The sequence below is a fragment of the Myotis daubentonii genome, chromosome 1 (genome assembly GCF_963259705.1).
Source record: "Myotis daubentonii chromosome 1, mMyoDau2.1, whole genome shotgun sequence".
NCBI lineage: Eukaryota > Metazoa > Chordata > Mammalia > Chiroptera > Vespertilionidae > Myotis > Myotis daubentonii.
Window position 1 is genome coordinate 202,816,299 of NC_081840.1, and position 72,089 is coordinate 202,888,387.

At 45.2% G+C, this 72,089-nt stretch overlaps 1 protein-coding gene across 1 annotated transcript; it reads right to left on the minus strand.

Annotated features, from left to right (window-relative positions):
* Positions 1–11,155: 11,155 nt before the first annotated feature.
* On the minus strand, positions 11,156–56,452 carry CWH43 (cell wall biogenesis 43 C-terminal homolog). Its single transcript, XM_059671603.1, has 16 exons — positions 56,253–56,452; positions 54,276–54,467; positions 51,677–51,797; positions 50,738–50,892; positions 47,503–47,704; positions 43,911–43,999; positions 38,832–39,089; positions 35,649–35,774; positions 33,208–33,287; positions 30,562–30,667; positions 28,816–28,951; positions 24,532–24,681; positions 19,457–19,601; positions 16,434–16,495; positions 14,946–15,101; positions 11,156–11,290 (listed from the first exon to the last, which is right to left on the minus strand). Exons 1-16 carry the CDS (start codon positions 56,293–56,295, stop codon positions 11,212–11,214), a joined length of 2,100 nt encoding a protein of 699 aa, XP_059527586.1. The 5' UTR covers positions 56,296–56,452; the 3' UTR covers positions 11,156–11,211.
* Between the last annotated feature and the right edge of the window lie 15,637 nt (positions 56,453–72,089).

Genomic DNA, 72,089 nt, shown 5'->3' on the forward strand with positions numbered 1-72,089 from the left:
GCAGCTCTTCTTGTCCCGCGTCCAGTGGGCCTCCCCACTCTGCCAGGCCGCATCCTTCCCTGTTAGAAACCTTCAGAGCAAGAGCTCTGTCTTTGATGATCTAGCACGTAACCCAAGCTCAATTCACCTTTCATGCGTCGAGAGTTGATTAATTCTCTGCTGATCTTTTATCCACCACGACTAAAAGAAGTGAAGTATCAGGGGACAAAGGGGCTTTCCTGCACTTCTCCCCTCACCCCCCAAGTTCATCCAGGTTTCTACTGGTCTTGCACAGACACCGTCTCCAGCTTATCCTTATGTTAATAGATGGCTGGACGCGTCTAGAATTAGGCTATGGAGAGCTAGTGGGGTTGATATCATAAGGGAGAGTCAGTGGCTTCTATTCTGTCTCTGCAACGCTGAGTGCCACTGGGCCCAGAAATGTGCCAATTTCACACGCTCTCCAGAGAGTTCTATGAACACTAACTGGGAGTGCTTCCCAGGGCTCTTAGGGGAAAGCGTTGGCCAACACTTTCCGCCGGCTCCCATGAGCTAACTCAGCTGGAATCAGAGGCTACTTGCTCTGTCAGGACAAGCAGACATCGCTTTTCCGAGCTGTTCCTCCCGACACTGTGATGTTGAACTGCTCCAGTCTACAGCATCACGGGCTCTGCTGTTCTTTGCAGCTTGGAATTTCAATGGAAAATGACATGCAACTCATGGAAAGGGAAAAGATGTTGAATAAACTCATTCACTGCCCTCTCCATCTGTCATCATTGTCAAGGCTTCACAAAGTGTAATAGACCAGGGTACAGCCTGTAGACTAGAAGCGATTTTGGGGGCTTTTATACATGCAACATACTGATGTGTTTGAGGACCAACGGATCTGGCTTAGCAGGTGGAACTTATTTCACCTGCTGATGCTGTGGGGTCTAAAGCCGCAAGGGGAAAAGAACATCTATTTTGGCTCAGAGCTCACTAGGTGCTTCTGGTATACGTGAGCTCATTTAACGCTCATCGCAGTCCTGTAAGACAGTAACATCTCACTTTATTCGCATTTTCCAGCGTGATTAAGCGACTTGCTTACGCGCACCCAAAAAGAAGAAGAGGCTAAATGACTGCCCCACCCCAGAGTTAATTAGCAAAATAGACAAAAAGGGAAGAAGAAATATGTGCTTCTTGAGTCAGCAAGTTTCCACCACAGCATCAGCTTTTGTTTGAGCATCTCATCAGCAAAGACTTCTGAGTGCATTGCCCACATGTGCGAATTTATTTATAAACACATGATATACATTAGAAACCGGTTTGCTCTTCAAATTGTACTGGGTATGAGAATCACCCGGGGAGCTTGCCCAGGCACAGGTTATTGGGCCCACCCCTAGAGCATCAGAGATTCAGTAGGTTTGAGATGGGCCCCAAGAATGTGCATTGCGAACCGGTTCCCAGGTGATCCTGATGCCGCCTGGGATGGAACTCACTTTCATCACTTTCATTGCTATGTACTCGTAACCCCAAAACAACAATTTACAACAAGAACGTAACGTGGAGTGAAATAGTAATCCTAACTAATACTTTTCCTGCACCCCAGATAATGGTCTTGAGCAGCTTCAGAAGTCCAAGACCCTATTTTGGAGACCACTGCACTACACTGAGCCACACTGGCTTTCTCTGCTGGAGAGGCAAGCTCGGTGGCAGGCACTTCACAAATCACAGAAATTTCCCGAGCTTTCAACATTGCGAATAAAGGAGATGATAAAGGGACACATCTGATGGGCACCGCTCACGGTCCCGCTAATCCTCCCCCACAGTGCTCAAGCACTTTGGCCTTTCATTTTCGGCTAACTCTATTCCTAACATCTTTCCTCTGCTTTCATTTCTTTCCCCTGGTGATAACAGCTCTCATCACTGGTAGGTATTGCAATCAAGCACTCCTGTTGTTCCTTTTGTGGAAATCCTAGCCACTGCAAGTACACGTGCTACTTGATATCTGCAAAGCAAAAATGTTCCGAGTGAACGACGCTTTGATTGAACTTCAATTCTGCTGTGACTTTGAAGTCCCGACTTGGGGTAAGGGGTGTGCCATGCGGCACGGTGACATTCAGAAGCACCTGGAAGGGGATTTTCCCTGCTCACACAAGATGTTGATTTCCAAGGTGCTTTTGCTATTTGGTGAAAAATGAGGCAGATTTAAATGCAGTAAATAAAACCAATCCCGGAATCTGGAAAGGGCAGAGACAAAGTGTTTGCAAAGACTTGGGACATAAATTTAAATCTAAAGGATACTATAGCAACAGGCCATTATGGAAATACAATGATAACATAAATAACAATATATCATTAATAATCTATAATAATAAAAGCATAATATGCTAATTAGACCAGATGTCCTTCTGGATGACCTTTCAGATGAAACCGGGGCTGTGAGGGCTGAGGCAGCCAACGCAGCTGTGAGGGCGGAGCCCCTTGCATAAATTTCTTGCATCGGGCCTCTACTTATAATATAAAATGATATTATATAATGTAGCAATAGGCTACCCCATAATAAAAAAAAAGGGAAAGGTTTAGTATAGCCATTGCTTCACTAGAAGAGAAAAGAGGCATCTTCTGAAATTTTGAGATAAAGGAAAGTGGAAGCATAGTTTATTGGTAAAGACCAAGTGTCAGACATAACCCCAGGATTCCCTGTGACCAAATCTGAGCAATAGAGCAAAGGTCGTGTCCTGGGAGGTGCTTTTCAAAAAGCCATTTGTGCTGTACAGAACAATGGCTTTGAAACACGCTCTGGCTTTTGTTGAGTGATGCCTCGGCTTAAAACCAGATTCCAAAGGGCTGATTCATATTGGCCAACGAATGGCTTGGACTTATTGCTTCAGCCCATAGCTATTTATTTCCTGACTAGTTTCCCACCCCCATGGATCTCAAATAAATGTGCTTCTTCCATGGGTTCAGCCCTTTGCTTGCTCAGAACTCAATGTTAACCCAGCAGCATCCACTAAGCAGGGAGCTGGTGCCACTACAGTCATCCTGACCCCCAATTCTAGAGAAAGACTTCCACCCCGTCCCTCTCACCCCCAACCTCATATCTGCTTAGGGGAGGAAATGGGTCAAAGGGGAAAAGACAGGCGCTGGAACCATGTACGATCAGAAACACAGACAGTAAAGGGCCCATCTGGGCCCTCAAATGCCCTTGTCTCTCCCAGTAACTTTTAAAAGAGGAGGAGCGCCCTCGCTGGTTTGGCTCAGTGGACAGAGCGTTGGCCTGTGGACTGAAGGGTCCCGGGTTCAATTCTGGTCAAGGGCACGTGTCCAGGTTCCAGGGGCGGCAAGTGCAGGAGACAGCCAATCAATGATTCTCTCTCATCATTAATGTTTCTATCTCTCCCTCTCCCTTCCTCTCTGAAATCAATAGAAAAATCTTTAAAAAAAATAAATAAATAAAAATGAATAAGAAAATAAGAGTTAACCTAAAATTAAAAAGAGAGAGAGAAGGAGCAAAAAAGAAACAGCATTAGCATATTGTTCTTCAGAAAATATTTGAGTCCAACAAGGTGTCCAGCACCTTGGAATAAGAGCCCTGGGCAGTGCCTGCCTTCCCCGCTTACTAGATGTGCTACTCTGGGCAAGTCCTCTACTAGTCTGAGTATTTCTTTCCTCATCTAGACAATGCAAATAACACCTCCTAAAATCTAGCTGTGGCAGATTAAAGATGGCCATATACTTTTTGACATTGTCACATGAGTAACGCCAGTTTGGACTCTCTGGTCCAGTTCAGCCACCATCCACATCCCAGGAAATGACCTCAGTCAACGCCACTTGGGACAGAAGGATACCCCAGTCAAGCTCTGCCCAAACTTCTAACCCTAATACATCGTTTATTACACTTCTAGTGACTCAGTGCACAGATTCGTGCACATTGAAAGGAAATTAAGCCCTACCCGGTTTGGCTCAGTGGATAGAGCGTCAGCCTGTGGACTCAAGGGTCCCAGGTTCGATTCCAGTCAAGGACATGTACCTTGGTTGCAGGCACATCCCCAGTAGGGAGTGTGCAGGAGGCAGCTGATCGATGTTTCTCTCTCATCAATGTTTCTAACTCTCTGTCCCTCTCCCTTCCTCTCTGTAAAAAATCAATAAAATATTTTTTTTTAAAAAAAGAAAGGAAATTAATTAGAAGGTGGCCAGTGGTCTGGGACTGGGTGAGATGGCTGGACACACCCTGGAGCCAACCTCTTGTGGTCCCTCCCCAACCAACCACACCTCAGTGGCACCATGGCTCGGAGCAGGGTCCCTCCAGCAGGTGGGATCCCTCAGCCTGGCCTGCAGGGATCAGGCCAAAAACGGCTCTCCAACATCCCCCGAGGGGCCCTTGAGTGCAAGAGGGCACTCTGCAAAGTTGCTGTCGTACAGGGCACGGAATGTAAATGCAAGTGTGCAGTAAACCAAATTCGGGGTGACAGTGCCCCAGCAACAACATAACCCATGGCTGAAGGTGGAATCACATGGCCCCACGAGGAATCAGGCTCCCTCCTCTCTGGTTTCAGGGTGCGTCACCCGAGAACCACCACTGCCAAGTCGCTGCAGCTTGGCAGCTCCTGTGTTGAGCGTCTGCCCCCTGGTGGTCAGTGTGTGTCATAGCTACTGGTCGGACGGTCAGACACTTTGCATATTACCCTTTTATTAGTATAGACTAGAGGCCTGGTACACAAAATTCGTTCACAGGGGGGAGGGGTGTTCCTCAGCCCAGCCTGCACTCTCTCCAATCAGGGACCCCTCGAGCATCTCACAATCCAGGACTGCTGGCTCCAAACTGCTCGCCTGCCTGCCTACCTGATTTCCCCTAACCGCTTCTGCCTGCCAGCCTGATGACCCCCTAACCACACCCCTCTCAGCCAGATCGATGCCTAGCTGCTCCCCTACCACCTGGTTGCACCCAAACTGCCCTCCCCTGCAGGCCTGGTCCCCCCGAAACTGCCCTCCCCTGCCAGCCCAGTCACCCCTAACTACCCTCACCTGCAGACCTGGTCCCCCCCAACTGCCCTCCCCTGCCATCTTGTGGCCACATGGGGGCGGCCATCTTGTGTGTTGGAGTGATGGTCAATTTGCATACTAGTGATGACTAATTAGCATATCCAGTTGTGGCTAATTAGCATATCCCTCTCATTATATAGGATAGATAATAGATCATCAGAACATTAGATAAAAAGGTAATTGTGAGAATCAAGAATAAATTATAGGTGGAAAATAATTTGTAGACTACAAAGCAGCATGTTTTGGCCATATTATATAAAGGAAGGAATATAGGCTCTGACCACAGTTTACAATTATTAACTTTTGTGATATTTGCTATTACTGTTTAGGGAAGCAAAGTCAATTGCCATCAGGTGACAACGGTGGAGATGAAAAGAAGTACATACGACTTCTTGGCCTTTGATGAGAGCCAGCGCTTTGTGAGTCAGGGACACAGCGCAAACAACAGCTGAGAAAAGAATATGCCATCAGGCTTTATTTCCTTAAGGAATTTGGAGCCATGACTTCTTTTTTTTCCCCCCCATGACTATATTCACCTTAGAGTATTTTGAAATAATAACCTCTGCTAAGAGTTTGTCCACTGTAAAGCAGGGGGAGAGATTTGGACGTTTCCTTTACCCCCAGAGGACTCTGTCTTCCCCAATCCACAGACCACCCCACCCCCCAAGTTTGGAGTCACAAGGTTATCTTAGTAACCAGTTCACTTAGTCAGTCGGGCTGCTATAACAAATCACCATAGACGGGCCTTACCCAACAGACCTTTCTCACAGTTCTGGAGACTGGGCGTGCAAAATCAAGGTGCCAAGAGATCCAGTGTCTGGTTTGCAGATGGCTGTCTTCCTTGTATCTGCAGGCGATGGAGAGCAGAAACAGAGAGAAAGTTCTTGCATCTCTTCTTATGAGGCCACTAATCCTGTTCATGGCAGCCCCATCCTCGTGACCTGATCACCTCTCTCAAAGGGTCCATCTGCTCCTACATTACTTGTTAGGATCTCAACGTATGGCTTTGAGGAGGTGCACAGACTCAGTCCATCATACCTGTCCCCCTGAGCATACTCAACAAACAAACAACTTCTCTTAAATTTAAAAGGAATGTGGAAAAAGAAAGAGAGAAAAGAAAAGTTGTATTCAACATTTTGCTGACTAGCTAAATATTTTAAGAAGGAGAGAAATCAAAGTGGAAAACTGCCAGAAATGTTAGAAAAAATGTGCAAAGATATTGCTGGAAAGTTGCTTTATGGCAAAAAGCAAAAAACAGAGAAATGTTTATAGTGTTTTACTCTTCTAGGAAGCAGCACAAACATAGGAGTCTGTACAGTCTTTCTCTGCAGTATAAGCTGGAACTGAAGGGTATTGAGGCCCCCAGAATTCCCAATTATCCTGGATGGAATTATGGCATATACACTCTGGTGTTATCGTCATTAACAAGAACCTCACATTTCCATAGAAGTGATTTAATTTCTAATCTATAGATTTCCCCTAAAAAGCTTAAAAATAAGGCAAGCTAAGAGTATATTGTATTTTTCTGGGTTGACATAATATAGCAGTTTACTAATCATTTCAAGGTCAGCTACATTGCCAAAGTCCCCCCTGCAGTGCCCTGTTCCCAGGATGGTAATCTACCCTTCCCAACAATTTACCACAGACTTTAGCCTCTCCTCCAAGGCAGTCCAATGAGTCTGCTCTGAAGGGCCCAGCAATCAGCAACACCGTGGTCAGCCACACCCTCACCCCACCCAAAACATCACGGCTTTTATTTTACCTCAGGAGTCGGAACAGCCAGGGTGTGCTAGGCTGGGAAGGTTAGAGGAGCTGTGAATTACTAGGCTTGCACTGGAAGAACAGTCATCAGGTTAAAGGGTTTACATAATGCCAGGGCTCCAGGTGCTTTCTGTTAAAACTAGTAAAAGGTGTATAACCTGACTGTCACAAAGCACACTACTGTATGATGGCATAACAAGATTGTTAAATGTGTTTATATCTCTGCTACAAGGATAGTGCCTTTGCAAATATTTAAAAGATGCACTTGAATTTTCCCCTTATTCCTATTTCCCGGAAGCCTTCCATCTCTACAACTGAGTTTCTCCTGACCTATCTTCCCGTTCTTCTGCTATTTGTCTAATCTGATGCTAAATGCTTTTACTGAATTCTTACTTTCAGTTACAGAATTTTTGAGAATTCTAGAGCTTTTCGTTTTTTCAAATCTGCTGTCATTTTTTTTAATAGTCTTACTTTCCTGACAGAATGTTCATGTTTGACTTTTACATCCTTGAACAAAAGAAGCTTTTTTTTAAAGTCTATATCTAATGAACCCCACACCTGAAGCCTGTTTCCCTTGTCTGTTGTTTTTGCTGATCATGGCTTATGGTGTCTTATTACTTGTGTGTGCAGTAATTTTTGATTGTGTACTGGACATTGTGTATAAAAAAATTATTTGTAGAAATAATTTGAGATCTATTATCTTCCTCCAAGAAGGAATGTCAATTGTATTATTTTATTTTATTTACTTACTAGAGGCCTGATGGATGAAATTCATGCAAGAGTAGGCCTTCCTTCCCCCAGCTGCCAGGACCGGCTTCCCTCTGGCACCCAGGACCCCGGCTTCCCTCCGGCCGCCAGCAGGCATCTGGGACCTGGGCTTCCCTCACAGCTCCAGCTTTGTCCAGAAGGATGTCTGGTCTAATTAGCATATTACTCTTTTATTATTATAGACTAGAGGCCCAGTGTATAAAATTCATGCATGGGTGGGGTCCCCCTCACCCCAGCCTGCACCCTCTCACAATCCTGGACTGCTGGCTCCTAATTGCTCACCTGCCTGCCTGCCTGGTCACCCCTAATTCCCCCCCCCCCGCCAGCCAGCTTGCCCCCAACTGCCCCCTCCCTGCTGGCCTGGTTGCCCCTAACTGCCCCCCACTGCTGGCCAAGTCACCCCTCACGGCCCCCCCACCGGCCGGGTTGCCTCACACAGCCTGCTTGCTCAGTCATTTGGTCGTCCCTCACTAACCCCCCTGGCAGCCTGGTCACCCCACGCAGCCTGCTTGTTCAGTCGTTTGGTCATCCCTCACTAACCCCCCTGCCGGCCTGGTCATAGGCCACCATCTTGTGAGGGCATGAGGGTTAATTTGCATATTACCTCTTTATTATATAGGATTTTTGCAGGTATCTAGTGACAGCCCAAATCACCTTAATCTCACAGTTCAGGGCTAGAGACGTTTTATCCACCAAGATCAGGGCCTCTCAAACTGACATCACCTGTGTGTGGATCTTGTTAAAGTGCAAATTCTAATGTAGTAGAACTGAGGCAAGACCTGAGACGCCACAGTTTTAACAAGTCCCCAGGTTATTTCAGTGTTTGTGATGGTGCATTTTATGTCTCAACCTGACTGGCCACAGGTTGCACAAATTAAACATTATTTTGGGGTGTAACTATTAGGGTGTGTCCAAATGAAAGTAGTGTTTGAATCCATAGGCTCAGTAAGTAGATTGCCCTCCTTAATATAGATGGGCATTATATGGTCCATTGAGGTCCACAGAACTTGATGAATAAGAAAGAGGCTGAGAAGAAAAATAAAGATAGTTAATCTAATTTACTTGTGGACATTCTCAGAATAGCACACTAGTAAGGGAGGAGTTGCACTAGTGTCCTCTAGTGGACATTCTGAGAACAGCACCCTACTAATGAATTGTAACCGTCTGCACTAGAAATTGACAGAAATTTGGGGAGATGCAGAAAGCCAGAGGAGAAAAGAAGGAAATCCCTAAAGCACATGATGTGGAGGAGACAAAAGATTTTTAAAAACATAGAATATATAATTATTCTACCTGAAGATGTTTGAGTTTCTATAATGTAAACCCCCTCTCTCTCTTTCTAGATGTTCAGTAGAGTATGCTGTCCACTGGAACACATGGTGTGAGTGCTTTATTTTACTTTGGAGGAAGTCGAGTAAAGAACCCAGTTCTATGTTTGCTTGGCACAGCACCGAGATAGTGCTTGCTGTCTGCGTGTAGACCTGCTTCCCCAGAGCTTTGGGAAATATTGAGCACCTGCTGAGTGCCAGGCACTTCTAGGTGCATTAAATGCATCTTCTCCTTGCATTAACCTTGCATTGTAGCATAATCCTATTTAGAAATTCAAGAGTGGGACCACCTCTGAACTGAAATATGACAGTGGGAAGAGGACAGTGAGAGGTAACCATAAACATGTGAACCTTGCCCCTTAACCTACCGCCATTCACAGAAATCTTGGGGAGGACACTGTGAATTTAGGAGGGGGCGGAATGGGGTTCTGGCTCTCTTATCCAGAGCCAAAAGGCCAGGAGACCCCAGCTGGCATCTGGGTTACATAACCTTGCAATATTGTCAGGGGATGATGTGCGTAAAGCACTTGGCTCAATAGAGGGTCAATAGTCAGTAGTTACTACTCAAGCTGTCTTTCGTATTCTGGCTGGCGCACTTGGCAATCAGGACCCAGAGATAAGGGATTTTTCAGGTAAGCTACACTTCCTACCACCCCCACCTGCCTAGCACAGTTCTATGGATATGATAGACACTAAGTAAATGTTGTTGTCAGCTTCTCCACGTTCCCCAAGCATGAATAGGCTCAAGGACTGTCTCATTACTAAGCACTGATGCATAGTAAACTGCCCCAATACATAGTTATTAAGACAATAGTTATTATCTGACTAGATGGTTGGGCTTAGGTCTCTCATGAGTTGCAATCAAGATGGCAAGTGGGGGAAAAAGAAAGCAAGCAAAGAAAACACAAAAAGGTGGCAAGTGGAGCTGAAAAACAACTTGAAGCTTGACTTGGGCCGGAAGTTCCACATCTTAGGTGGGTCACTCCCATGGCTGTTGGCAAGTTCCTTGCCCCTTCCCACAGGGCTGCTCATGACACGGCAGCTGGCTTCTCTCAGACCCGAGAGAGCGAGACTTAGGCAGGACCACATTATCTTTTATCACCTAAGCTTGCAAGACACATGCCATCTCTTTCACTTTATTCTTCTCATCAGAAGTGAGTTAGTAAGTCTAGCCCACACTCAAAGAGAGGCGAATTAGGTTCCACCTGGGGAAGGCAGTACCAAATCATTTGTGGACATATTTTCAAAACCACCATGGGGCATAATGTCTTGCATATGGCGGTGTGCTCAATATGACACGTTTACTAAGTAGATCCAAGGAATGCCCTTGGATTGTGGCGTAAACCCTTTGGAAATTCTCTCTCTTGTCATTTTTTTAAAAAATATATTTTATTGATTTTTTACAGAGAGGAAGGGAGAAAGATAGAGTTAGAAACATCGATGAGAGAGAAACATCGATCAGCTGCCTCCTGCACATCTCCTATTGGGGATGTGCCCGCAACCCAGGTACATGCCCTTGACCGGAATCGAACCTGGGACCTTTCAGTCCGCAGGCCGACGCTCTATCCACTGAGCCAAACTGGTTTCGGCTCTTGTCATTTTTATCTCTGCCCCAAAGATAAAACAACATTCAGAGCCCATTCCAGGTCTATGATGTTATGTGCCTCCCTGAAGAGCATTCCAATCACTATTTCTATGGAGACCATGCTCTTGGGCTGAATTCTCCCACCATCTATCTGCTTAATTCTAGGGAAGAAATTTCACTCCATGGGACCCCTCTGTGTGCTGAGGTGTGCTCCCTGAGCTGGTGACCTGACTGGAGACATCACAGGCACGGAGTGAGATAAGCATGGGAGAAAAGACAGGTGATCCTACCACAGGTCGGAGGAGGATGATGATCGGCATGCTGCTACTGCTGAGTCAGCAATAGGTTTTTGTCCATACTATTCTTCTAACAATTAGACTTACTATTGAAACATTTCCCCCCCTGCTTTGTCCCAAGAGGGATTTAAGACTGCTTGATTTTTGTAAATAGTTCTTCCAGCTCATCAATAAATCAATGTCTTATTTTAAAGCATTACAAAGGTAAGACATTATAATGATTTTATCTCTAGTAGAAAAACTTTCTTATATTACCCTACATTGTTATTTTTGTAAAAAATAACAAAAACAATTTGGAGAAATATTTATTAAGCAATATATTTTATAGATTGATAGAATTTCCCACTGAATAGATACCATACATTTTCAAAATTGAGGGTTTTTGTGTATGTCGTTTCCCACTTTCATCCATCTTTTCTTTTTATTTTCTTTAGACTTGCTCAGTCAGTGAATTCTTGTTTTAAATAGTTCATAAAAAGTATTTCGGTGTACTCATATGAAAATGATGGTTGTTCTCATAATTGTGTCCTTCTTTGTAGGATCCAAATCTAAAAAAAAAAAGTAATTGACATGTAAAAACCATTTAGAAAGGTATGCTCTTATGTAAAATTTCAAACATAATCCATTGTGCTTTTACTTATCTATCATACAACCCGGAGAGATGTGATCAATTTATAAGATAGCAAATGAAGAAATAAAAAAGGATTCATGCATCTGGGAATGGCAGACAAACATTTTAACCATCAAAGTCCTCTTTCCATGGTTATGGATCACTCCAAAAGCACAGCTGTTTAAGAATTATTGGCTGATAACCTTATTGAAAAATAAATCTAGATTTTTCTCTCTAGTCCTCAGCTCTAATAATATCCATTTTATAGGTGAAGGTGATGCCATTGCAAATAACCTGGTTATTTAAATACTGGTAGGCACATGCCCAGTAAGGTCTGAGTGACGTGGGAGGGTGCTTGCCCATCAATCACACTTGAAAGCGAGTCAAGCAGAATAGGCGTCGCTACTGCAAGTGTGCGAAACCGGAATATATAAACTTCTACCAAAGAAACGCGCTCTCCAGTTCCAAGGGCTGTGCTCCCCTGTGTCCACACGCTCATGGCCATGTGGGGCACCCACAATGGACTGATAGACTTTAATCTGGCCTGAGTGCTGAACTACACCCAGCTGCACCATGGAACAGAAGCGCTGGACATTGGCCTTGCTTTTGACTCTACTAGGACCACAGCTGCACCCTTTCCAGGACGGGCTTAAGAGGCAGGGACTTTGGAACCTGAGAAACGTAACTTCACACAAATAAAGACTTCTTCCACATCTCATCTGTGAAAGCCTTCATCCACATCTGTGAAAATCTTAGAAAATTCATTTTCTAAAGATATTTCAAGAGCCTCGCTTCCACAAGTGACAGGAAAGTTTAATTCTCTGGTAACATAGGGATCATGAAATCTGAAGTGTTGTTCATGTTACAATTACACATGTATAAAATCTGTTCTGGTACAATTGCAACTTCTAGGTCTTCCTCTAATGCTTACGTGCTGCAGCTGTTTACTTCGCTGATGAAAAGCTAATGAATGATATGGCTCTAGCTGGTATGATGAAATACAAAGGAAGCTAAGACCTGAGAAAATGAAGCCCTTGACTTCCTTTTCTTCATCAGCAAATAACCTCCCCAATGTAGGAGATGGGAGATCTGTTTGCTTTGTCATCTCAAAACAATAATGATAAAAAAAATCAAAATTTTGCCCAACCTTTGACCCTGCTGTTCCACATCTAGAACTGAGTCCTAAGTAAGTAACCAAGGCTATGCCCAAAGTTATAAGAAATCCCTTGGAGATTTTTCATATTAATGAAAAAATAAAATATGCATAAACAAAGATATGGGTTAGCTAACGTCTGATCCATCTATGCACTGGAATATTCTGCAATCATTAAAAATATTTTCAGAGGCTGAAACCGGTTTGGCTCAGTGGATAGAGCACCGGCCTGCGGACTGAAAGGTCACAGGTTCGATTCCGGTCAAGGGCATGTACCTGGGTTGCGGGCATATCCCCAGTGGGGGATGTGCAGGAGGCAGCTGATCGATGTTTCTCTCTCATCGATGTTTCTAACTCTCTATCTCTCTCCCTTCCTCTCTGTAAAAAATCAATAAAATATATTTAAAAAAATATATATTTTCAGAGGAATACTTTATTATGGAAGGAAGTTCATAATATATTGTTTAGATGGAAAAGTCAGCTTAATAAATAGAACGAATACACACATATACATATGTTTCATACATTTGCCAAGTTGGGGTAATTGTGTAATATATAGATATATATGCATTATAAGTAGCAAAAATGTATCCAAAAACTTTACCAGGGTTAACCCTTGAATTGTCTCTCTCCCCACCAGAACGTAAGCTTTATGGCACAGAGACTTGGTCTTACTCCCCACTGTGTCCTCTGCATCTAGCACAGGGCCTCACAGGTGCTGGCATCATGGGACTCTATGAATATTTTGTTGAATTAAAGAATGGGACTTTTGGTGAACTTAGTATTCTTTTACTATTTCTATTTTATAAGTCTTCACTGGTATGTACATTTGATAATAAATTTTTAAATTAAGGCAGGCCTTTTACTTATGCTTCTGTTATTTTCATAACTAAACTGAGTGGGATCTAGCTCATTTGGGATTAGCCAAAAATGTGGTTTTTAAAAAATATACATTTTTTTTTTATTTTTAGAGAGAGAGGAAGAGAGCGGGAGAAGGAAACATCGATGTGAGAGTCAAACATCGGTTTAGCCAAAAATATTTTATTTGAACTTCTCCACACTCCTGGTGTGAAGAATAAGGAAATGGGAATATCTTTAACTTCAACTTCCCAGATCTTCTAACTTCCATTTTAGAAGTCATCTCAATCAGCAAAAGGAAACTTTCTATGCCTTTTGCTTAACTGTTAATACAACAAATACTACTGTTGCTATTGCAGCTGCTGGCTACTGAGCACTGACCATGAACTGACCATTCTGAAAAGGTTATGTCTCATTCAAACTTCAAATAACGTTGGAGGGAGGCACTGCTATTCCCCCCATTTTGCAGATGAGAGAGGTGAGGCTTGGAGAGGCCAGGCGGCTTGCCCAGTTACGCAGCTGTTCACCAGCAAGACGAGGAATTGAGCTGGGCAGCTTGACCCCAGCCCCTGCTCCTCACAACCACGTTGCACTTACAAAGGGAAATACCAAGTACAGCAATGGAAGCAAATCAAGACTTGGTTATAGCTCTCCTTACATGCATTGCCTACACTCTGGTCCAGTTTTTTCTCGTCGTGAGGAGAGACAAGGAAGAAAAAAAATGAATAAGTATCCTTTTTCTTCCCCCTAAACAAAATAAGGTCTGAGAAGTCTCTATAGGTATTTGTCAGTAAAACTAGTAGAAATGTCAAGTACTAATAATGTACATGACGTGTTCTGGGTTTGGTTTTATGCAGATGTTTCTTCTCATTGTCCAGTCGTGGGAGAAGGAAAGAACACATACTCCAAATCACATCTTTTGCTGCAAATAGATTTCTCAGATAACTTCAGGTAACATATTTAAAACTCAATATAATTCACATGGCAGAATATCTGCGATGGAAATGAATGATACACTCTCTATAGTCTCCATCCTATCGGCTCATTAGAATAACCTGGAAAGATATTTTAAAATGCAAAGCCCAGACCACCAGGAAGTCCTGATGAGAGCCACAGCAACTCAACGACACTAAGGGGCTTCCTCCGCACTTCATGGCCCAGTCGCCGACTAGCCCTGCAGTGACGTTACTTCCTGTTCCTCAGTCTGAGCTCCTTGCCTGTCAGGTGGGGATAACAAAAGCACCAGCCCAAGGGGGATGAACCAAGATAACGCACAAAGCACTTAGGTCGGGGTCTGGGACACCGAACACTCCAGTGTCAGCTCTTGCTGTGGTGTTAATGACGGCCATGGTGATGATGATGCCTATGTGAGCTTTTCACCTGAAGAAGGACTAACAACACATTTCTCCATCTCAAAAGGCAAGGACCCCAAACCAGATTTTATCATCTTTACCTTGAGCTCCCCTACCTGAATGAACCTCTAGAACCAAACAGAATGTGTAGCTCGTTGTGGGGTAACAGGTCCCTAGAGGGGGTGCTGTGTCTCATATCTGTAGTCTACAACATCAAGGAGCTCACTCACCTGGGATTGAAATGAATTTTCTTGGGAACTTCCCTGTGGTCTGTGACCACTTTGTGGTTGTCTCTATAATTAATGGGGTCATCAGGGATCCTAAACTTGGCCATCTGGATTTCAGAGTCGCTCAGTTCAGCATGAGAAATTCTTGCATAACCCAATCTGTGGCAGGAATAGAAATGGTTTGTAAAGATTTTATTGTCATTCGGAAATGTGATGAGATCTAGTAGGTAACACCTTCATTATTAAGCCAATTTCCCATTTCTAACGCTACCCTGTGTTTCACTAGAATTATCTTGACTTGTTACTCTAAATATTTATCAACATATTACTTTTACAACATAAGTGAATAAAGAACATGCACATTGTTTAATTAACTAAACATAGTTGGCAACCTTACTCTACTTGTTTACACTAATGAATATTCTGTCTATACAAATTGCCTCTCACACAATATATTTTGGAATATATCTAAAATATTCACTTTTTGGCATGAGATGATATGTATACATATTTTTAGCTATGTTTTATTGATTTTAGAAAAAAAGGAAGGGAGAGGGATAGAGAGATAGAAACATCAATCAGCTGCCTCCTGCACACCCCTTACTGGGGATCAAGCCTGCAGCCTGGGCATGTGACCTGACCAGGAATCAAACCGGTGACTTCTTGGTTCATGGGTTGATGCTCAACCATTAAGCCACAGCAGCTGGGCTGGGATGATATATTTTTAAAGATATAACTTTTAAAGATATAAAATTTAAAGAAAAATTTTAGAGACCTCACCACAATATCATAGTGGCTCTAACAAGTTAGCTGACTTACCCAAAATTACATAATTAGAAGTTGGCAAAGCTGGAATTCAAGCCCAAGGCTTTCTTATTCCATGGTCCATGCTGTTTCCACCATGCCATACAGTAAAACATGGTGCCAATCCTAACACATGTTGACAGATACATACTTATGCTAAATAGCTTACATCGTATCCTCTTTGTATAATTAAATTTAATTTGCTTAGCCATTTATTCCTTCGTAAATCATTAGGCTGTGACTTGGAAAAGATGTTAAACTGCATAACTAACTAAATCAATGTTTATAAAAAGTAACAAAATTAATTAACTGCTTCCATAAAGCTTTTCTCTCCAGGATAGACTCAAAAGATCACAGTACAGTGGGACCTTGACTTACGAGTGTCCTGACTAATGAGTTTTTCGAGATACGAGCCGTCTCTCTCTCTCGGCCGATTTTTTGCTTTGAGTTGTGAGCTAAAATTCAGGTTACAAGCCAGCTTCAGATACCCCACCGCTAGTTGGTGCAGCGAACGTCACAGGGAATGCCACAACATCAGCCCAGCATCACGTGTCTCACTCGTTCACTTTTTGATTTGACATACGAGTAATTTGAGTTACGAGCTCCGTTACGGAACGAATTAAACTCGTAAGTCAAGGCTCCAGTGTAATAATAGATTTTAAAAAAGAATCAAACACCTTTGCTCACCTGATCAGTCCTCGATACATGATGTATTCACACCATCTGTCTTGATCCGTGCTGTCAATATCCTAATAAACAGAGAAGAGAACGTTAAAGCATTAAAACAGCGCTCTGTTCTGAACTGCCAAGAAAATGTGTGAGCTGCAGTAATAAACATGCCTTTGTGCATGCTGTTTTCTCTGCCTGGCTCCTGCTGGTCCTTTGAGGTCCACGTTACTTACTCATTCTACAGATATTTCTGGAGCACCTACTATATGCCCATCTAGCTCCTGTACTAGATGCTGGGAGAACACCGACGAACATGGTCTAGAGAGGGAGTTAGGCAGGGAAAGCAGCGATTAGAACACGTTCCTGGCTCCCTGCAGCTTTCCAGGTCTCTCAGCCTGAGGAGAAGTTACAGAGCCTTCCTAGGTCACCCTACGCATGCACACCAGCTCTACTGTTCTGTACGGGTATTTGTTTCTATGTCTCCACCCTCCCCGTCCTGAGCAGGGGAAGTCTCATCACTTTGGCTCTCCGGTCCTCTCTGGCATTTAGCAGGCGCTCAATCTGTGTTTGTTAGATTGAATCACTGGAGACAAACACTGGAGATTTTGGGAGTAACCACGAGTCTTTTGGAGGTTGGAAGCTTGAGACCAGGGTTATTTTTTATCAGAGAAGCAGAACATACACACATATTTTTTTCTAGTTTTACAAAAACTCTAGATATGGAGCTTTTATACTAAAGAAATTTTCATTTCCTTCTTTTTTAAAATCCTATAAATAAAAAATATACCTGACTTTTGATCATTTCTCAATTTTACTCTTTTTTTAAAATATATTTTATTGATTTTTTACAGAGAGGAAAGGAGAGGGATAGAGAGTTAGAAACATCGATGAGAGAGAAACATCCATCAGCTGCCTCCTGCACACCCCCTACTGGGGATGTGCCCGCAACCAAGGTACATGCCCTTGACCAGAATCGAACCTGGGACCCTTGAGTCCGCAGGCCGACGTTCTATCCATTGAGCCAAACCAGTTAGGGCTCAACTTTACTCTTAACATTTAATTAAAAACATGTTTTTAAATCACTAAAACACCCCTGCTCACCTGATCAGCCCTTGATACATAATGTATTCACACCATCTGTGAATTTGCAAAACAACACACAATTTATTACCGATTTCCTAATTTTTCCATAGGCTTGGTGGTAGACATATGGATGTTTGCTAATCTTTACTATTTTCTATCGCACTCACACACACATATGTCTTTAGTATACACAAAAAAATTGTAATAAATTTAAAACTTAAAGAAAAATGGTAGTGATTAAAAAAGCAAATAAGAAAAGGACTTGCCTTGGGAAGTGATGAAAATTTAGCCATTCAGCTGTGAATACTGGGAATAATAAACTTCGACTGTGCTTAGCTATCATTTTATTTTATTAGGTTTTTAAAAGATGCTATCAAATTTTAAGACTACAGAATTTAAATACTCATTTCTTAAAGAGAAAAATCTGTTCATCCAAGCATTTATGACCCAAACTCTGCATTAATAAACTTCCTGATACAAAAAGCTATATAAGAACCCACTGCCAATCTTGACACAGCTTTTGACCATTAACAGTGGAAACCAAGAGAGAATTAAAAGCAACAACAAATAAAATTCCTCTTCTCTAACACTACCCATATGCCTTACACACACACACACACTCACACACACATACACAGAATTCCTTCTCTTATTAGGATATAATTTTTTCTTAGACTTGCCAAATATCACATTTTCTAACATTCTTTTGTGCTTCCTAGGCCCTGTACTTGTACATTTACTTTATTTGATTTTCCATGTACAGCCAGACACACAATACATATGTGTGGCCACCACTTGTCGAGTGCCTCCTACATACAAGGCTGAGGGTTGTGCAGACACTTGCTTATACTTCATCATTACAACCCTATGATACAATAGAAATTGCTACCACCACTGTATAGATACAATCACTGAGGCCCAGAAAGGTCAAGTAACTTGCCCCAAGGTCACACAACAGCACCAGTGAGGCCAGTCAATGATAAGAGACCAACTGTACGTAGAGACAGGCCCAGCCAAGAGTCAGCAGCAAGGCCCAAGAATGGAACTATCTTAGGATCCCCAGCCACAGCCGAGCCACCTGACAACACGAGTGAATCCAGAAAAAAACAACCACCACCGAGTCAACCCACAAAATTGTAAGAATATTAAACCAGGGCTACTTTAAGCCGCTAGGTCTGAGGGGGTTTGTTGCATGGTGGTGAATAACTGGTGCAGTCTCCGTGACTCCACACTCCCCAAGTTTACCTTTTACCCTCTGGCCTCTCCTTAATCTCTATCCTGAGATAATTTCTCTTCTCTTCCCTCATCCTTAACCCCCTGACAGCCACATACATCAGGGGTTTTCTTTGTTCCTCCTTTTGACTTCTCTAATTCCATCAGCAATGTCATCCACATCCATGGCTTCAATGATCACCAAGACAGCGGCCAGGCTGACATAGCTCAGTGGTTGAGCATCGACCTATGAACCAGGAGGTCATGGTTCAATTCCCGGTCAGAGGCACATGCCAGGGTCGCGGGCTCGATCCCCTGTGTGGGGCATGCAGGAGGCAACCGATCAATGATTCTCTTTCATCTTTGATGTTTCGATCTCTCCCTCTCCCTTCCTCTCTGAAATCAATAAAAATATATTTAAAAATAAAAACAAGACCGGGGTGGTGACTCTTAATCTATACCTCTAGTCCTGATTGCCCTTCTCAATTCCTGATGCAGCTATCGATTGAGTGGCTCCCTTAATATCCCACAGATGCTTCAGCTCGGCCTAACGCTGACTTCTCAACTTCTTTGCAAAGTTCTTCTTTCTTACAGATTCTCTATAATAATAAGTGTCAGCATCCTGAAGCCACAATAAGGAGTCCATTGGGACCCCACTTTCTGCCGTATCCACTATGCCAGAGATGAACTCATGTTCTGAAACATAATGTTACTTAATACATCAAATTCTATTACGATTGTGTTACCTTCACATTGCCATGTTCAATGAGCTGTCGATAATCTCTGGAACCAGGTGCTGAGGTGATATAACCCAGAAATACCACCTGATTAGAGCTCCTTTTCAGGAGTTTTGAAATAGCAATAGCCTGAAGTTTCCTGTCAAGGTCATCTCTAAAAAAACAACACAAAAAACAGCAAAAAATGTAATTTTGTTTTGTATTTGCAAAACAACTTTTAAAAAGTCTTAAGTACTTAAGTTCTGCCGCCGCCCCCCCCCCCCCAAAAAAAATCTTCAAGTAGAGCACAAACCCGGAGTAATTCCTACCTAGGCAAATGTCTTAATGTTCTAGAAATGAATGAGATGGAGGGACAGTGGTGAATAACTGAGTAGGCTGACTCACTTTTGACTAAGAACAACAAGGTCTTTCCCCAAAAATCATTTGGAGTCAACTTGATTTAAATATCTACTCCAAAAACAGCATTTGTTAACTCTTCATCAGGAGAAATTATGTCAATAACCATCTGAGACTTGGTCATCAGTATCACAGCTAGAAACTAGTAGTAAATATATATATATATATTTAAAGAACCAGCAGCAGCATAAGCAGCCATGGTCAGAGGGAGAATCCTAACATTCACAGGGCATGCAGGACTCATGGAATCTACTCAGCTCTCTCAAGCAAACACCTTCTAAAAGTGGCTAAGCATGATACAGTATTTTCATGATGCCGGGAGCCGGTCTATGCTTGCTGTTTCAAGGGACCTGGCATATATGGCATACTGTTCTTAATATGTTTGCTCACCTTCTTGGCACTATGTGTTTTAACCAAGGTCTCTGAACAAGGTTGCTTCCCCAGGTAGGGATTTTTCCCTGAAGTTAGGGAGGGAATAAAACCCCTCAACTAAGTGCTAGGTGGGTAATTAATCACTTTAACTATGAACAATCATGCTTAAGCTACATAATCTTTACTCCCTGGAATGGAGATAAGAAACGCCCTAACCTTTGTAATAGAGATTGATAGGATTGAATCAACTGGTATAAATACAGATGTAATAAGACAGAAAGAGACAGAGCTTAGAAGACAGAACCAAGAGAGACAGAACCTAGGCACAGAACCTACAAAGAACGTTCTCTAGAGACAGAAGAACTTCGCTGGAGAGAACATGGCAAAAGATCCTGGACTGAACCTGACTACAGAGATTGGCAAGAGAACCTGACTAGAACCTGGTGACTGAACCTGGCTGGAGAACATGGATACAGAACCTGGCTGGAGATCCTAAGCAGAACTTTGCTGGAGATCCAGACCAGAACTTAGCTGGAGATCCTGGCTAGAGATCCTGGCTAGGCTGCTGATCAACTGAACGCTGTCTCCGTGTCCTTCCTTCTTCGCCGACTCCGTCCACACCTTTGGCGACCCCTGGACCTGCTGGGGTTGGACCCCGGCATCTGGCGCCCGAACAGGGACCCCTAGGTAAGCGCCCTGCACTTGGGACGGATAGGACTCCACCATAGGAAAAAGGTGGATAGTCTTCGCCGACTCCGTCCACACCTTTGGGAACCCCTGGAAAAGGATTCCCCTAGGTAAGGCCCCCCCCCCATTGAGAACCCCCACACTCGGGATGGATAGGACTCCACCAGGGTGCTACAGACCCCCCTATAGAGGATAAGTAGGGTAAGAAGGTGGATAATACAGAACTTAGATTGAGAAGATGTGCCATACTGAGTCCAAAGAAAGAAGACTCTGTATTGATCTTTAGATTAAGAAGATGTGCCATACTGAGTCTAAAGAAATAAGACTCTGTATTGATCTTTTAACACATATGCTTGCTAGCAGAGGAATTAAGGTTACTCCCAGTCAGACAGAACGTTTTATACAAGAAGTATGGGACATCATAGTTGAAATGATGCGGCCAGGAAAACAGAGCACTCTACGTGTTTCAAATAAAGGGAATTTAACATAGGGACACATTACTAGGAGACAGGAAGCCAAACAGTAGCCAGTGAGACAACTGGAGTTTTGCAACAAGGAGGAACCCATACCACCTCTACAGCTAGAGGGACAGAGGAGGCCCAGAGGCCAGAAGCCAGCCCTGACCGGTGGGAGATGGTGCTACAAAGGAGGCTGTCCCCAAGGAGCTGGGGTCATCTAAGGAGGAGCTGGAGCCACACAAGACACTCACTTGCTGCCAGAAAACCAGAGAAAGCTGAGAGGAAGGATGAGAAACACCCTGTCCTCTCCCCTCCTCCTGCCCCCCAGCCCTGCGAGTGCCTCCCATTGGCTACACCTCCCCAGAAGCCAGAAGATTAAGGAAAAAAAAAACTATGATGAAGGAAGATAGAGGGAGATCACAAGGACCTAGAAGATTGGAGACACCTCATTAAGGTAGGATCTGAAGACAGCATGAAGCTTAGATGAGCAAGAGTGGACAGCTGAGTACTATTAAAAGATGTCTCAAGGTATGAAAAAGTGAAAAGAATGATCGCTTAACATCTTTGATATTGGATTCTCCTAAGCACTGAGAGGCAGGCATTAGCTCTATTGTTAAATGATGCTAAGTAACATGTGTTATTTTCCATCTCCTCTACCCAGCCAGACCCATTCTCAGTCCTTTTCTATGCCCTGGGAGGCTGACCCCTGCAGATTTCATCTCCTGGGCTCCCTTGTCGGCTGATTTCCAGTTATGCTTCACCAACTGGAGGCTCTGGCAGGAGATAACAGGTTGAGAGGAGAGAGAAGTCAGGGTCTTTCTTCCCCAGTCCCTGAGGGGAAGTAGCTGCATGCCTCATGCCTGTGGCCGCTCTTCCTGGTTCCAACTCTGACTCTGGGAACACGATTTCCTCTGCCCAGCCCTAAGGACGGAACTCCATGCGCTTGACCATGAAACTACACTGACTCCCTTCCTCCCCCGAGGTACATCTCCTCAATAAGGGTTAGCTCTTAAAGTTGCTGACGTTGTCATCATTATTAAATCAAGTGAGCAAGATTGCAAGTCAAGGATTTGGTGTTATTCGGAGAGCTTTAAAGACGTGGTTAATAGAGAGTTAGACGAGGCTATCCTTCCAAACACAACCTGGGCGCCATCTCTCAGTCTTGTCTCCTCCCTTCCTTTTCAAGTCTCTTCCTTACATTGCAGAGGAGCTGGGAGGGAGTTGAAGGGGGAAGGGGAAAAGCAAAGGAAAAGGGGAGGGGTAGAAACCTGTTTCTTAGGTTAAAACCCTGGCAACCTTTAGACACACAAGTGTCTAAAGCCTATTTTTTAAAAGACAAACCCAACTCAAGTGCTCTTTTAAGGCCAGTGGAATGATTTTTTAATGCCTACACTTGCTACATGAAAATCACTGGGAGAAATAGAAGGTGTTTCTCCAAACAGCTTTTTAAAGAGATATGGACCATCTATATCATCCATCTTCCAAACACCCGTTTTATATCTAAGGAGGCAAACATATATTACTTATGCTCTGACTTATTTCAGAAAGTATGCAAGCAGGCTTACACAGATCCCCATAATTCTGTGAGAAAATGTGAGGCAACAGGAAGTTAAGGGTAGCAGACACATTCGTTTGGTTCAGGTAAAACGTACAGTGCGACAGTGATGGTTCCTAGTGTTCGCTGTGTCACTTTAAAGCTCAGTGGCGTCGTGTGATCAATGAGAACAGAACCTGTTTGCCCTGTTTTATAGGACTCAGCCCTTTACATCAGTGTTTTCTGTTATCATTACAGAATGTTTACTGTGGTAGAGTATCAATTATATACCTTTATCTTTGCTTTTACAATCTATTTGGGGCATTATTCATGATTTAGTCAGTACTCAGTCACCGGTTATGAATATTATTTTGGGGGGATAAAACTCATTGCCCAGCTTGACTGGCATGGCTCAGTGTTGAGCATCGACCTATAAGCCAAGAGGTCACAGTTCAATTCCCGGTCAGGCCACATGCCCAGGTTGTGGGCTCGATCCCCAGTGCAGGGGGGGCGGGTGTGCAGGAGGCAGCCAGTCAATGATTCTCTCTCATCACTTGTGTTCCTATTTCTCTATCTTTCTTCCTCTCTGAAATCAATAAAAATATATTTAAAAAAAACCCTCATTCCTCATGTCTCCTTGTAGAGGGACTTTCTTAGAAAATCATCTCTGGCCTCTCTCTTCTTTTGGGGAAGACTTTTATAATTAACTAGAGGCCTGATGCACGAAATTCGTGCAAGAGTAGGCCTTCCTTCCCCCCAGCTGCCAGCACTAGCTTCCCTCTGGCAGCAGGCAGGCACCCGAAAGGACCTCCAGTCTAATTAGCATATTACACTTCTATTATTATAGATTAAGTTTAGAAGAATGAACTGGGCAGGCTTGTCTCAAGTCCTTCCTCTCCTTGAAAACTGCTAGCTTGCAAACAGGGTGTTTTCTGGTTTATTCTCTCCACTTAGGTGAGAGCTGTCAGACTCCACCCTGCTGTTGGGGGAGTCAGTTTCACATCATTGGGAGATGTATTAGCAGTTCCATGTGGACACACTCAATCATGTTGTCCAATAGGCTTATCAGAATTAAAAGTGATCTTTTGGTAGCCCTGCCAGATTCCTCTTCTGACCTATCAGTCGACTGGGAAAACATGAGGGACAAAGGAATGCCGTTTAGTACTCTCAGATCCCAACAGTCCTTCAACTGTGGTAACCCTGCAGGAACAGGGAATGTCCTATTCCTACAGTGGCCCCAAGTCCCTGCAGGCTCTGAATTGGGTCTACCTAGCTCCTAGCTGTGTGGCCCTGGTTGGACAAGTCATGTAACCTCTCTCAGCCTCGTTTCTTTATCTGTAAAATGGGGCTATATCAGTACTTCATACAGGTTGGAGTAAATGCAATACTGAGCACATCACCTGCTCGGTAACTGCTGGCTAACACCACCATCATCACTGCCTGGTGCCATCGATAAGGACTGCCCGCATCTCAAACGTGTCTACGCTCAATTTTTAAAAGCAGTCACAAAGGGAAAAGTACTTTGGGAGAAAAAAAATAACAAGGAGAAAGATAGGTCATTTGCATAGAAATCTAAGTAATGTGTTAATAATGCTTCTTGGCAGTTGTGCCCCGTTCTGTAGACCAAAGAAACCCACTCGTGATTCCCAAAGTGCGTCACAACGAAGTCCACCAGTTTGTCCGAGACGTTCACGGTCAGTGCTATGGCTGGTGCAATCTCGCCCTCTGGCGACGGGAGAAGGTGATGCTCCGATTTCACAATGGGATATCTTGACAAAACCATAATCCTGTGTGGGAATGAAAAGAAACATCATTGTTGGTCTGACCATATCATCCAGACAGGACAGGACTAAGCAAATGATGTTAATAAGGGACATGTCACACTTTGAGCGTCCCACCGAGGGGCACTCAGGGCATGCGGTGGAGACGTATGCGGCAGTCTGCCGATCTATTGTATCTCTGTTTCTTAGCATTTCTCGCTGTGTCACTAATAAACTCTGATGTCAGAATTTTACCAACTCTGTTTTAGCAAGTGCTATGGAGACACGAAAAGGGGAGAATTGGTAATACACAAAATCCATTTTACTTGCATGTTACTTTGGCAACACATTTGAATAAACAATTCTAATAGTAATCAACACTTTTGGAAATGTACAATCTTGCCCGCAAGGGCACAAAGTCACAATTTACAAGATTAGAAATTAAAACCTGTTCAATAAAGATGTGAAAGCATGTTCTACCTCAGTCTAAGTCAGAGAGCTACAAACTGAGCACAATGCTGCTACTTCCTGGTCACCCCCATGCCACTCAACGGCACCATCTCCTTTCAGGTGTTCGGGTCAAAAACCTACATGCTGCCCCTGACTCTTCACTTTGGAGCCCCTGACACCTAACCCACTACCAAGTCCTGTCGGCTCTGTTCCCCCTTCTCTCCATCTCTGCGGCTCTCACTGTCCTCTCTCACCTGCGCTATTGCATCTGCCTCACCACCTGTCTCCCTGCTCCCACTCTTGCCCTTGACATTCTGTTCTTCCAAGAACAGGAGGAATGATCTATTAAAAATGAAAAGCAGATCAGATTACTCCCACGTTTTAAATCCCCCATTGGCTTCCCATCACAACTGAATTAAATCAAGTCCTAGGCATGGATACGGGGGCTCCCTCAGGTCAGGTGCCCGCTCTTGACCTCATTCTTCATCAGTTCTCCATTAATCCCTATGCTCCAGGCACACCAAGCTTGATCCTGTCTCACATCTTCACTCTGGTGGTTCCGGCAGCGCCTCCCATGGCTAGGTCCTAGGTTCTTCTCATCATGAGCTTTTCAAGTAGCTTCCTGACCATTCTACCTACATTAGCGTCTCCCTGGCCCCTGCCTACCCAGCCACTTTCTCCATAGCGTGTTTCCTTTTCTACATGGCACATAATCACTATCTCAAATGATATTATTCACTTCTTTCTTTGTAAAAATCTTTATTGTTGAGAGTATACAGATGTCCCCCTTCTTCACTCCCATTGCCCCCACCACCCAGTTTCCACCCTACCCCAGGCCTTCACCACCCTACTGTCTGTGTCCTTAGGTAAGATCCTTCGTTAATCTCTTCCTGCCCTCACCCCCTTCCCCCTGAGATTTGTCAGTCTATTCCATGACCCTGATTCTATTTTATTCACCAGATTATTTTGTTCATTAGATTTCTTATTCATTTATTTTGATTTTTAGATTCAATTGTTCATAGATACGTATTTATTGTTCATATTTTAATCTATTTCTTGTTCTTCTTCTTCTTCTTCCTCTTCTTAAAGAATCCCCTTCAACACTTCACGTGATACTGGTCTGGTGGTAATGAACTCCCTTAGCCTTTTCTTGTCTGTGAAACTCTTTATCTGACCCTCAATTCTAAATGAGAGCTTTGCTGAGTAGAGTAATCTTAGTTGTAGGACCCTGCTATTTATCACTTTGAATATTTCTTGCCAATCCCTTCTGGCCTGCAAAGTTCCTGTTGAGAAATCAGCTGACAGTCTATGGGCATTCCCTTGTGGGTGCCTAACTGCTTTTCTGTTGCTGCTTTTAAGATTCTCTTTGCCTTTAGCCCTTGGCAATTTAATTATGATGTGTCGACTTCGGCGCCGTGGCTTAGTTGGTTAAAGTGCCTGTCTAGTAATTATGATGTGTCTTGGTGTGGGCCTCTTTGGGCTCCTCTTCTTTGGGACCCTCTGTGCTTTCTGGACTTGTAAGTCTTTTTCTTTCACCAGGTGGGGGAAGTTTTCTGTCATTATTTCTTCAAATAGGTTTTCAATATCTTGCTCTCTCTCTTCATCTTCTGGTACCTCCATCATACTAATGTTGGTATGTTTGAAGTACCAGAGGTTCCTTACACTATCTTCATACTTTTTTATTTGTTTTTCTTTTTGCTCTTCTGATTGGGTTTTTGCTTCCTCATATTACAAATTGTTTATTTGATTCTTGGAATCCTCTACTCTACTGTTGAATCCCTATAAATTATCCTTTATTTCAGTTAGTGTGTGCTTAATTTCTGACTGGTCCTTTTTCATGTCTTTGACATTCTCACTGAGGTCCTTGAAAGTCTAAGTCCATTGAAACTTTCATGAAGATCCTTGAGTAACCTTATAACCATGGTTTTCAACTCTGTATCTAGTAGTTGGCTTGCTTCCATTTCTTTCATTTGTGATATGTTTCTTTGTCTCCACATTTTGAATGCTTCCCTGGATTTGTTTCTACATATTAGGTAGAGCGGCTATGTCTCTTGGAATTGGTAGAGTGGCCTTGTATAGTAGGTATCCTGTAGGGCTCAGTGGCTCAGCCTCCCCAGTCACTTGATCTGGGCACTCTAAGTGCACCCCTGTGTGGGCTGTGTGCACAGTCTTGTAGTTGAGCCTTGATTGCTGTTGGCATCTCTAGGAGGAATTGGCCTCCAAGCTAATTTCCTGTGAGGAGCCACTGTGAGTACTAGTACAGTGGGAGAGCTGCTGTGCAGAAAATACCCCCATGGAGCAGGACTTGCTTCAGTGGGGCTTTAGTGCTCACTGAGTCTGCCTCTTGAGTGTGTCATTTGTGGGTGTATAGAGTTGTAATCTACTATGGTCTGAAGCTGTCCACTGGGTACACTGGCATGAGGGCCTCCAGGGAGGTGCAGTCAGTCACTGCCTGGGGCCACTTGGAAGTGCCCAGGAAAGTTCCAGCTGTGAATCAAGGCAGGCTGGTGCTAGTGCCAGTTCTTGGGCCTTTTATTGATAAATTTGGGGCACGCTGGTGCCAGCTGAAGCTTGTTTGAGAGATTTTAGCAGTCTGAAGCCTGAGCCAGTACAGGTCATTCATATGGAAAGGCCGCAAACAGGTTGGGTGGGGTTGCAAACTGGATGGGGTGGGGTCTCGGGGAACCCCCAGGGCAGAGCAAAAAGTGTGTTCCAGGCTAATGGAGAGTCAGATATGGCTTCCAGTCAGCCCTGTGACAGGGGAGGTCCCAGCACAGGAACAATGACCCCTGCAAGCACCACTGTCAGGGAGAAAGCTGCCCCCAAGTTCCTGCCCCAATGCCAGACAATCCAGTTCCTCTCCATATGTGTTTGGGTCCCTCAAAGCTGCCATCTGGCGCTGGAGCTCAGAGGAAGCAGGACCTTATAAGTTTTGTTCAGACCCTTTAAAAGGAACACCGGAGTCTCCAGCAGCCCCCTTGTCACTCAGACCCAATCCCCACTGGTTTTTATAGCCCATAGTTACAGGGACTTCTCTTTCCAGCTCTGGAACCCTGGGCTGGGGGACGGGGGGGGTCTGGTGTGGGGCTGGGACCTCTTGCTCCTTACAGGAGGCCTCCACAGAGATGATCTCCCTCCTGATTAAATAAATGGCACACATGGGTGTTGGACCAACCCGTTCCACACCTCCATCTTTCCTATCAGTCTCAAAGTGCTTTCTTCTTTACTTCTCTAGTTGTAGGACTTCCATTCAGCCAGTTTTCAGGTGGTTCTGAATGATGGTTGTTCTGTATTTTAGTTGTAATTTTGATGTGGTTGTGGAAGGTGGCAAGTGAGTCCGGCATTTATCTATGCTGCCATCTTGGTTCTCTCCAACATTATTTATATCTTTGTGTCCTTGTTTATTTTCTGTATCTTTACATGAGAATATAAACTCCATGAAGACAATGTCCAGGTCAGATATGCCTATTGTTATAATCTCAGCTCCTACACTGTATGGTTTTGAATGGTAAATTGAAAATATCCAGTAATAGGAAAACCATTCAAACAATTATGGAATACGCATATCTTCAGCACTTCCTCATCCCCCAGGAAGCATCAGCAGGGCATAGTCATGGGACTAAGGTCCGACAATCTGACCTTTCTACTCTAAGCCTATGCTGCCTGGTCTTTCAGAGTTATGTTCAGGATTAGTACCCAAGGAACACTCACCCCCAAGTGTGATCCCTTGTGCTTGGACCAAAGTCAGTATAGAAACCCAGCTTCTCCCCTAACCACATGGTTAAGTCATTGTTCCCAATGAAGGGCTTAGAAGCGTCACTCTCCAAAATTGTGATGAAATCTGCACCTGTTCAGAAAAAGAAAGGCACACGGTGATTAACCACAACAATGCAAAAACAATGAGCAAAACGTTGTTCTTGAACCCTTTGCCTTCGCTCAGAAATCAAAAACAAGTTCTTAATGAGTCATGAAAGTGAAGTGAACCAAATCTGAGCTATCAGGGAGTTTTCCCATATTTAGAATGTAATTAATACATGGGGCACCTTAAGAAAATGCAGAAAAGGATAAAACCATAACTTTTCTAAATTTTCAAATAATATTAACATCACTCCCCAAATCTCAAATAGGCTTAATGGCTTTTTCAAATACCCAATTTATGTTCAGAAATAGAGAGTGGTGCACAATAGCATTTTACTTTTCAGCAAACACCTCCATGGTACTGGCACAGAAGTAAGTGTATTGGTTTTGCCAGACCTGACCAGATGTGCCTTGGAGGCCTGTAATCAGGACTAAAGGACTACAGGCCAAAAAGATTTCTTAGCCAGATTAAACTCGTATAGACCCTCCGCAATTTCCTAGGAGACAGGCTTATCATTTGCAATAACCAGAACAGTTCAGCCTTTTACATATCTTGCTCCACGTTCCATGCAGTTGATCTAGGAACCAAATGCCCACATATTTTCAAGGATGTTTCATACAAAGATGAGCTCCCCCAGGCATGGAAACTTAAAAATTGTTCCTTAGGCTATTTTAAAAATTTAATTGGAGAGCAATATGCTAAGTGAAATAAGCCAGTCGGAGGAAGATAAATATCACATGATCTCACTCATTAGTGAAATATAATGAACAACATAAACTGATGAACAAAAATAAATCCAGAGACAGAGAAGCATCAAACTTCAGAGGGAAGGCAGAGGAGGAAGTGGGGTGGTAAGAAATCAACCAAAGGACTTGTATGTATGCATATAAGCACAATAGACACAGACACTAGGGTGGGGTGAGGGCATGTGCAGGGGTAGGGGGGGTGGGGGGGAGCGGGGGGTGGGGGGAGGCAAGGGTGGCCAGGGAGGAACAATGGGGGGAAACGGAGACATATAATACTATATGCAATACTTTAAACAATAAAGAATTTTTTAAAAAAATAATAAAAAACAAAGAATTAAAAAATAAATAAAATTTAATTAATTCATTTATTTTTAAATCATTATTGTTGAAAGTATTACATATGCCCTCCCCCGCCTTTTTCCCATTGCCCCCTACTAGCCTGCCCCTGCCCTGTGCCCTAGTCCCTTAGGCTCTGAAAGGCAATTTGCATCACAAATGAGCATCACTCTGACCCTACCAGTTTTAACCTGACAGTTTATTGGTCTCCAAAGTGAGTCCCCAAGTGACAGGAGCCACCAACAGGGGCATCTCTAAGAGCAAAGGCGTGACAAGAATCCCCTGTAGATGCCCAGTGTGAGGCTTTGTTCAGAATCAACAGAATTAATTGCTCTCAAACAGACAAATGTGGTTACAGATGCTAAATCCTCCTGCAGCTGTTCACCAAAGTAAAGCCTTTTTAAGAAATTAGTTTATGGCCCAGCAAACCCTCCTCCTGGTACTTAGGATCTTGCTCCAAGTAAAAGTAACAATAGTAGTTTCTCAAAACCTAAAACTAATTCCAGTAAGACCCACCTGTTTCATGAAGCAGCTGAGCTGATCTTTCTAGACTAGACCACCCTTCATTGTCGTAGCCAAACCTGAAAGGCCAGATGGCGGCAGAGACTTCCGTGGTTGGTGCCTGAGGAAGTTTTAATGTGAATTAGGATAACTATAAACAAGGCAGGTTCAATGACCCATTTTTCCCACCTCCCTCTACCAAAATTCATATTTCAGCAACGGTATTTCCATAAGTATCTGCCCACATTTAATTCATAAAAATAAGGAGATATTGGCTAAACGGTATTCTCGTAATCCTCCATGAACTTCTAGCGTAAGCTTAGACGTTTGGAAAGTGAGCATTTGTAATAAAGATTGTTTATAATAGCAAACATTTAAAAATAATCTGGCTGTTGTTACAATAGGCAAAATAGGAAAATGAATAAATTGTATCACTTACAAATAATGGAATACTGCACAGAGCTAATAAATGAGTTGAGGATATGTATTTCCACATGGATGAATCTCACAAAGATGATTTTAAGAAAAGGTAAGTTGTAAAATATATATATGTCAGATGTCATTTAGATGAAGTTAAAAAAATGGAATACTGTCTTGAGATAGAGCATCGATGGCAGGGGTCCTCAAACTTTTTAAACAGGGGGCCAGTTCACTGTCCCTCAGACCGTTGGAGGGCCGGACTATAGTTTAAAAAAAACAACTATGAACAAATTCCTATGCACACTGCACAGATCTTATTTTGAAGTACAAAAACAAAACGGGAACAAATACACTATTTGTATTTGCATGTGGCCCGCAGGCCGTAGTTTGAGGACCCCTGATCTATGGTAACAATGGAAAGAAATGCATGGCAATGACAAACACCATATTCAGGAGAGGGGTTTCCCCTGCCCCGGAGAAGACCACAGAGGGGCACAGAGAGTCCTTTAACATGTTTGTAACGTGGTGTGCCCCTTCTAACTGAGGTATGGTGGTGTGCTCCCCTACTGTCCCCACAAGGCCAGGTTCAGGAGCACAGCCCCTTTCAGAGTTCCTCTTTTGGGTCAGTGCGCTCAGTCAGAGAATGCACTGCTCAACCCTAATCATCTTCTCAAACTAATACCTTCTGGCCCGCCACAGGGATCCTGTGAAAGAGGATGGATTAAAACAAATCCATCGCCACAACTGAAAAATACCTCAAAGTGGACCATGGAGCTCAGACTGGGAGAAGAATAAGTAGCAACTTCTAGGTGTCGGAGGGCCATTACTCAACACAAAAAGCTCAATGTGCCACCAGCAGTGAGCTGGGCGTTTCATCTTTCCACAAGAAAAATTACCCCGTTTAGTGAGTGTCACATAAAGAGAATGGAACCATCAACAGAGAGTTCAAGAAGCATGGTTCTATTCATCAAGCTATCCCTTTTCATGCAACTAATTAACTCTGGATTTTATCACCCCAAAACCTGGTATTCCCTCATTCCTCCAATCCTCAGTAAGTGCTACTTCCCTCCATCCAGTTGCTCAAACCAAAAAAACAGAAGCCATCCTGACACCTTACTTGTTCCTCTGAATACTGTCTCTCTCCCCTACTAGAATGTAAACTCTGTGAGAGCAGACATCTTGTCTAACTCGTTTACCTTCTAATCTCTGTCACCAGGCACAAATGAGACATTCAAAGATTTAGCAAATGAATGAATGAATGAATGACCAAAAGAACAGGCACAAAATCCAACTGAAATGACTCCTTTTGAAAAGAATCCCTGACATTACATATCCTCTTCTGGCTGACATTATTTGCAGTCATAAATAATAAATAAGGAATAAATAATAAATAAAGGGGAAAAGAAAGAGATTATGTAATGACCTCAATTAAGAAATAGTTACTGAGTTCCGAGGATGTGCCAAGCACTCCATGAGGTGCTAGGAGTACCAAGGTCAACAAGAGAAGCAGGCCCTGCATCTTCAGTATAGCTTTTTATTTAATATGAAACATCTGCCTGGTAATACAGATTGTTAAAAAAAATCCAAAGTTAACCCATGAATTCTATTCTATGATTCTCATTGCATTATGATATGCATCAAGCTTTTTATCAGAGTGGAGGATAGCATAACATTGCAATGACTTACTCTTACCCACCTCTCTAACACAGAAAGGGAAAAAACATACAAAACTGTAGACAGCAAGAGGGAAAAGAGAGAGACAAGAAAACTTCCACACCTCATCAATACACAAATTACCCCAAATCTGAAAAATCAAGGATTATCTGTAAGATTTTTATTCAATCAAAGAATCTCACATTACTGCCTTCAGCAATATCTACCAGACAGTACAAAGAAGCCATTGTAAAATAGTTCTTTATTTCATGGGTTAGATACGTTAAACAATCGGATGAGAAAGATAACTTCTATGTATAACAAAATCACAAGCAGTTTGCCTCTATGATGTGTGTCTATCCTGTCCCAAGAATCCAGCCCAACTTCATAAAATAATTCTATGTTATTAGCCTCTGACCTAAGGGTTAAGGAGATGAAATACAGGACCCTAATGTCATTAGATCCAGGTCTAGAGCTCAGTCATAATGGAGAAGTGTACAAATGTATGTATGTACATATACATATACATATACATATACATATACATATATCCTACAAAATCCTATATTAAGATTGGTATTTACTTACCCTTTTGCCCAACTTCCTTTCATAGCTTTTATGCCGTAGTCCTAATCCTAATAACCCCACACCAACGAGCAGCCACAAAACTAAACAGAAAGCAAAGATACTTGTTTAAAAGAAGTTAAGTTTGCTTAAAAAATAATTTTCATGAAATTATTAAACCTATTAATCAAGGATTTTGTGCAAAGGGGAAATGTCTAATTCCTGAGTTAATTTTCATGTGTGACATGCATACATAACCCATACTTTAAAACCAGGTTTCAAAGAATCTGCCCTAAAAATATTCCAATAGCCATGAGATTAAAGTAAATGTAAATCATAAATAGATACAAGATAATATATATGAAAACAGCGTTCCATGATCAGGAACCAGCAGGAAAAATCACTCTAAAGAATCAAGCCCACAGCCCTAGCTGGTTTGGCTCAGCAGATAGAACATTGGCCTGTGGACTAAAGAGTCCCAGGTTCGATTCTAGTCAAGGGCACATGCCCAGGTTGTGGGCTCAATCCCCAGTAGGGGGCATGCAGGAAGCAGCCAATCAATGATTCTCTCTCATCATTGATGTTTCTATATCTCTTTCTCCCTCTCCCTTCCTCTCTGAAATTAATAAAATATATATATATTTTTTTTAAAAGAATCAAGCCCACAAATACTTCAGATATTAAACTTTAAGAATCAAAACATAGTCCTGGCCAGTGTTATTGAGTGGTTAGAGCATTGGCCCATCACCGAAGGGTCACAGGTTAGATTCCTGATCAAAGGCATATACCTTGGTTGCAAGTTCAATCCCCAGTCCTGGTTGGGGTGCATGAAGGAGGCAACCAATGGACATGTCTCTTAATCGATGTCTCTCTCTCTCTCTCTCTCTCTCTCTCTCTCTCTCTCTCTCTCTCTCTCCCCCCAACTCTTCCACTCTCCCTTAAAAAAAAAAACACCCAAAATCAATGTCAAAAATAGCCTGGGGTATGGATTAACAAAACAAACAACAACAACAAAAGAATCAGAATATAAAATAAGGCACTTAACATGTTTAGAAAAATAAAAGAGGACATTAATAGTATGACTGAGGAACATGAGACTAACACAGTGATCAGAAAAATTTGTAAAGAAATTAATAGACTTGTGGAAATAAAATTATATAGTAACTATAATAACTGAAATTAGAAACTCAATGGACAAAATGAACAGCAGATTAGGCTAATCTGAATAGAGAATTAGACAAAGCTGAATAGAGATTTAGTGCAAGGGGCAGCTTAAACACAAAGACAGAGAGCCCAGTTGTTGTGGTTCAATTGATTGAGCGTGGTCCCATGCACCAAGAGACCACCAGTTCGATTCCTGGTTAGAGTACATGCCAGGTTGAGGGCTTGATCCCCAATAGAAGGTGTGCAGGAGGTAGCTAATTGATGTTTCCCTCTCATTGATGTTTCCCTCTCATTGATGTTTCTCTCTCTCCCTCTCCCTCTCTCTCTAAAGTCAATAAAAAACATTTAAAAAAAAAAAGAAAACAAGAAGATAAATAAGGAAAAAATATATCTAGAGAAAGTGGAAAAATAAAAGTAAGATGATGGAAATAAATCATAATACATGAGAAATTGAAAAAATAGTAGATTAAACTTTGAAGTTGAAAGACAAAGAATGACATTCTAGAGAAGGCAAAACAATGGAGACAGTGGTTGCAAGGAGTTTGGAGGAGGGAGGGGAGGATGAATAGGTGAAACACAGGGATTGTTTAGGTAGCAAAACTGCTCTGTATAATACTGTAATGGTAGAGACATGTGACCATACATTTTTCAAAACCCATAGAACATACCACGAAAAGAATAAACTCTAATGTAAACTATGAACTTTAGTTCATAATAATTTACCAATATTGGCTCATCAGTTATAACAAACCCTGGTGCCCTGCGCTGGGGAGAAGGGGGCCTTTCCATGTTTTTAAATCCTACATCACACTATGTAGTTGTGAAATTTATTGTATCTAAAACACTATTTGCAAATTTTACACATTCAATAAATATTGTTAATCCAGTTCATTTGAAATGACTCCTATTAAATAGTAAACTTATTTCATGTTTGACCTTATAGCTCATCAATATTCCAAAAGTTAACATATTTAATCTCCCAAAAAAGAAGAAAAAGAAATGGAAAAATAGTCTCAACTATTAAAAAAAAGCATTTTGGAAATTTTACCTGTTAAATCAACTTATCTATGTTAGAAGTGAAACAAAACTAACACACAGTATTTATGGTTAAAATGACATAATATCAGAGATTCTCTTTAAAGTATTTCACCAAAAACCATGGGGAAGATAGCTGTTAATAACAATTGTTGGAACTGGGCAAAGGGTACATGAGTGGTCATTATGCTCTTTAATTTCATATATGTTCGAAGCTTTATATTTTTAACAAATGCTTTTAAAAAAGAAAGCAAAACTATACTTACAAAGTTTCATATATTTTTCACTCCTTCTGAAAAGCACATTTGGGTTGTTTTTTGTTTGAAGAAGAAAGTCAAGACTTTTCTTAGGACCAAATAGCATATTCAGCCCAATAATTAGCATCACTGTCCCTATCAAAAGAGAAAGAATATATTAGACGATATTACATCTTAATCCAAGAATGCTTCCTATGATAAATACCAGAGGCCAACATTTCGGGGACATTTCAGTTATTAAGTTAATTTATCTCAGTCCCTAAGCAGTTGCTCCAGCAGTACTTTTGATCATGGGGATGATCGTAAGCAATCAGCTCAGTAGAACCCTGATGGATCTCTTTTAATTTCCCGAATGTTTCCTTCGTTGTTAGGTTGCTGAGTGTGTGCATCACTATTGACCGGGCAGAGGAGGGTGGAGCTCAGAGAGAGGAGCCTTCTGAACAGCCTTAAGGACTCAGGCTTCTCCACACAGGAGGCCAGGTAGGTTCTCAACATGGCAGTGTTCCTGGCAACAATTCTGGCCTGGATGCGGGTGTTCTGGGCACTGGCTCCCCAGAGTGTGCATGCTGGAGCACATGGTGCCAAAGAGGTGGGCCAATAAAGCTGAGTTCCATTGGATGCACTACAATGTAGCTTGCATGGAAAGTTCATGTCCTGCTAAGGTGGTACCAAATAGAGTGGAAACAGAGGTATGACTGAACACTATATCAATCAGGAACTGTCACATAAGAGTTAGGTTTTGGCTAGCAGAACACAACAAAACAAAAATTATGTGCCATTTCCAGGAAATAGCAGGAGAAACCCAGACAATACATGTATAACTAGTTTCTGATTGAATGCACATTCTTTTCAATTATATTAAAAGCTACTCGAAAAATTACCAAGATTTCTTAATTTTGTGGCCTTATCAATATAGTGTCATGCTTACTAAAACAAAAAAAAAATAATAATTCTTACTTGAGAAGGCACTCAAAAAGCACATCACGCATAACACTCTGAAGAAGTGAACTTAAGCTCAGAACAGCTCTTACTTTCATCTGGGCTCTCCACATGGCAGACCCCTAAGCAAACTGGAGGAAGGAAAGAGCAGGGCATTGCACAGGAGGACAGAGCAGGACAGAGCACACACACCTGGAAGAAACCAGAAGAAATACCAAGTTCGCAAAGCCAAGGTTATCTATCGCGGAGGAAATGCGGCAATGGGTTTCTCTAACCAGATGAGAGCTTGGGAATTCACCAGAAATATCAAATTCTTAACAATCATTTTAAATATTTCATGTCATTTTAATATATATATATATATTAGAGGCCTGGTATGAATTCGTGCACCAGTGGGGTCCCTCAGCCTGGCCTCTCCGACATCCCCTGAGGGGTCTCAGATTGCGAGAGGGCACAGGCCAGGCTGAGGGACCCCACCGGTGCACGATTGGAGCTGGGGAGGAACGTGGGAGGTTGGCCAACTGGGGAGGGACCGCAGGAGGGCTCCAGGGCATGTCCGGCCCATCTCACTCAGTCCCGATCAGCCAGACCCCAGCAGCAAGCTCACCTACCAGTCGGAGTGTCTGCCCCCTGGTGGTCAGTGCATGTCATAGCAAGCAGTTGAGTGGCCTTATCATACCATTAGCATATTACACTTTGATTGGTTAAATGACCAACTGGACACTTAGCGTATTAGGCTTTTACTACATAGGATTCCAAATCAGCCTCTCCTAACAGATTTCTAGCTCATGGAATAGAAAAACTTATGTGAAAATGTCCGAAGTAGTTGGATTTTTACCAAGGACTCAGGGGAGACGGCAAAGGAACTCGGGTAGAAGCCTAGATATGCAGCACTCACCCCAACAGCACTTCCACAGGTACTTGTTTAATTTTATCTAGGATGTTTCCCCCACTACATTGAGGCTTCGGGTGGGCAAGGGCACTATATCTTTTAAGTCTTCAGCACCTGGCACTGTGCCTGGAACACAGGAGGTGTGCAATCATTTTTTTAATGAGTAAATGAACAAATGGAAAAATGAATGAATGCACAAACAAGAACTGAATCCCCTACTAACACGTTTCAGCTCTTCACTTTTTCAAAGGTTTTATCCTTGAAGCATCTGACATGTTTTACTTAAACTAAAATGATAAGCAACACTTGATTTATAGATTATACATCAGTAATTTCATCATTGCCAGCAAACAATTTTTAAAGTACTAAACTGGGATGGGTTTATGAAATTTTAAGCATGGCACGTAAGTTCATAACCACTGAAATGAAAAATGTATTTATTCTATGATTTGGGAATTTTTATCATTTACACTAAGATTCATATACGCAAAATATATTTTATGGGTAAAAATATCTATATAATAAAAGCCTAAGTGACCATTATGGCAGAACAACCAGAACAACCAGTCGCTAGGATGCACACTGACCACCAGGGGGCAGACACTCAACACAGGAGCAGCCTCCTGGTGGTCAGTGCATTCCCACAGGGGGAGCGCTGCTCAGCCATAAGCAAGGCTCACAGCTGGCGAGTGCAGCAGTGCTGGCAGGAGCCTCTCCCGCCTCCACAGCAGTGCTAAGGAGCAGCAAGCAGACAGGTGGTAAGGAGCAAGGGGTCCCTGACTGTGAGAGGGCGCAAGCTGGGCTGAAGGACCTCCCCCCTCCAGTGCACAAACTTCGTGCACCAGGCCTCTAGTATAGTAAATAAAAATCATAGATAAAATTCAGAAAAACCAAAAAAAAAAATCACAATTCCAAAAAAATGTATACATACTTTAAAAGATAGTAGCTCAATTGATGTTTCTTTTGTTTCAGGTTCAACCCATTGGAATTAAAAATTATTCGAAGTGTGTATACATCTTTTTGGGACACCCCCTTTCCCAGTATATCATAAATACAAGTGTTACTTAGTACCTCTTTTATACTTTATTATGAATTAAACCTGTTTTTCACAACCAATTCATTTAAAAGGGCTTTTAGTAATAAATATTACTGAAACTCAAACGAATGAAGAAATTTGTTTTAAGTAGTAATTTAGACATTCCTCCAGTTGTTGTTGTTTTTTTTAAATCGAGAGACTCTTTTAATGAGAAGGCCAGATCATCCTATTTATTTCCACCTGTCCTGTAAAGTGCTAACTCCCAGTCTTGAAGGACTTTTGCCAGTAGTTATTAGTTCAGTCCAGACCCTTATAATGTACTCACCCAAAAGCACATCTGATCTTTCTCTAGCGTAGACGCCTCCTGGGACAAATTTAAAAGCTGTGCACCACGCACAGAAAAATGTATCTACAAGATAAACTGTCATGGCAATGGCCATGGGTTTCCCAGGGTTTGACCCTGAGCTGACAAGGTGTCCAAGCACTTGAGGCCACATGGACGCTGTGAAGAGGGCGAGTACACAGCCAGAAACAGCGGCTGCCCACGTGGGCAAGTACAGGAGACCAGCTGCCGAAGCTGCCCCTGTTGTTGAGAGAGAAAAAGAAAAAGAATCAGACAGGAAAGCAGTAATAGTTTCTTCCATTTTCTCAAAAATAAATAAATAAATAAACAAATAAATGGGAGGGAGGCTTATGGGATGACCAATGTATAGCCATTTAGAGCCAGAAGGGACCTCGGGGGAAGACTGGTCCAATCTTCATGCTAATGAGAAAATGAGGTCTGGAAAGGTTAACGTGTCTTGCTGGAAGTCACACAGTGAGTTACTTGTACAACCCGAGGTGGAATGTGGGTCCAGTGAACCTCCATCCTGTGATACTTCTTCAGGAATGGTGGGGAGAAGGAAGAAGGCGTCTTTAGATTATTTGTGTTATGATCCTAAGTTCAATAAAAACTGAACTTACCTGCAATACCAAAAACATGTCCATTTAATTGAACTAGCGAGGTCCAGGACTTAGACAACATGTTAGAGTCAGGTGGTTTCTAGAATGTTTTTGTTAAGGAACTTTCTAAAGGCATTTCCTTCCATCTGAATACTGCCCCTTGTTCTACATTAAGTATGTTGGCTTTACCAACCACACTGGCCCAAAAGAAGATGGGTCCGAGATAGTGCTGTAGACACGCTGCTTTAGCAAGTCCGCGGTCCGCTCATCCCTTATCCAACAGCTGGGAGGTTTGGGGGCTGTGCAATCTGCCTGATCCACAGCAGACCCTTAGCAAATGCTGGCTCATTTGCTGAGCCAATCCCAAAGAAACAGAACAATTCTCCCACTTCCTGTGAAATCTTTGAGAAAGCATATCAGGGTTTTACAGTACCCCATTTTTAAAGCTGTCAGTATATATATGTATCTATATGTCTATAGATATAGATATAGATATAGATATAGATATAGATATAGATATAGATATATATACACATAGATATATATATACATAGGTTTATATATATACTAAAAATATATATATATGTTGATTTCAGAGAGGAAGGGAGAGAGAGAAAAGAAAGATCAATGATGAGAGAGAAGCATTAATCGGCTGCCTCCTGCACGCTCCCCACTGGGGATCGAGCCTGCAATCCGGGCATGTGCCCTTGACCGGAATCGAGCCCAGGACCCTTTAGTCTGTAGGCCGACGCTCTATCCACTGAGCCAAACTGGCCAGGGCACTATAACACTTTTCCACAGAATAGGACATTTTCTAGACATTTCAATCAATGTATCGTTGTGATCCACCCTTCGAGGTGTCTGCAGCAAACTCCTCAATGCTCGGGGCGAGAACTCCAGAAAAGCCAGCAGGCGGAGCAGGAGGTGGCCCCAGCCGGTGCCCCGGTTCACACCCATCAGTGAGTTCCACCTGCACCATCACAGGACAAAGCCATGTGACTATTTCCCCGGCTTCAAAAGACCACACCTCCTACAAACAGGAGACACAGATTCCAGGGCCCTCCGCAACTCACGGACTTGAACTCCACATGAGACCTCCCACACGTAGACCTGACAATGGTCATTTTAATAACAGAAACAAAGTTTTTTCATCTTGAAATTTAAAAATACAGAACTGTAAGGAAGCAATTAAGAATTGTCAAAACTCCGAAGTATTTCTCTTAATCTTTTTCCATGTCTATATGGTAGTATTTTTATGTAAATTGAACCATACCCTACATTGAGGATTATATTCTGCTTCTTTTTTCTTTTTTTTTAAATTTTACTGATTTTTTACAGAGAGGAAGGGAGAAGGATAGAGAGTTAGAAACACGGATGAGAGAGAAACATTGATCAGCTGCCTCCTGCACACCTCCTACTGTGGATGTGCCCGCAACCAAGGTACATGCCCTTGACTGAAATTGAACCTGGGACCTTTCAGTCCGCAGGTCGATGCTCGATCCACTGAGCCAAACCAGTTAGGGCTATATTCTGCTTCTTATGTGACATTATATCCAGAATGTTTTCTCATGTTATTAATTTTTTGCCTAAAACATTTGTGTGTATATATTGCTGTGAGATCACACACCGCAATATAAGCAGCCATGTTCCCATGGCTGGCCACATAGGAAGCTTCTGACACTGTGAGGGACATCTTTCTTTCTTTGTCAATTGATCTCTGACTACAGCTCTGATTATTTCCTTCAAACAGGTTCTTAGAAATACAATTACTGTGTCAAGAGGTAAAGGCATTTTAAAGAGTCATTACCTGTGGTCACTGATTTCCTGAAAGGTGACATGCGTCCTTTTCCCTCAGAAACCTTGCCAAACATGTCCCCTTTTGAGCCCTGACAAAGGTACCTTTTCTAAAAATCTTTGCCAAAATAATGATGAAAACAGTATCACATTCTAAATCAGCAGTCGCTAACCAGTGGTCCGTGAGGTCTGAAAGGGTGGCGACTGCCATTCTAAATTATATGTATTTATTAGTGAGATTAATTTTTTTGTTGTTTACAAGCTTTCAATGACTAATTTTTAAAAGAATGGTTTGATATTCTAAGGACAGCAGAATGACTGTTTCTTCTGTCATAGCACAGAGAATTATCTAGAGGGAAAGAAAACACCTCTTCACATTTCCCTTGGCTGTAACTGTCTTTTTAAAATTTACTTTCTATTTTTACATAGGCTATATATTTTTAAATCCAAAATTGTATTTTTTAAAAGGCTATCAATTCAAAATTTGAAAGGTACAAGAGAGTCCTTCTGACCATCGTCACCCACTAGCTTCCTATAGTGAAAGCAACAAATGTTGGCATTTCCTGCATCCTTCCAGAGACACCCTATGCATAAGAAGAAATACATATGTGTGCACACATCTCTTCATGCACACCAGTGGCGGCACCTGGCACGCACTCTGAGCCACTGTGCCTTTTTCACTTAATTGTACGCCTTAACTGCTTTTTTGTTTGAGATGAGTCTCTTGAGTCATTACAACATCAGGAGTCTGCCAAGTCTTTCCAACATCTAAGACACCAAACAGAATGAATGGTACTAGAACATTCCAATAATATTTATAATGTCTACCATGTTCATTTTCAAAAGATCAACTTTTTCATACAATAAAATCATAGGTGCCCTGTCTAGTACACTGGGGTCCTCTGAATGTGTTTAGTACATTTATGTCTTTTTTAAATAGAACTTTGATTTTACTAATTCAATTGCCATCAAGATTTCAAGCTCTTTGCATTTACAACATTCTACTGGTCATTGACATAATTAATTTCATGCCGAGAAACAGCTGGGACTTCCAACGTCAATTGCACAATAAAAAATATGATTTCTTTTTCTACACCCTGCTTTAGGATGTGATTTCCAGAGATGAATCAGTGAAAAGTGGGCACCATCTCTAGATAATTGAGAACCCAACGTATTTCAGGTGAGCAGATCAGAGAGGGAGAGGAAGTGTGTGAACGATGGCCCTGCTTTCCTCTCTGTTGCCAGGAGCCTATTAGAGGCCTCCAATCTGTTTGCCCCTAGAGCAACGGTTCTCAACCTGTGGGTCGAGACCCCTTTTGGGGTCGAACGACCCTTTCACAGGGGTCACCTAAATACATCCTGCAAATCAGATATTTACATTATGATTTCTAACAGTTGAAAAATTACAGTTACGAAGTAGTAACAAAAATAATTTTATGGTTGGAGGTCACCACAACATGAGGAACTGTATTAAAGGGTCGCGGCATTAGGAAGGTTGAGAACCACTGCCCTAGAGTCTTTTAAACTACCATGAAATACTCCAGGGAGACCGCAACACTAGATTAGATTTGACTCTCAAGTCAAGGGTATGACCTTACTTACTTATCTGCGGAGGTAAGTCTAAGCATAACACTGTGAGTTCACAGCCTTTCTGTTCTGTAACGAAACGTTGATATGTCTGTTTAAAGTGAAGCTGCTACCTACCTGCCCCATAAGCATGTTGCTTCTATTCCAGGAGAAAAAGCATGATAGAAATGTTCAACAAACTCTCACTGTGCTCCACATTCCTTTTCCCAGTTGCACACAGATGAAGAAGCTATGGGTGCTCATTGCACACTCAGCATTAGCAAAATGATCTGATCCTTGCCTTGAGGACTCTCATGAGGCATCTCTCTGATGAGAAGAAAGGTTACTCCAATATTCACACGAACTCCCTCCCACCCCACAGGGAACACCTACCAGAAAACACAAGCGAGTAAAGCAGCTCAAGGCGACTGCAACATTGTGCTCACCCAGCCCGGGGGGAGGAGGGCTGGCCATCCTCATTAATTGGGCAACCTATTGGATTTCACATCCATCTCCGTGCAAGGTGATGGCACTTAGGGGTACAGAAATTTACTTATTATGTTATTCAATCCACATCTATTACCAATACACATATTCTCACATGTCCACACATCATCTCTCCTGCTTAATTAGTTTATAAAAAGACATCTCTCCTGACAGAAGCCAAATATACTATGCAGATAGGAAATGCAGGCCTCATTATGGAGTCCCAATGGAATGCATTCCTGAAAACCAGAGAAGCAAGGAATCTTGGAGAGGGAGGAGGTCTGGCAACAAGGCAATGTTCAACCCTCCATCTCCTCAGACCTTCGGTAAACCGGAAGGCACCTGACACACGTGTCTTAGATAAGTCGTTTGGGAGATGGGGGAGATCATGTAAGCAGAGTCAGGACAGAATTAGACAGCTACAGGAGGAGAGGTGAAATGAAATAGGAGGAAGTGGAATCTGGAGCCTCTGTCATTGGCAACCACAGTGACAGGTGGGCCACAGGGGCTGCAGCTGGTTATAACAGCACACGGCTGCCTTGGTCATCTCCATTCAGATGCACATGCTTGCAACCAAGCTGAACAACTGGCATACCTGCAACTAAACTACACATACCTGTAACCCACCAGAGTAAACTGGTACCCGGGAACCATGAACAAGTCGAAAGCATCAACCCGCTGACCAAAGCCAGCAGAATTGCACCTCTGTGGGGAAAAAGAAAAAAAAAAGACATGACATAAGACTTCTGACATTATTAATATTTCATGCCCCATCGGTGAAAAAGAAAAATACCTCTTACTTCTGGGTACAGCCAAGAGATAATATGAGATATTGAGAGCCCATGGGAACCCATGCTATATACAGTCAGAACTCTAAGTAAATCATATGTGCAGTCTCATGCTCAGTAAAGGACCTAAGTTTCCCCAGACTATTAAATTATAGTCCAAACTGGCCATGTGACTCATTTTAAGTGACCCTGCCAAAGACAAAAATAAAAAGTCATTGGGAATAGTTTTTATTTAGTTTGCCTCTTCTCTCCTCTGCCTCAATAATGCCTTTATCTGCAGTTTCTGCCTTCCTGAGACCTCTGTCAGTTGGATAAGTAATTAATAGTTGTGTGTTTTTATTTTTTTATTGATTTTTTACAGAGAGGAAGGGAGAGGGATAAAGAGTTAGAAACATTGATGAGAGAGAAACATCAATCAGCTGCCTCCTGCACACCCCCCACTGGGGATGTGCCCTCAACCAAGGTACATGCCCTTGACTGGAATCGAACCTGGGACCTTTCAGTCTGCAGGCCGACGCTCTATCCACTGAGCCAAACAGGTTAGGGCAATAGTTGTGGGTTTTAAAAACAATCACACAATTTCATTCATTTGCTGATTTGACAAAAACTTGTAGAAGGAAGAAAAAATAATTTAACTAAACTTTTGTGGGGACATCCCGCAGCAATAGCAGCAAAGACAGGGCACTCAACCAAGCAGCTATAATATAAACTAGCACTTACTACCTTGTAGGCACTGTTTTCAGATGTTTATGTTTAATTACATTAGCTCATTTAATCCTCCTGAGTTTGTAGGAAAATGCTACTATAATTTGCAGAGGAGGACACTGGGGGAAAGAGCACTTAAGTAAGTGGCTGCGGTCCTACATAGCAGTGCACATAGGATAGAGAATCCCAAAGAGGCGCTCGGGCTCTGGAGTGAGGCTCCCAGCTGCTATCCTGCCCGTCCCCGCATCCTAAAGTTAAAGATCATCCTGGGTCCACAGAAGACCAGATGTGACAAAAGGCCATGAAGGACACTGTGGATCTTTTTCTATCCCCAAGTCAACAAAAATGTTTCTGAGGACCTACTATGTGCCAGGCTGTCTTCTAGGGGCTAGAGACACATCCATGAACAAAGATCCCTTTCCTCCATAGGAGTCACGTTCAGTGGGGGAAGGGGGACAGAATAAATACAATTAACCAGTAGTGCAGAATATCAGAAGCTGGAAAGTGCTATGGAAGAGTAAGAGTAACCGAGTCGGGAGGCCTGGGGTGGGCTGATGGGAACCGGAACACAAGACTAAGACAGTGCCCTGCTCCCTCGCCCTCCCAGAGCCTGTAGTCTGAACGTCTGGACGATCCTTCAGTTTCCCAGGGTCCCTTCAGCATCCTCTGAGCCTCTCTCTCACCTTTCTCTTGTCTCTCGTTTCTCTAACCCATCAAAACTTATCCACGACTCGTCCCCGTAAGTCAAATCTAGTGAATTTTCTAAAGCAATTCCTACTATGATGGTGCAACATTTCTCAAACAGGGATTCTGAAAAATACCAGTTTTTTGAGATGTGAATAGGTGTTCTAAAGAAGGAATGCCATGTTTCAATAAGTTTAAGAAACTCTCAGGAGTCTCTAATATACTCATTTGCCTTGTGAAGCACAAAGAAAGAATGTGAGATGCAGTATTTGATCTGGAAGACTTTTTTCCCCTCTCAGAACACCTACTAACATCTCAAGAAATCCGCGTTCCACAGAACATAGTTTGGGAATGCTGGTCTCGTGAGTTACATCTCCATCTGCAATGTCTTGCCCTGACATATAGAATTATAAAATATCTGAAAAGCTGTCACTGTACAGTGAGAAAATGGCCAGGGATGTCATGTGACTGGTCCACAGTTGAATAGTAGTTCCTTTTCTCATTCCCTGCCCTCAGGAGCATGGTGTCTAGAAAGGAAGAAATAACTGTCATGTTTTTAAAAATTGTAATACAGAATAATAAGAAAAGATATGTGTGGGTGGAGATCCAAGTGAGTATGTAGCATAAAGAAATCCTTGGGAGAGTCAGAGAAGATTTCACAAAGGAGATGCCTGAGCTGGGTTTTGAAGAGTGAGTAAGAGCTTGCCAGGATATCAAGACAGAGAAGGTAGCCAGACAGGGACGAGCACATAAACTGAGATGGAGGACTGGAACAGTCTGGCACTTCTGAGGAACTGGAAGTGACGTCAGCCCAGGTGAAGCACAGGGATAAGATGGAGAGCAGAGAGCATTTGTAAAAGTGAGGTGTGTGTGTGTGTGTGTGTGCGCGCCTGTGACCTGGTATGGGGGTTTGGTGGGGGCGGGGGGAGACCTGAAAGGTTTCAAGAAAGGGAGGGATGGAGTCAGATTTGCATCTTAGAGGGCTCACTCTGGGGCAGTGTGGAGAAGGCCACACCAGAGAGAGACCATTAGGAGACAATAGCATGGCCTGGGTGAAAGATGGTGAGGACTCCCTGAGGCAGGTGTGGCTGCAGACAGGGAAGAAGGTGTAGATTCTTTCAGAGAAGCAGTAGAACTGACCGGACATAATGCCCAATTAGATTCAGAAAATGAAGACGACTCAGAATCACAGGATGACTTGGCAGAGTGAACCAAGGCATGGAGGAGGAAGAGCATGCTTGGGGACTGGGAGCTGCTGAGTCCAGATGTGGACACGCTGAGCTTGAGACATCTGTGGGATGTGCCCAGAGGTTTGCCGGGGGCAGTTTTTGTACATGTATCCAAATATGGGCATTTCAGCACCTTAAGAGAAAACATATCTGAGGCAGATGTTTTAAAGGTCCCTCCAATCTTTTAACATGAATGGCTGGACTTCGCTGCAGGAGGTAGGAGGTTCCAGGAAGAGTAGAGAGAGAATAATGAGGACCAAGCACATGGACCAACACTTAAACTCAGGACTGCTGACTCCTGGGTGCCCCAGGATGCAGCAGGTTCCAGAGTACAGAGGATGCAGAGATCTCCCAGGGCTTTCGTCCTTTTCAGAGAATCAAGACCTACACCCAGGCTGCCAACCCAGTCCCTCATCAGGACACTCTGGTCTCATCCTACCAAATGTAATGGGGAAAGTGGGGGAGGTTTCTGGAGAAAATGGCCAGGGAGTGCCATGCCTTCCCTGCTACTGAGCATGGTCTTCTGTGCGGGGATTCCTCAGAGTTTCAGGATGCCTGTGCAGGAGCTCCCAGAACCTCTTGCTTAGCTGTGCACAGCCCTCAACCCTCCCATTCACCTCGCAGCAATCCTTCAGTATTGGCCCATACTCGTCTGTCTCCTCCATCCCCAGAGAGCACAGTAATGTCAGGCACCATTTCTAATGTCCAAGGGAAATAGAGTAGGAAATATCTGGCCAGCACAGATCTAGCTGTTCAACAAAGAAGGCACTTCTTCCTTCAACCATAACAACCCCAAACTCACCCAAATGGGTTAGGATCTGGCCCTCGATGGGGATGCCCACTCACTGCCCATCTGGAAACAAGAGAGACTTCTCCAAAAATCCAGTGGGTGAGGAACACAAGACTGCCGAAGGCAGCCCCTGCCAGCAACCAGGGAGGCCTAGAGGCCACCCCTTTGGCTGCCTCGCTGGCCTTTTCCCCCTCAGGTTTACTGCAGTCGCCATCTAGAATAAAAAGATAATGGAAAAGGGTTGGTTACATGGAAATGTGCCCTCTGCCTTCAACAGACTTTTAGCGAGTAAGAAATGGTACCTGGCTTCCATTAGAAGGGGGATGAGACAAGCGACTGTGATACAAAGTAGAGCTAGCTGGTGGGAGAGCTTGTTTTAGGCAAGCCAGATCAGGAAGGGTGTAGGGGGAACCAAGCACCTTGAAATTGGACAAGTGAAAATGCCGAGAGTCAGTTACTTCATGTGAAGTTAACAGTAGGAGCAAAACTAGATGTTGGAGAAGTGAATGGTATGTTCGGGGAACAAGAGAGTGGAATGTTTCCAGGACACCAGGCTGCTTCTCCCCAAAAGAACAGGGCTCTCATCTGAACCCCTGTAGCCGGAGTAACAGAGTGCATCGACTGAGCAGCGACTCTGCGCTCTGCCCTGATCTGAGCCCTCTTTTTGAGCTCATTTAATCTTCACAACAACTTTATAAAGTTGGCTCGATCACTAACCTCATTTTACAGTTTTGAAAAGGGAAGCCTAGAGAGACAGCAAGTGACTTGTCCAAGATCAGCTAGTCACGAGAAACAGGGATGGGAACTTCGGCCAATGGGCCGCAGTGCCTGCGTACTTCACTAGACTATACTTCTGAGAGGGGCAGAAATAGAATGTTAGGGAACCAGCTAGAATTGTAAGAAATATTAAGCATGCTCTGCTATCCGTGATTGTTTTATTCTGATTAAAGAAGGCACATTCCCACCTGGCTGGCATCTGTCCAGGACCTGGGAGCTCACCTGGAAATGCAGCCCTTCTTCCCCACTTGGAGCTTCCTGTTATCGTGGAAAGACTAACAACTTTGTTGCAGAACCAGAGCCAGAAACCGGAATCGCCAGCCCTTTGAAGATCCCCAACCCTCTGCTAACCTGTTAACTGCCCATTTGGCCCACTATTTCCCCATGTAACCCAAGCCCTTGCATATCACTAAGCCCTTTGAAGACACCAGCCCTTTTGCATGTCTGTAAACTGCCCATTTGCCTACTTGCCTACTTGCCTTTGTACTTCTGCTACATAAGCCGCTGGCTTATGGGGGGCTGCAGAGCAGATTTCTGTGGATGACCTGCTGCTCTCCCATACTGCAGCAATATTGGAATAAACGCTCATATATAATATGATTCAACCCTGCCTCTGAGTAGTGACAGGCAGCACGGACCCATTGTTTGTCTGCCAGGACTGTTTAATGAAGAGGTCTCAGCTCATTGCATAAATGACTTACCATACAAACATGGAACAAGGAGAAAGTGCTGGCAGGAAATTTCTTTGTAGGAAAGGAGAGCCTGTGGCGCAGAAGCTCTCCGCGGGACAGAAGGCCTCCTTAGGGGCTGCCCTAGGGACCAGCAGCCCGATTTCACAAGAAGAAAGCCATTCTGCCAGCAAAGGAGTCCGAGAAAGGAGGAGCAGAGCTGAAAGCTCTGGGGATGGGAGAAGGGAGGTCAAGGCCTGAGGCTAAACAGTCTTTGGAGAAGAGAGATCCCGAAGCTAAATTTGCTGAGCAATATGCTATACATGGTGGGTGACCCTTGCCTCTGGACCCAGCAGATATGTAATAAAACTATAAAAAATGCCTGGTATGATCAGATATCCTGGGGAAGCTGGTGAGGAGTCTGGAGTTTTGTAAATGTGACCACAGGGGGAAAAGCAGGAAGGGACCAACAACTGGGCCACACAAATTAAAAACAGTACCAAGAAGAAAACACAAGTCAGGAAAGGTAAAGGATACCCTAACGTTCAGATCCTTATCAAGCTGTGCCTGCAAAATTTGCTGCCTGAGTTTCCACCTTTAGATGTTAGTGTTTTATTAAATACTAGAGGCCCAGTGCACAACATTCGTGCACTGGGCAGGGGGGTCCCTCAGCCCAACCTGTGCCCTCTCGCAGTCGGACATTCCCCGAGGGGTCCTTATTGCTGCCACGGAGGCAAGAGAGGCTCCCGCCACTGCCGCTGCGCTTGCCAGCCATGAGCCCGGCTTCTGGCTGAGCAACGCTCTCCCTGTGGGAGTGCACTGACCACCAGTGGGCAACTCCTGCATTGAGCATCTGCCCCCTGTTGGTCAGTGCACATCATAGCGACCGGTCATTCAGTCAATTTGCATATTAGCCTTTTATTATATAGGATAAAACACATATTAGGACACTAAATGTTCTAACTAATGTTACTGTCACTTGACCAATTTACTTGCATGATGTTCCTCTAGTCTCCCTACCCCCAGCCCATGCTAGAATCAGGGCCAAAGGGGACTTACACAAGCACTTTGTTCATGGTGAGCCAAAATCCTCTAAACTTCCATGAATCTGTGAGATCTGTCCTTGTATTTACAAAAGAACAGTGAGTCATTGAGAGTCGCACAAAGAGCCAGGAGCAAATTAATTAGAACCTGGTAACACTTCTCCCTTCTTTTCAGAAGGGCGTTAAGTTAGCCTATGAAGCAAGCATCCAGGTTTGGTATGTGTCTATCACCAGAGAGAGACAGGCGATTTGAACAGTGGTGTGAATACGCAAGATTTCCTTTCTTTTCAAATTTCAGATTTAGAGTTTAATTATCTTCGGACTCCTAGAAATTAAAGCCCAGGTAGTTCCCACAGTCCTAGCTCACAAATAACTTTCCATTGTGAAGGAGATACCCTGGGGTCAGAGAGAGAGGGATGAAGGACGCCACCCTGGAGAGCCCTGTCCAGAGGGGAAGAGGAGGAAGATGGGCTGGAAGCCAGCCGGGAGCACAGGGCCTGGTCTACTCTCCCTCTCCACAGTGACACAGGTCAGAGACAGCGTTTTATTGTCACCCGCTGTCCTAGCAAGAAAAAGGCTCCTTCTGCTTGGATAATAGTCCACTGACTGGGCCTGTTACTGTCTCAGAGGGAGAAAAAGCTGAAAAAGAGAAATAGTTCAGAAGGACTATTTTTATCTTTCCAAGATATGTTACATTTAGATCAGAAATATAAACTAGGCAAGAGAGAATATCCCTGAGTAAATCCAGCATACACTTACCTGTGGAAATGCGATCAAGTGTGGCTATGGCACTTAACGTTAGTATCACCCTGTTAGACATCTGATAACTCCAGATTGGGTTTAGTGAAGTGTACCAGATGCGGAGAACAACAAGAAGAATCTGTCCCAACACGAATCCCCAGATTCTGAGGTACCTGGAAGTGCAAAAGTATTATTTTGTTTGTTTGTTTTCTGCCTCTGGTTGTTTCTTTCTTTCTTTTTTTAATTTATTCTTTATTGTTGAAAGTGTTTTAATGACTTTTTGTGTGCTTTCAATGCACTGCACCCATCATGAATTTCATACTTTCATAGAATGAATATATGAAATAGTCTGATTGGTAATTTGTGGTAATATACATGATTTAGCCTTTATCTAGCCCATTATCTAGGCAACTTGTCAAAATTCCTTCATTCTCAAAACATTATTAAGACTGACAGCAGGTATTCACACTCTGATCTTGTGAAAGGGGGGGTGGGTAGGGGGAGAGACTGCTACAAGGCCCCATGGAAAGTAAATACAATAACTTGGAACTCTTGGTCCCAATTTCCCCTTTGGTAACTGATCACTACACTTATTTTTTTTTTTTTTACTTTTTAAAGTTATCTTCAGTGTTGAAAGTATTACAGTTGTCCCCTCCTTTTTAAAATGTTTTTTATTGATTTCAGAGGGAGGAAGGGAGAGGGAGAGAGAGATAGAAACATCTATGATGAAGGAGAATCATTGATCTACTGCCTCCTGCATGCCCCCTATTGGGGATCAAGCCTGCAACCCAGGTATGTGCCCTGACCAGGAATCAAACCTGGTCCATAGGGTGACATTCAACCACTGAGCCATAGGATGACATTCAACCACTGAGCCATAGGATGACATTCAACCACTGAGCCACACCGGCTGGGCTACACTTATTTATCTATAGGTGCATAGGATTTGAACCATACCTTTGCAAACCACTTCCTGTCCACCATGTCACGGCTTGCACTATCAGTGAGGAGGACACACCAAGCGCAAGGATCACCAGTCGAAGTTCGGCATTTGGAGCCTGGAAGGAGGCTATGCTGCCTACAAACAAATTACAGAGAGTTAAATATTTCTGGCAGCCACACCTTGGTACTCAATTCCTTGCATTTTATAACTGTTGTGTCTGATACCATTTTTATACACAGGAATAGAGAGTTAATGGAAAATTGTGTGTGTGCATAAATCTTTTTAAAATTTTATTGAGATATAATTCATACCATAAAATTTACCCTGTTAAAGCATACAATTTCATGGTTTTCTATATATTCACAAAGTTGTGTTATAATAATAGTGCATTTTGTTTATCCACTATCTAATTCTGGAATATTTTCCTCACCCCAAGAAGAAATCCATACCTGTTAGCCATCACTCCCTTTTCTTCTTCCCCACCCCCAGTGCCTAGCAATCATCATCTACTTCCTGCTCATATAAATTTTCCTATTTTGGAAATTTCATATAAGGGAATCATAAAATATGTAGCCTTCTGTGACTGGCTTCTTTCACTTAGCATAATGTTTCAGAGATTCATCCATGTTGTAGAATGTTATCAGTACATCATTCCTTTTCATGGCTGAATAATATTTTATTGCACAGGTGTACTGCACTTTGTTTATCCATTCATCAGTAGATGAGCACTTGGGTTGTTTCCACTTTGGGGCTATTATAAATAACTAGAGGCCCAGTGCACGAAATTAGTGCATGAGTAGGGTCTCTAGGTCTGGCCAGTGATTAGGGCTGGCTGGGGCCTTCCTTCATTCCACGCCACACCCTGGTGGTCAGTGCACGTCATAGTGAGTGATCGAACTTCCGATCTCCCAGCTGAACTCCCGAGGGGACACTTTGCATATTAGCCTTTTATATATATAGATGTTGCTATGAACATTTGTGTACAAGGTCTTGTGTGAACATGTTTTCATTTTTTTAGGTAAATACCAGGAGTGGAAGTGATGAGTCATAGGATAACGTTTTTATGAACTGACAAACTGCTTTCCAAAGCTGCAGCACCATTTTACATTCACCAGCAATGTGTGACTGATCCAATTTCTCCACATCCTTGCCAACACTTGTTATTATCTTTTTATAGCCATTCTAATGGGTCAAAATCTTTAAGGTAAAAAATAACCCAAATTGCCCAAGGTGTTTTGGCTTAGTAGATAGAGCATCAGCCTGCAGACTGAAGGGTCCCAGGTTCGATTCCAGTCAAGGGAACATGCCCAGGTTACAGGCTCCATCCAGGGGGTGGGGAGGAGTGTGCAGGAGACAGCCTGATCAATGATTCTCACTCATCATTGATGTTTCTATTTTTCTCTCCCTCTCCGTTCCTCTCTGCAATCAATTAAAATATATTTTAAAAAATAACCCAAATCAATAGAAGTATGAACTAGATATATTCCTGGAAGTGGAATTGCTGGGTGAAAGAGTATGTACACATTTGCAATTTTGACCAAAACTGTTAAATTAGCCTTCGCAGAGAGGTTTGCCAAATTAGATTCCCACTGGTAGTGAATGAGTGTCTGCTTCCCTTACAATACAGTGTTATCAGACTTTATTTTTTTGCCAACCCAATAGGTAAAACTATACATAAATATATTGTGAGTACAATTTGCATTCTACACATCCTAGTACATTTTAAAATAAACAATTATATTTCATTTCCAGTAAACTGATGGTAGCCTTTGCCCACTTTCCTATTGAGTTGTAGGTCCTTTATTTATTACTGATTTGTGAAAAAACCATGTATTTGTGAAATTAGCCCTTTAACTAAAAGAACTGCAAATATTTTTCCTACATTGTTGTTTGACTTTGCTTACTATAGTTTTGGTCACGCATAATTTTCATATTTTTATGCAGTGTCCTTTAACAATTTTAATGGTTTCTGAGTTTTGTGTCATATTTGGGGGGGAACGAATACAATACATTCAAGAGTTGAACTGTTTACTATGTAGAGCTGGGGAAGTATGTCTCAGCGCTGCGACTGATGCAATGGTGTGAGCACACTCCATGACATGCTTCCTCCGCACACCAGGAAGTAGTAATGCCGGCCTGAACGAACTCCTAGAGCCACGTGCACAGTACCCCAGCCTTTCAGCCATTGGTCGCCTGTAGCAACGTGTCTCCCTCTGATTGGTCCCCTCATGCTATATATACCCCTATAGTTCCACAATAAAATGGATCTGCGTCACTGAACCTGGTCTCGGGAGTCCTGCATGCAGACGCCCTAGCGTGTTGGGGCTCCATCGTCCTCACCCCCGAGGGACCCCCTGCTTCAGTTTACTACGGTTTCTTTCCCCTTGTCATCTTATGATACTTAAGCTTTTCCAATCTGATAGGAAAATTAGAAATGTAAAATACATGGGCTTTTTGTCTACTCTTCCAATTTTACTAAAACTCTTGAGGTAGTAGTAAGAGAAAGAGAACTCTTTTCTAATTCAAACATTTAGCATTCAAAGAACAGTCTACATATTTTCATTTGATTTTTAACTAAAAATAAAACGTAAAGAAATACTTTCAAATAATTACCAGCAGCAAGGATCCGCAGCAGAGCTAGCATCCACTTCTTGCGCACCAGCTTCCAGACAGGAGTAGTTATGAGGAATAGCGGAGAGAGAAAAGCTACGCCAAAAACTTCCAGCCCGGTGAGTTCCAGTGTTTGCAGGGGAAAGTAATAAATCATCGGAGGCAGGTCATGCCAGAGAGACCAAGTAACGTATCCTAGAAGAAAAAGATTTTTCAGAGAAAGACCAAGCGTAACTTTGTCATCGTTTCTAACAGTAACCCCGCCCCTCCACTAGGTCCTCCCGGCATTAAAGTCTCTTCATTTGGAACATCCGGGTTGAAGTGGGTTTCCTGTCAGGACCTTGATTGACATTTCCTTACCTAAGTTGCCTTTCAGAATGAGAAATATGAAAACCGACAAGAGCAACGAGCACTACGCGGAAAGGCAGGTCGGTTAGTCAACATGTTCTTGCGCGTAGGCTGTTTTAAACCCAACCTTAGGAAACAGCATGCGGCAGCGGAATACCCAGATCTGAAGTCACTTTCATTTCTGCCAACGACTGTGAATCTACAATAATGATGCTTACCTTGTGCTAGGCTCTGTGCTAAGGATTTACACACATCCTCTCTCTTATTCCTCACACAACCCATGTCCTATGAGGTTGACATTATTTCTACTCCTCTCTTACAAATGCAAAACAAGTCTCCTGAGACTTGGAAAGTTAAGTAATTGTCTCAAGTCACAAAAGCAGCAAAGGCAGAATAAACTTAAGCCCACACAGTCACTCTAGCTCCAAACATAGCTTTCTCATGACCAAGTGTACTAACTTTCTCCCAAGTTACTTCTCAGCTTCCTTTTCTTTTCTTTTTAAAATTTTTTAAAAATAGGATTTTAATGATTTTTAGAGAGAGAAGAAGGGAGAGGGATAGATAGAAACATGGATGAGACAGAAACACCATCGATGGCTGGCCTCCTGCACTCCCCCTACAGGGGATGGAGCCCCCCAGCCTGGGCACGTGCCCTGACAGTGACCTCTTGGTTCATGGGTTGACGCTAACCACTGAGTAAACTGGCCTGGCTCTGCCTCCCTTTCTTAATCGGCAAAATAGCACTTTTAACCACCTTAGAGTTCAGCTTAAATGAGATCAAGTACAAAGAGTACCTAGCACCTAGGACCTAGGTACTTACTGCCGGTCCTTTATATGGCCGTACTCAAGAGATACAGACTGAGGCAGAAACATGGGCCGTCTGAGCACTACCGGCTCCCAGAAAATCAAGTTCTCAGCCAGGCGCCCCTCCCGGGCCAGAGGAAAGCCTGTTTCACGTCGAACTGCGAGATCCCAGCCGTCTCCCAACGTTTGTCTAGGAACTCTGATTCATTCCACGCCAACAGAATTACACCGGTAACTCTTCGTGGGATTTTTTTGTAAAGCAACTAAGTGAGCTCATGGGACCCGAGTCCTATGCTTTTCGCCAAATGCCCAAACGTGCAGCCTCCGCCCCCGCGGCCACCCGTGCGCGCCCACACCACCAGCAGCAGCTCCTGCCTGTGTGCTCGCCCACGGCCGCCGGAGGACACGGGTGCCCCTTTTCTTCTGGATTTTAAACACAAAGGTCTCGGGTGGGGAGGAGGGCGGCCCCGTGGAGCGGGCGGTACCGGCCGTGCGAATTCCAGGCCGACACGCGGAGAACGCGAGCGCCTTCGGGGGGCGACCCCACGCCAGGGTGGGAACCCGGAGGCACGGGTCCCGCAGGCGCCTCGCCGAACCCTCGGCCTCGGAACCTCGATCGGAGTCTTTTCTTTTCCCCCTGCGCTAGCAGAAGTTCCCACGGGGCGATAAGCATCTCTCCTCTGGGCACTGAGAGCGCTTTTCTTCCTCGCGGGGCTCAGCCAGCCCTCCGAGCGCGGCGGCTCCGGGCCCGGCCCGGGGGACCCTGGGGACCGGGGGGGGGGGGGAGCCGGCCCCCGCGAGCCCGCGGCCAGAGCGGCCTCGGCTTACCCAGCCAGGTCTCCAGGAGGACTTCTCTCCACAGGGAGCGCATGGCCGCGGCGCGGGGCGGCGCTTTCTAGGAAAGCAGGGTGGGGGGGCCCGCCTGCCGTGCGCACCCTGCGACCCCGCCTGCCGCCGCGTCCTCCTGGGCCCTGCGTTCTCGCCCCGCGTCCTCTCGCCAAGTCCGCAGCCGCCCTCGGGCCCCCGTGCCCAGCTCAGGCTTGGGTGGGGCGGCAGCCTCCGCCCGGCCACACCCAGACCAGCCCGCCTGGCCTGGCGCCGCCAGTGCCCGCTCCGCTGCCACCGCCGCGGGCGCCTCGCGTCCCCAGGTCCTCATGCCGCCTGCGCTGCGCCGCTTCAGCCAAAGCCCGTCGCCGCTGCCGGAGGGACAGCACTCTGCAGGGGACATGCGCGCGAGCATGGCGACCTGGGGGACCCCGCCGTCGGGCAAAATCCGCCGCTCCCGGAGCCGCCCCCGGATGGAGCGCCGCCAGCGCACAGGAGGGCAGGAACGAGTGCGCCTGGGACCAGCGGTGCCATGGTTTAAACACGGAGGAGGCAAAGGGAAGGGCAGCCGGTAAGACGGGCTCTGGAGCTTTTGGCCGACAAGTGTGAACAGGACTCTGGCGTCCGTAAGGCTTGGGCGATGCTCCGGAGGCGAGCGGGCTCCGGCGGGAGGCACTTCCCCTTCGCAGCTTGGGTTGTGAACATATTGCATCCTGGAAAGGTGATCAAAAAATTCTAGAGGGCCCCGCCCACGTGGCTCAGTGGTTGAGCACTGACCTAGGAACCAAGAGGTTGCGTTAGATTCCGGGTCAGGGCACATGCCCAGGTTGCAGGCTCGATCTGCAATGTGGGGCGTGCAAGAGGCAGCTGATCAATGATTCTCCCTCATCATTGATGTTTCAATCTCTCTCTCTCCCTTCCTCTCTGAAATCAATAAAAAATATATTTTTAAAAATTCTAGAGGTCACAGGATTTTTGGTGGCTTTCAGAGATGTAGCAATGAAAGGGGGGCAGCAATAGAATTTGGGAACCGGCTAGTATTGTAAGAAATATTAATCCCTCTGTTAACCATGATTGTTTTATTCTGATTAAAGAAGGCACATTCTGCCCTGGCTGGAGCTGACCTGGAGGTGCAGCCCTTTCTCCCCATTTGGAGCTGCCTATTATCATGGAAAGATTCACAAAGATTTGTTGCAGAAACCAGAATCGCCAGCCCTTTGAAGATACCCAGCCCTTTTGCACACCTGCAGGCTTTGCAGACCTCCAGCCTGCTCACCTGTTAACTGCCCATCTGGCACCCCCTCTGGCTATTTCCCCATGTAACCCCAACCCTTGCATAGCGCTAAACCCTTTGAAGACCCCTAGTCCTTTTGCATATCTGCAAACTGCCCTTTTGCCTTTGTGCTTTTGCTGTGTAAGCAACTGGCTTATGGTGGGGTGCAGAGCAGATTTCTGTGGCTGACCTGCTGCTCTCTCATACTGCGGGCAGTACTGGGATAAATGCTCATCTATGATTCAGCCCTGTCTCTGCTTCATTGGCTCAAGTAGTAACAGGCAGCATGGACCCATTGTTTGTCCAGTTACAGCAACACTTGCTCAGGGGAGAGAAAACAGGGGGGAGTGGAAACTGCCCTCCTCAATGGAACAGGAATCTTAGGGGAATATAGGCAGGCTTAGGGAATATTTAGAATTGGGGTCCATGGAAAAACACAGGGCTATACAGATTGGGAGAAGATACATCTCCATAACACAAGGTAGCCAGGTGCAGTTCCATAACACAAGGTAGCCAGGTGCAGTCACATTTCCATAACACAAGGAAGCAGCAACAGGCACATTTCCATAACACAAGGTAGCCAGGTGCAGTCACATTTCCATAACACAAGGAAGCCAGGTGCAGGAGCAGCAACAGTTGCATATACATAAGACAAGGGAGCTGGAAGTAACTAAAAATGTCTATATCTATCTATATAAAAGGCTAATATGCAAATAGACTGGAACAACCGGTTGCTATGATGTGGACTGACCACAAGGGAGCACACGCAGAACATGGTGGGCATCGGGTGTGGTGGGATGGTGGAGCAGGTGAGCAGGGGCGCCAGACCAAAGTGGGGCGCTGGCCGCTGTCGTTGGGGCGAGCCTCTGGTGGTTTCAAAAAATTCTTTGCTCCTGCATGCTGCAGTCCCGCCCGGTGCTCGCACCTGTTGCCGGTGCCAGCCCCGCAGCCACCGCTCACACCCGTTGTCGGTGCCCAGCGCCAGCCCTGATTTCTCAGTGCCATCAGCTGATGTGAGCAGCGGCTGCTGGCCCCAATCGCCATTCAGGGTTTCTCCACCTCCCCCTGCTCCTGAGGGGCAATCAGGGCCAGCAGCTGCCTCTTGCACCCACTACCAGCGACAACCCTGCTTGCACTCACAGCTGGCGCTGGAGCAACCGTTCGCCCCTGCTGCTGGTGCCTGGTGCCAGTCCCGATTGCTCGGTGCCATCAGCAGGTGCAAGCAGCCGCTGCTGGCCCTGATCGCACCTGAGGGGCAGTTGAGGCCGTCATTCGGTGCGAGCCAGGCCAGCGCTGTCAGCACATGAGAGCGACGGCAGCGGGAGCAGGGCTGCTGGCAAACAGGGAACCAGGGTCCGCGGCAGGAGGGGCCGTGCTCGGGTACAGAGGGTGGGCTAAAACCTGCCCCTGTGCCCACCGCAGCCTCGCGGCCCACAGTTCCTTTCAAGGTGCACGAATTCGTGCATTGGGCTCCTCGTTTACAAAATAAAGAAGAAGGAAGAAAGCCAGAAAGAAAAGAACAATGAGGAAGGAGGGCATCCCACATCTCATGTGGTGCTTGACCTTTGAGTTCAGGAGTTACTATAGTAACCAGTCTAAGGGAATAGTGACCAATCAGAGGGGATATCAAAGCACCAAGATCTGCAGCCGTCTAAGGAGTGGGACCCTTTTCTCCCTCCCCACGTGGGAGTCTGAACTTGTTCTTCAATAAATCTTCACCTTTGCTATACCACTCTCTGTTCGTGGATTCATTCTTCGACTCTGGCGGACAAAGAATCCGGGTTCCAGTCCAAAAATTCCGTTTCATCAACGTGATGCATAACGGTCTTGGAGAGTGCCCAGCCCCGAGGAGAAAGCGAGAGCTGGTTCTAAGGAACCATGGGGCGCCGGAATCGCAAGTTATTTCTTGTTTGAGTATTACCACACCGCAGACCGTCTTCAATTTTTTAAAAAAATGTTCTCAAAGCATTTTGTTTTTAGTCGCTTGTAATTTGGAGGGGAGAGGGGAGTTTATCACTTACCACTCCTGAAAAGTTTGCTCTGAAATTAAACAATGACGGGTTGCCTAAAAGTGTAAGAAGCACGTAGGAGTAAGTTCATAGCAGCTTTGAGCAAAGAGTTCCCAAAAAGTTAATTACTGACTAGTACTTTGTCACAGGATAAAGTTATGGATCAATGGAATAGAACTGAGAGCCCAAGAATAAACCCTCTTATTTAGGGCAAAGGATTTTCAAGGAGCTTCCTAAGACAATGGCATGGGGGAAATGCCGGAGGCTAATTCCAGCAGGTCATAAATGCAAGAAGTTTCATCAAAAGGTTGATGGAACCTTGAGGCTTCAGCAGGCTGAATCATATGTTATTACCTACTGGAATGGCTGGAGGCATTTCCCCAAACCTGAAAAGGATACATAAATGATTACCTGCTACCAGACTGCTGAGGACACTTTAATCTACATGTTATTGCCTCCTGCTGGCCAAACACCTGAACAGCCAGAGGCAGTTCCCCCAAACTCTGACAATGACCTTTGATATGTATATCTACTTTGCTGTTAGGACAGTTTGTGTTAGTAAAGAGCGAGGGGTCTGGAGATTCAAGAGAACTTGGTTCCTACAGCTAAGCTCCTCTGGCTCCCCCATAGATTACACATTTATATTATATTTCTAGTCTCTTTATTAATTTACGCTGCAGCGTCTTCTCCAGATTCCTGAACCCTTCTAGATGCTGGGAAAGACCCCCCAGCATTAGGGAAAGGGTAAATGTTTCAACATTTGCTTCTAGGATAACTGAATAGCCACATGAAAGGAATAAAGTAGGACCCCTATCTACATCATATGTAAAAATGAACTCAAAATGGATCAAAGACCAAAATATGAGTGATCTATCTATATAAAACCCTAATATGCAAATCGATGGAATGACCCATCGCTATGATGTGCACTGACCACCAGGGGGCAGACGCTCAACGCAGGAGCTGCCCCTAGCCCACAGGCCCCGACCAGCGGCAGCAGTGGAGGATGGGGCTGGTGAGCGGTCAGTGCCAGGCCAGTCAAGGTGGGTGCAAGCAAGGGTCCCTCCCCCCCGCCCCCCCTCCCATCTCCCCGCCGGTTGTCCTGCAGAGGGAGGCAACCAGTGGTGGGGGGTGGGGCCAGCGAGCAGGCAGCACCAGGCCAGCCAAGATGGGTGCAAGCGGGGAGGGGGGGGGCATCACTCCGCCAGTCACCCCACAGATCGGCCCTAATCGCCAGCCAGGCCTAGGGACCCTACCCGTGCACGAATTTTATGGATTGGGCCTCTAATAAATCTATAAAACCCTTAGAAGAAAACAGGAGTAAATTATCATGATCTTCAGTTAGGCAATGGATTCTTAGATATGACACTAAAAGCACAGATAACAAAATAAAAAACTGAATTTCACCAAATTCACTTCAAAAGACACTATCAAGAAAGTGAAAAGACAATGTACAGAATGGGAGAAAATATTTTTAAATCATACATCTGGTAAGGAACAGGTATTCAGAACATGCAAACACACACAATTACAACTCATTTCTGGCAGCTCCCTTGTCCCTATAGACCAGCATCCCACAAACACTCACTCCCAGTGAATCGGACTCATTAGCAGGGCATGGCCACCTTCCACAGTTGAGCGCCGCCTGCTCCAGCCTTCTCTCCTGCCACTGCCTGCACCTTCCCTGCACCCAGACCACCCGTGTTCCACCTTCATGTCCCTCCACCTCCCGCCCCACTGGCTAGCCCTGTCCCCATCTGGGTCAGCAGCAGAACCCCAACTCCCACCACCACACTCCCTTCTATGCCTCCATGGAGCTCCTCAACATCTGTCTGGTGTGCACAGCTCTGCTCACATCCCATCACCCCTATGACTTCCTGGCCACCAGGTAGCTGGTTCTGTGCACCTTGCAGGGCCTACACCAAAGCCAAGGTTGTGCCATGTTGACAGAGGGAGGACAGTCATGGCGCACCAACAGCCCTCTCTCCAGCCCATTAAGGAGAAAACAGACACAACAAGGGCCCATCCTACGATCTAAGTTCCTTCCCTAGTGACCTCTCTTCACCTCTGTCATATTTTTAAACTGAATTCCAAAAGCAGATTAAGAAGCATCTGGCAGTGGGCAGCGTCTTTGAAAAGCCAACAACAGCCAACAACCCCTACTTGCAGAAATCTAGAACCATTCCAGGGAAATGAGAGAAGGATGCCCTGGAAAGATGGTCTGTCCCCTTGCCCTTGGGACACCAGTGCACCAGGGGGCTCTCTGCCTAGAATGTCGAGGCCTAGGTGTGGAGCGGGAAGCCCAGAGTCCTTTGCGGGCAGGTGTCAGTCAGCCCACACCCCTTACAAGCGCTGAGTCCTGTTCTCCACACTCTTCTAGAAGCCTCCCGTTCTGCTTGGCCAGCATCTTGATCTGGCTCCTGCGGTGATGTTTCTCTTCTTCCAGGTCCCTCCTCACACGGGAGAGCATCTAAAACACAGATCAACAATGTCTCAAACACTACACACCCCTGTGATTCCACTGCTAGGAATCTGCTCCCCAAAGAAGAAAAAGGCCACGTGCACAAAGATGGCCATTCTGGTGTAATCTCCACAGTCGGGATGACCAACACAGTCAATGACATGGGATGGCCAAGTGCACGGTCCAATCAGGCAGCCACTGCCCACGTGTGGCCACTGAGCACTCAACACGCCGCACAGCCAGCCTGAGCTGAGACGTGCCATAAGCGCAAAATATACAACAGATTCTGAGGACTTAATAACAATTTAAAAAAACAATGTAAAATATATCATTAATAAGTTGCCTGGCGGGTGTGGCTCAGTTGGTCGAGCGTCCTCTAATGCACCAAGAGGTTGCTGATGAGATTCCCAGTCAAGGAGCATGCCCAGGGTATGGGGGTCCATCCCCAGTAGGGGGCGTGCAGGAGGCAGCCCATCAGTGATTCTCTCTCGTCATTGATGTTTCCATCCCTCTCTCGCTCTCCCTTCCTCTCTCTGATATCAATAAAATGAAATATATAGATATTTTTTGAAGTTTCTTGTTTCACAGACATATAAAAACACACGGAGGGAAGGGAAGGGCTGGATATGAATTTCGGGCTGAGCTTGGTCAACTCCTGCTCTAGATTATCATCCAGTTGGTGCAGGTAAATCCCAGGCTTTGGTTTCAAACAAACTGGGTTCCAACCCGCTACTTAAGAAGGATGAGGATGGGTACCCCAGCTCACAAAACCATTGTCAGAATTAGATGAGATGACATGGGGGAGCACAGAGAAACAGAACTTGGCTGTTTCCATGCACCGCCCCGACCTTGCAAAAAGCAAAGGTCAGGTGAAAGGTCTTTTCTAAAACATCCCCACCAGTCATGGTTCTTGTCCCGTCAAATGCCGCTGGCTTCCTCTAGGCTTCTGTGTGACAGTCACACACAGTCTTTGAGCACAGATGCCAATGAGGATCCATTCCGACCTGGCTGAGCCCAAGACTGTCAGCCCAAGAGCTCACCAGGTGTCCTGAGGCCCACCAGCCCCAGGCCTCACCTCGCACTGAATGCCCAGCCTGGTCAGCGAGATTTCCTTGGGCAGGCACTCCGCCTTCAGCCAGGTACCGGGCCTGCCAGAGCGCCACCTCCTCCCGCAGGTTCTCTCGGGAGGTCTGCAGCTCCTGGCTCTGGGTGTGCAGCTCCTCCTGCTCCCCCTTCAGCAGCTGGTTCGAGAAATTGAGCCTGGGGGTGGAGAGCCACACGGCTAAGGCTGAGGAGCACGCCCAGCCTCTGTCCCAGGTGTGCACCATAATCAAAACCACAATCTCTCTGGGCCTCCGTTTTTCCCGTGTGTAAATGAGGGTTGAACAAAACCAGCTGTTTTCAAACTGTGTCTGTTGGGGTTCTATGAGGCTACCCCAGGTGCCCCACTGTGGGCTGGGGAGACAGGACAGGCAGGCTCAGACACCACTTCAACAGAGCACCCTGCAAAAATCCTTACCATGGAAGGCTTTGGCATATCTGCCTACTTGGAAAAAAAGGTTCTTTGACTGAAACACTTGAAAATCATGGAATCAGAACATTTTTGATCTAAAACTCTATGTCTATGCCCAGCATTTTTCCCCAATTCCAAGCCGCTTTCTAATTTCAATTTCTGAGACAAATAAAACATGAGATTTGGGAGTATTATGTAAATCCACTGAAATCATCATCGTCGTCGTCGTCGTCGTCGTCGTCCTCGTCATCGTCATCATAACTACCCAACTGGGTTTCCTGGGGGAAGATTTATACCAGAAAGCTCAAATGACCAGAGGCTCATGGACTCAATTTGAACACAGATGTGCCCTGTTTGGCCCACACAGTCTTTTTATTATTATTATTTAAATAAATTGATCAATATTTTTAAAATTTTAAGTTTCACATCAACATCCAGCTATTTAGCTTCTCAGAGGGCAGGGAGAAAGCATAAACAAAAGGCCCTGGCAGGTGTGGCTCAACAGTTACAGCATCAGCTCGTGACCGGAAGGGTCACAGGATTGATTCCTGGTCAAGGACATGTACCTGGGTTGCAGATTTGCTTCCCGGCGTAGTTGGGGTGTGTGCTGTAGGCATCCGATAGATGTGTCTCTTTTGCATCAATGTTTCTCTCTCTCTCCCTCCCTTCTCTCTTTCACTCTCTCTAAAGGTCAATGTTAAAATTATCCTGGGGTGAGAATTAAAAGAAAAGTATAAACAAAAGGATGATCTGGCAGCCCGGGCCTGCCTCCAGCTGACAGCTTTCAGAGGGTGTGTATTCTCCACGAGGGTCTGCTCTATCGCTGACACTCCTTCCCTCACCTGCTGGACCTGCCTGGCCACCACAGGCACCTGAGTTTGTAGCCCCCCAATACATATTAAAACAAGGCTCAGGAAGGAAGGCTTCATGTGGTCATGCCTCTGGGTTGAGACAAGACCTAGATTTGGATCCTGACTGTGCCACTACAGAAAGGATTGACCTCAAACAAGTTATTTAATCTCTCTGAGCCTCTTTCCTCATCTATTTGGGGAAAAAAAAAAAAAACAAACAAAAAAAACAATAGCACTGTCAATTCTCATGATTCGAAGTACAATGTTCTATCAAGCCCCACGAACACTGAATTAGTGTCTACTGAAACTGTTTCCAACAGTTCCTCCAAGTCACTGGCCACATTTTTGTTAACTGATCAAAACATAAAGACGCTCTATGTACTACACTCACAGCCAACAGCACCATACCTCGGGCCTGAATGAGACTCATGGACCACTCGTATATTCCCCATGAGGCCCAGCGCAGCCTTGCACTTGGGGACACTGGACAGCACTTCAGCACTCCATTTGGGGGCCATTTCAAACAGCGAAATCACCACCAAAAAGCACGAAGATAGAACTCCATGGTACTCAGTGAACCACGAAAGAGATCTCATTTGCAGCGTGAGAGCTGAAACAAGGCAGAAGTCAAAGGCCTTGTTCAACCTCAGCTGCAAATGTGCACATCAGGTGACTTCAGTATCTCATGCTCTGAGCAGGCCCGTGAAAGGGCACGGGTCCCAATTTGGAGGTTACAAGTGCATCTCAGCGAGGAGGGAATTCACAAACAGGGAATGCGTGAATGGCGTGGAGCGAGCATATCTCCTTCCCGGGATCACGGGTGTTAAAGGATGAAGGTGCCTGCGCCCAACACAGTCATCACCATCATCAGTGTGGGAGGGGCGGTCATCCAAACCTGGACAATGCGCCATCCCAGCTGTCACTAGCCCTTCCATCCCAGCCACAAGCTGGAGTCCCTTTACCTTGGGACCATCCAGCTGTGCCCATGGCAGGGCTGGTAAAACACACCATTACCAGGGGACTCACTTGAGCTGAGCTCAGCGGGTGCTGAGTGAGTTGGTCTGAATGGAACCCAGCAGATGCCGCTGCAGAGGGTGGAGGTGGTTACTTGTCTACCTCCTGCCGCAGCCTCTCCTTCTCCTGGGCGGCCTTGGCCCTGGCCTCCTGCTCCTGCTGCAGGGCCTCCCGCTCAGTGGTCAAGAGCTTCCTCAGCTCCTGCAGCACCAACTCGTGTTGGAGCTGGTCCCGCTGCCTGAGGAGGGAAACCCACCCACTAGACCAGTGATGGCGAACCTATGACACGTGTGTCAGAGGTGACACGCGAACTCATTTTTTTGGTTGATTTTTCTTTGTTAAATGGCACTTAAATATATAAAATAAATATCAAAAATATAAGTCTTTGTTTTACTATGGTTGCAAATATCCAAAAATTTCTATATGTGACATGGCACCAGAGTTAAGTTAGGGTTTTTCAAAATGCTGACACACCGAACTCAAAAGGTTCGCCATCACTGGACTAGGCACGGACACACAGGAGGCTGCACAGCCTCCGGGAGCGGCTTCTCTCTGCAGAGCTGAGGGAGGCGGGGATGGGCAGGGGTCTCCTCCAGCCCCGGAGCCGAGTCCCCCTCCTCCCACCTGACCCGTTCCAGGGTCCCTTCCAGTCCCTGTGAAACAGCAAGTTCAGAGGAAACATGAGGGGCCAGAGTATAGCGGGGACAGGAGCCCTGGGGAGCCCGCCAATCACCCCGCCAGATGCCGGCAGGCACCCAAGCCTGACCGTCTTGCTCTCCATCTCCAGGGACCCACCAGCAGCATCTTGTGGCTGCTGTGCTCCTCCTCGAGGTCCTCATCCTGCCCAGACAGGTGGTCATGGGGCGCCCCCAGGCACGCGTGGTCCTGCAGCAGGGCCTCCTGGACTTCAGTCAGCTGCTCCTGCTGCTCCCCCAGCTCCTCAAGCTCCCTCTCCTCGGCCCCCCGCTGGTTCTCAGAGCCCAGAATGGGAGGTTCCACCTGCCGGGAGGGAAAAGTTGATGATGCCTCACCAGGTGCAGGCCCCGGGGAGCCACAGACTCCGCATCCCCGCACCCCCACACACAGCGAGGGGCCAAGGGCAGGGCAAGTACAGACCCCAAAATAGCAAACTTCTGAGATGTGTCCAGGGTCAGGGCAGGCAAAGCCCAAACGTGCTGAGGCCGGTTCTACCAGCACTTAGGGAACTGCGCTGGGAAGGGCCCATGGCAGACACGGACATCACATGGTGCTAAACTGAGTCCTGCACCCTCTCCACACACGTGACCTTTTTGGGGCAAATGATGCCCATTTTCTGCATAAGCTCCTTGGGTACCCTCTCTGACTACTTTTTAAAAAGCCTATTAAAAAAGAAAGTACGTAGAAAGTCAGTAAGGCTATAGAACATCTGAACAACACTACCAACCACTTTACCTTGATATTTACGGGACAATCATCCACCCAACACAGCCTGTAGCACCTCCCTTCTCCTCCCCCAAGTCCTGTCAATCAAAAACAAGATTGCCATTGTCCCTGGGAGGTAATACCTGCCCCCGCCCTCCTGCCACTGCTGAGAATTGCTGGTCTGAGCTGCAGCTGAGCGAGGAAACTGATCACCCAGGAATCACTGATCAATGACCAGGACACGGCTGTGATCCTGGATGCTCCCTCTTGCAGGCAGGGGCGCCAGGGGGGCATGCGCTCTGGAGGGCCTACCTGCGGGGCTCTGTGCGCCTTCAGGGCGTCGACAACGTTGAGCAGCTGTTCTCGGTCTTTCTCTAGCTCCTCACTGAGGGTCTCAAGTGCTGGCTGTTGGCCTTCGCCTGCTGCAGTTGGACCCCCAGCCCTTCCACCTGCAGAGCCAAAGACCCAGCCCGTGCCGCAGTCGGTTCACAAAGTGAACTTTGCTTTCAATCAAACCCCAAACCTGTCATCCCAATGTAATACCTGGCTACCAGCTGGCCTGTATGTTCCGGACACCACCCACTGTTACCTGTTTCTGGGGCTGCTGGTTCTCCTTCTCCAGCTCCGGGCACTTGATGTTGCTCTCCTGCAGGGCCAGGGAGGCGCCCCGCAGCTGCTGGACAGTGCCCGGGGGGGGGGGGTGATTCTCTTCCTCCAACTCCAGGATCCGGCTGGAGGCTGAAGAGCAAAACTGAGTCAGAGCCCAGATTCCAGGACCTCTGCTTCTGCTCTCTGCCCCTGGCCCCAGACGGCCATCACCCTGAGCCCTAGGTTTGAGGGCCTGGAGATGTCAGCTGGGTGCCTCTGTTGTTCTCAGGGTGCTGCTGCTGTCAGTTATGGCCCCTCTGCTGGCTCAGCTGGGGTCTGTTAGGGGAACAACCCAGAGCTTAAGAAGAAAGCAGGTGACCATGGAGAAGCCAGCTCAAAAGTTCAAGACGGTGGAATGGCTGGAACCATTTTTTTTTGCCAAGTTCTAACCTGACCGTCAAGTCAAGGATTTCAGAGACTCGGAGAGATGGCAAAGAGATGGCGTTCTCTGTGCCAGCCCTCAGAGCGGTGGGGGTCTGGGTGGCTCAGCTGGGGTGTGGTGGGCACGATAATTGACCAGTATGTCTGCGGGTGGTAGAGGCTTGGGGTGTGTGTGCCCAGTACATGCCATCCCTGGGTAAGGTCCTTCGGAAGGAGATGCCACTTAGCAGCCCCTGCCCAGGGAGACAGAGAACAGAATGCACCCATCTGCCCGATTATGAAATGGACGAAGGAAATCATGCCCGGGGTACTGTTATAAATCATGCCCAGGGAGGTTAGTGACCACTGGGGAAGTCTCCTGCCATCCAGAGCTTTCAATCGTCCACGGACAGATCTAAGATGCCCTCTGGGCATCAGCGTGCTGTCATCTGGAAGCTCCTGGGACTGTCCACATGGGAGCTGAGAAATCTGGCAACACTTACTTGTAGTTCATGCCCTGACTTCAAGGCTGCCAGACCCTTCATGTTCTCCTTAGGAGAATTGCAATGAAGCAGTTCCAAATGGCCCTTGAATAAAACCCTATTTACTTGGTGTGAGGATGGCCTGACACAGGAGATTTAGAGCCAAGTGCTCAGCTCCCTGGATGAGGGTGAAGCTGCAGTCAGGCTGGCTCGCAGGCACCAGGCGCTGCTGCCTACCGTCTGACAGCTGCTCCAGCTCCCAGCTCAGGTGGTCGGGCTGGTTCATCCTCTGGACCTGTGCAGCCTCGAGGGCCATGATCTCCCCCAGCAGCTCCTCAAGGTACTTCTGGGATGTGTCCAGGGTCCTAGTGCAGGAAGAGGGGTGGGGTGAGGATGTGCCCCAGGGCACCCTCTGGGCAGGCCCTGCCCCGTGCATCCACCCTCATTCCCCCTGGATGAAGGGTCTCCATGCACTTGCTCACTTTCAAAAACACAGCTGCACAGAAGTGACTCCAACACAGGGCCCAGCTTGGAGACCTACAGCCACAAAGATATGCTGATCCAGTAACATAGGTGATGAAGACACCCGAGGTCTCTGAGTGGTGTCTGAACAAAGTGACATACAGCACAGGGCTTTAAAGGCAGTAATATGACGATGGGCAGCTCTGTGGCCCCTTAGCAGGTTTAACATGTCTTGGAAAGGCTGTAGGGACTCCCAAATCACAACTCAACCCACATCCTAAACACTAACAGAGACACTTTTTGCAACAGACACCCACCTACACCCTTCCTTGGAGAAAAGCAACACAGAAGTCAGGCCCTATCTGTTGTTGTTTTGAGATATATATATAAATATTTTTAAAAATATACTTTATCTCAGAGAAGAAGGGAGAGGGAGAGATAGAAACATCAATGATGGGAGAAAACCATTGATTGGCTTCCTCCCACAGGCCACCCCTGGGGATGAAGCCCACAACCTGGCCATTGGCCTGGCTGGGCAGGCCCTGTCTGTTTTGAGGGCCTTAAGTGGTGCCCACTCAAGCCGCTGAGCTTAGCAAGCAGCTCTGTGCCATCAGCAGGTCACCGTGTCAGCAGCAGCACCAACCCAGTAGAGGAAAATCAGAGAAGGGCACAACATAAACCTAAAACTGCCCCAATCTGTAGTACAGGCGGTGTGAGAGTGTCTGACAGGTGCAGCCTCATCTGGTTGGACGAATGCACCTGCTGACAGGTATGGGACTTTGCTGAGCCCGTTTCCTTAACAAGGAAGGGGTGAGGCTAAGAGTCCGTCCCGGGTTGGAGGGCTGAGTCCAGGCCTCTCAATTCCACAGTCACTCCACTGATCTGGGTCCTGGAAATATATGGCTACTCAGGTGAGCTTTTGTTCAACACACAGTTCCTATCTGAACAGTTTACACATGTCTTCTTGGAAAACCAACAGTTCTCGGCAGTTTTCTGGAAATGAGGGCTAAGACACAAAAAACAATCCTATGAGCCTCTGTGTGTCAGGCACATGCTGGGTGTGGGACGCAATGGCTGGTCCCTCGCAGGCCCCCTCACGGGAGGAGTCTGCTGGACTTACTCCTGACCCAGTGCCCAGCACACACGTTCAGCCCATTCCCCTCATCTCTGCTCCCGCCCCAGGAGCCCTCCCAGAACCACTCGGTGTCTTAGGGGGCTGAGTCTCCCCTCAATGCCTTCACAGTTTGGGAACACATATTGAACCCTGACCTCCTGGTTTATAGGTCATGCTCAACCACTGAGTCACACCCACTGGGCTTCAGAGTTATTTTTTGCTTCCTTGGTGGTGGAGACCATGTACTGCAAAGCTGGGAGATGTCATGCATTTCCCACCACGTGGAAGAAAGTGGTTTGCCTTGAAAAGAAAACGAACACTTGTGCGGCGCCAGCACGGCCAAGGGTGAACCTGAGTGGGAGCAGCTGAAAGGCTTAGAAAAGACAGGCAAGAGAATGAAAGCTGGGTCTTGGTGGGACGCTGCTCCTCTGAGAGACAGCGCCAGAGCCTAGAAGCCGTGTCTTTATTTTATAGCAGATGCCACGAGGCAAAGCAAGGGCGTGGTCAAGATGTTTACAACATTCTTGTGGGTTTCAATCCTACTCAACTACATGCACCTGAACTCTATCACTCAGGCACGTGGGGCCACGTGTTCGGACCATAGGTTCAAGCTCACAACTACAGCTGTTGGCTATAATTGTGCTGGGACTCTGCCCTCCAAGCTGGGGCTTGCACGTGGCCATGAGAGGACTGTGCCTTCTCATTAGTCCAAGGCTTGAACCTGTCCAAACGCTGTAGCCGCTCCCCACAAATACTACAAGGCCCAGCCGGTGTGGCTCATTGGTTGAGCATCAGGAGGTCTCCAGTTGGATTCCTGGTCAGGGCACATGCTCGGGTTTTGGGCTTGATCCCCAGTAGAGGGCATGCAGGAAACCGACAATCAATGTTTCTCTCTCATCACTGATGTTTCTATCTCTCTCTCCCTCTCCCATCCTCTCTCTGAAATCATTAAAAAAAACAAACACATTTTTTTTTAAAAAAAAAATGAATACAACATGAAGAGAAGGACAGAGAAGAAAGAAGAGTCTTGGCAGCATTCTAGTCCCTCCTTCTATCTGTTTCTAAGACCCAGCTGCACGCATGCTCTTCCCATGGCTTGTTCAATGCTTCCATGGGTCCTCTTAGTCAATAAATCTTCCCTTTTGTCCAAGCCAGTTTGATTGGGATTTTTATCACTTGAAAACACAATAATCTCCACAACTTCCTATTCAAACAAAGTAGCTGGTTGTAACTGTGACAGCTTTCTCATTGTGCACATGGCTGGTTACCCAGGTTGGGAGTAATGGCTAAAGGGTTCAAGGTTTCTTTTTGGGTGATGAAAACTTTCCAAAATTGAGGGTTGTGATGGTTGCATAACTCTGTGAATACACCAAAAGTCCTTGAATTGTATACTTTAAATGTATTGCTTACATTTACATTAATTTATTATTAATTAATTTAATTTAAAATGGAATTTTATCATAGATAAACTATATCTCAATAAAGCTGTTTTTAGAAACTATTATAAGTTATAGAATTGCTATCTGTACCTATAAAATAGTTAGCAGGAGACTCCTGTTATAGCTACCTGAAGCCAATTTAAACTCAGGGTCCTATGAGAGTCGTGATCAAGACGATTGACATCATCCCCACAGAGGACAAGGCAGGTTGTGTTCCTGCGACAACAGAGCAGCCATGCTGTCCTGAGAGGTCGCCAGAAACAATCACTGTGGCCGGGCCACCAGGGTTAGCCAGAGAGCTGACAGGGAATCAGTCACATGGTCCCTGTAGAATACAGATCTGCTCCAGGGAACATTTTCAATACAATGAAAGCAGGATAACAGAGTCCTGAGAAACATCGAGTTCGCATTCTAATAGAAACATTCGGTTTTCCTTCACGTACACTTATCATCAAGAGCACCCTGAGCGCAGGTTAAAAAACAAAGGCTCCCTTAGAAGACAAGCCCAGAAAATCAAGAATCATGCAGCAGTTAGTTTGATTTCTGCGTCTGTACTTATTCATTCTAACATTTCCTGGAAGCCTTCTGTGTGGGAGGGCTGTCATCATCCCTGAGTGTACAGAGAGGATCAAGACAGGCCCATCCTGGCCGGCGTGGCACAGTGGTTGAGGGTTGGTCTATGAACCAAGAGGTCATGATTCGATTCCCAGTCAGGGAAATGCCCAGTTTTCAGGCTCAATCTTCAGTGTGGGGCACACAGGAGGCAGCCAATCAATGATTCTCTCTCATAATTGATGTTTCTCTCTCTCTCTC

Excerpts from the sequence above, each read along its gene's own strand:
- CWH43 (XM_059671603.1), bottom strand. The coding sequence starts at position 56,295 with ATGCGCTCCCTGTGGAGAGAAGTCCTCCTGGAGACCTGGCTGG. Across the intron at positions 51,798-54,275 it reads GCTGCGGATCCTTGCTGCTG|GCAGCATAGCCTCCTTCCAG; the intron begins GTAATTATTTGA and ends ATTTGTTTGTAG. Across the intron at positions 24,682-28,815 it reads ACAAGGGATCACACTTGGGG|GATTATGGTTTTGTCAAGAT; the intron begins GTGAGTGTTCCT and ends ATTCCCACACAG.